The 72,089-nt window shown below is 36.3% G+C and overlaps 3 protein-coding genes across 4 annotated transcripts; 1 reads left to right on the top strand and 2 right to left on the bottom strand.

Moving 5' to 3' along the window:
* Positions 1–37,665: 37,665 nt before the first annotated feature.
* Positions 37,666–39,063, bottom strand: LOC149140827 (phospholipase D alpha 1-like). Of its 2 annotated transcripts, none has more exons than XR_016264741.1 (2): positions 38,692–39,063; positions 37,666–38,420 (listed from the first exon to the last, which is right to left on the bottom strand). XR_016264741.1 is itself a non-coding variant. In XM_089449315.1 (2 exons), exons 1-2 carry the CDS (start codon positions 38,918–38,920, stop codon positions 38,064–38,066), a joined length of 450 nt encoding a protein of 149 aa, XP_089305441.1. In that variant the 5' UTR covers positions 38,921–39,063; the 3' UTR covers positions 38,049–38,063. The 2 variants fall into 2 exon arrangements, 1 of the variants encoding a protein (XP_089305441.1); XM_089449315.1 differs by having other exon boundaries at positions 38,049–38,420; positions 38,828–39,063.
* Positions 39,064–43,284: 4,221 nt separating this feature from the next.
* Positions 43,285–48,250, bottom strand: LOC149140825 (uncharacterized). The gene is made up of 2 exons (XM_089447676.1): positions 48,057–48,250; positions 43,285–44,216 (listed from the first exon to the last, which is right to left on the bottom strand). The coding sequence occupies exon 2, from the start codon at positions 44,159–44,161 to the stop codon at positions 43,484–43,486; it is 678 nt and encodes a 225-aa protein (XP_089303802.1). The 5' UTR covers positions 44,162–44,216; positions 48,057–48,250; the 3' UTR covers positions 43,285–43,483.
* Positions 46,244–48,015, top strand: LOC149140826 (transcription factor bHLH49-like). The gene is made up of 3 exons (XM_089447675.1): positions 46,244–46,912; positions 47,508–47,579; positions 47,682–48,015. Exons 1-3 carry the CDS (start codon positions 46,838–46,840, stop codon positions 47,862–47,864), a joined length of 330 nt encoding a protein of 109 aa, XP_089303801.1. The 5' UTR covers positions 46,244–46,837; the 3' UTR covers positions 47,865–48,015.
* Positions 48,251–72,089: the final 23,839 nt, after the last annotated feature.

Below are 72,089 nucleotides of genomic sequence, written 5' to 3'. Positions count from 1 at the left end.
TTTTTGCATGGTCCTTCCTTTTCGTGCTCTCTATATCGCTTCACCCAGAAGGGAGTACTTTCCTATTGATCTCCACCACCCTGATTTGACCACTCTTCCTCCTCCTTTTGGGGCGATGGAGACTTCTAACTCCTTTTGGAGCCACACTCTTCCTATTCTGCCTATTATTTTACGGCGCGCTCTGCGTCTATCCAGACCTTCTCCTCAGCATATTTCTTCCTCTTTTCAGCCAATAGCTAAACCTATTGTCTCGCTACTTATTTTCTATTTTCGTCCACGGACTTGATATTCCTGATGGCCTCACTGGATGAAACATGCCAGTCTGCTGGCCAACACTTGATGACTTCTGCAATCGCATCATCTATGGCCAGGTAGGGTAAGTCAAACCATTTCTGGTTGGGGTCCTTGCATGCCCGGATGTAAATATGTTGGAAGTCCACCTTGAACTACGTGTACCCCGACAACTGCTCGAACATGGTTGGTGACAACCACGACTTCTGGTTGATGGCCATACGAATACTTGCCTCCATCAACACCTAAAAGAGATTGCTTTCCATTACCCACACAGCATCTTTCGTGGCCCAAAGAGATGCAAACTTTGCTACTTTTGGTAAATCCTTCTCCACAGGAGGAAATTGGCTATCCTCCGGCAAGTCCCACGCGACCAACACTATTGAGAGAAAAAGCCACGAATAGTGAAAACCCTTACTATCGTTTTGTGCCTCTCTCCAGTTCTCAAGGAACTCACTACATAGGTAGTGCGCCTAGTTGAACTATACGCCCTCCACGTAGTGAGCCGCCAAAGACACTACTGGTGCCAACACCTCATCCGTGGGGCACTTTCTCATCACCTTGCCAGCCAGAATTTGCGTGGCAATCTTGACTGCAGGGTCATTAATGCTTGTAATTGAATACCTGCGTGGCTTTTTGACAAGCTTAAACTTGTCCTTCATCTTCTCAGCGAGGTCGCACTCACTCATTTTTCCGCCAAACGCCTTGGCCGAATTCAGTCTTGAGTGCGGTAATAATGTGATCCTGTGGATTAGCATATCGGGTATGGGGATCAACTCATTCAGCCACAGGCACCCATCGTGTACTAGGCGCAACAACTCCTTCATGACGATTAGGTTTATGTTTGACCGATGGTACTGCGGCACCCATAACAAGTTCAGCAGCCCTGACTTGTTAACTCCGCGAATCCATTCCATTGGCTCCAATGCGGTGACACCAGATTCTTTATAGAAAAGCCTCTGTACGAAGGTGTCGGTAGCAAGGTGGGGGAACCGTTCGTGGTCCACCAAATCCTAGTCTTCAAGCTTCAAATGTGAGACCCGTGCTAAGTGTGGACCTTCAAAGGTACTATTCTCCGGCAACAGGGGAGTGTTGAGGGAGAATTGGTTGACATCTGGGTCCTTCAGGACCTTCACCTTGCCCTTTCGCGAAGGGATATACTCCGGCAGCTTTGAAATAGGGTCCACCCCCTCAATGTCAATATTCATTATGCCCTCCTCTTCCTCCAGATCTACCACCTTCCCCTTATCCTTCGTACTTGGATTTTCTTTTCACTGCGCCTAGGTAGCTGCATGTTTCCGCAGTGTCTCGTGCACCGGCATTGACTTCTTTTGCTTATCCTTCTTCAGCTTAGGGACCTCTCTCATCAGTGTAGGCTTCAACCTATGCTACCTCGGTGCCATAGGCACTGTCACTGGAACCTCCATACTCATAACCTCAGGGGAAGCTCCCTCAGAGGCAACAGTCTCTTCAATGCTTACAGTTTCTGTGGGACCTGGTCCTAGCATGATGTCGCGGATAAGCTTTCTCTCTGACTCGAAATACTGACGAACACAGGGCTTGTGAGAAAATCCTCAAAGAACTCAGATTCATGTGCAACAGACAACACAACTCAGAAATTCTCATAATGCAAAGTGTTTCTTACTGGACAACCACCTGTAATTTATAAGAGAATTCAAATTCAAATTCGACCGTTCCCCCAAAATCATCCATAAATGTGATATTAGCTGCAGATTTCCAAATATTTCACACTTGATTTCATCCTTAAATGCCTTGAATGTTGGCTGCCCTCTCCTCTTCACCGTCTTTTGGCAGTCAAATCATGAACAGTGACAATAACTGTCACTTTTTGGCTGCACTACACAGTCTCCCTTTCTATAGCACAGCTCCCTTAGCGCTTCTTCTGGTACTGTGACACCCTCCTGTTTCGCGCAGACCCCTGATCGCGTAGCTCTACAACCCGAGCAGTGTCGTTTATAGTCACATGCCTCCTTGCAGCTGCTTGGAGTGCTAAGACTGTGCTACCATCATGTCTTCATCGGGTTGGATCCTTGATGTATGGCTTCAATCGGCTACCATTTACCTTTCCCAAAAATGGATCTCCATTCAATTTCACAAGCTGAACTACTCCACCATCGGTAATCTCTTTGATCACATATAGCCCCAACCAATGCATCTGAAATTTTCCTAGAAATTTATCAAACTTGTTGTCACATAATAAAATTAAATCATTTACCTTGAAGGTGAGAAGTTTGACGTGTCGATCATTCCATGCCTTTTCGCATTCCTTCTATACCTGCTAATGGAATCCAGCCAAAAATCTATCTTCCTCGAGCTTTGTCAGCTGCGTGAGCCGCTCTTGGAAGGCTCTGCAGTCCGCCATCCCTGTGAATGCCACTATGCGTAGACTAGGCACGATATACTCCATAGGCATCACAACCTCTACGCCAGAGACCAACCTAAACGGTGTCTAACCCGTAAGCTTTTTACAAGTACTTCTATAGGCCCATAACACAGTTTGTATGCACACATCCCAATCATTCCTTTGCTCATTTCAAACCTTTGTCAACGCATTCTCCAATATCTTATTAAACGCTTCAACAATCCCATTGGCTTGAGGATTATATGGCATACTCTTCTAATGATAAACTTGAAACTCCTCTTTCAGCGCACTGATCGTTTCATTAAGAAAATATGTATCGCGATTGCTCATTAAAATATTCAGGCAACCAAACCTGGTCAACACATACTCAAACATAAATTTTATTGTGGTTGCCCCTGTATAGTCCTTCACAGGCTACGCCTCCGCCCATCTTGTCAAATACCCGTTTGCGGTGATGATGTATCGCGCACCCATATTTTTTCATGGAGGCTGAATTGGTCCTACAAAATCAATTACCCATTTCTCGAATGGTTGTAATGATACCTACGGATTCAAAGGCAGCTCATCCCTTCGCGAGGGCCTTTTGGTTCTCTGACATGCATCACACACCCTACAATATTCTTGGGAATCCTTATGCAATGTTGGCCACCACAACCCAGTGCGTAAAATCTTCTGCATTTTTGCTTTTCCTGCATAATGGTCTCTCGTAGCCCTTTCATGAGCCTTGGCTAGGATGTTGCTTCATTCAAAATCAGGCACATAGCGTCGCCGTATCTCATCTGATCCCATTTTATATAAGTGACCTGCAATAATAGAAAAATATACCACGTGCACCACCAATTCCTTCTTCTATTGACTAGTGTATCCTTCTGGAGTCGTTCCAATAGTCAGGAAGTGGATAATATCTGCAAAATGATTGTCTGCTACGCACACCACAAAGAGTTGCACATCAGGTAAACCCTCCTCTAAATTAGTAGGCTCCTCTCCTATTTCAATGTGTGATAGATGATCAGTTCTAGCATTTAATCGCCCTGGCTTCACAATTACGTCAAAATCATACTCCTAAAACAACAACAATCATCTGCATATTTTCACCCCCAACACAGGCTTGTTGACTAGGTATTTTAATGTAGAATGGTTGGTATACATCTTAAAGTGTTCGCCTAGCAGGTAATGTCAAAAATTCTAGAGCGCATACACCATAGCCAACCCTTTGCGCTCTGTCGTTGAATAATTATTTTCAACCTTAGATAACTTCCTACCCGCAAATGCTATCAGGTGATCCAATTCTCCTTCACCGACCCGTGTCAGTACTATCCCCAGCGTAATACACGACGCATCCACATGCACATGAAATGCCTTCTTCCAATCCGGGAAGACTAGGATCGTCGGGGTGACCATTTTCTCCTTTAACACATCCAGGCTCCACTGACATTCTTCACTCCAATAGAATGTAGTGTCCTTCTTCAATAGCTTTTCCATCGGCGTGGTAATCTAGGCATAGCTCTTGATGAACTTTTGATAGTATCTAGTATTTCCCAGTGTTGTGTGCAGCTGTTTAACACTCCTTGGTGCCTCCAAGTTAATTATGACCGCGATCTTAGTAGGGTCCACCATTAATCCTTGTCTGCACACTACATGACCCAACAAGATTCTGAAGGGGACACAAAATAAGCACTTCTTCAAATTTAACGTGTTCTGAGACCTCCGGCACGTATCCAACATCAAGCGCAAACTAGCTACGTGGTGCTTTACCAGACCAAACACTATCTAATCATCAAAATATACCTCCAAAAATTTGTGAATGAACTCTTTGAATGTCGCAATGACTACACGTGAGAATATTGTTCGCGCATTCTTAAGTCCAAATGGCATTACCATATACTGAAAGCATCCCCATTCAGTCATGAAGGTAGTCTTGCTCCTGTCTTTTGGTGCGATCTTTATCTAATGTTATCCAAAGAACCCATCAGTGAACGAATAGGCCTCCTTCTCGCCAACATTATCTAGCACTTCATCTTTGAACGGAGTTGGGAAAGGATCATGAACGCAAGCATCACTTAGCTTCCCGAGATCTACGCAAATACTTATCTCATCCTTCTGATTCTTTTCCTGAACTACCATAGGACTTACCCAATCGGACTCCTCCATTGGTTCAATAATACCCTCCCCCAACATCTTGTCCAACTCTAAGCAGACATTTTCCTTGTATTTAGGATTAAGGCGATATGGCCTCTACTTAACAGGCTTCGTGTCTGATTTCAATGTTATTTTCATCACTCCTAAATTGCCTATTATCCCCTTCAAGTTTGAAAGCTTTGTAGGGAACAATTCCTGGTACTCGTAGAGCAACTCCGCAACCTTTTCCATCGTAGCATCATCCCAATAGTCCCCTATCTTTGCAAACTTCAGCTTCGCCTCTGTTCCAATGTTCACTTGTCTAGTTTTTAGTGGCACGATGATATCTGGATTCTCTATCTGCAGCCGCTCAGCTTTGCGGTGACCTTCTTCCTCTGGGATATTAATTTTCCTTGGATCCTCCTCTTCTTCTTCAGCAGTCACATTGTAGCACTCCAGCGCATGGCGCAGCTGGGTGGTCCAATCTGGTTGAATCAAATCCAAGGGATCCTCCGGTATTCTGAAGATCTCTACCTTTACCTCCTACAATGCTTCATCGATGCACTCGAATCCATCCTCAAAGCTAAATGTCATCACGAGTCCCTGTCTCAAAATGTCCCACTCATCAGTGCCTTGGCGGAGCTCTATTTCCGAGTACCAATTCATTGGTATTACATCCAAAGTTTGAAAGAACAAATGCACCCACTCCAGTTGCAGCTCTGCTCCATAAGCATCAGCCCATTTTGCTAAGTGATCACGCGAATCACTCCTCCCATCGTATTTCTCTGTCAATCACACTTTTGGGCAACCAAACCACACCCTTATCATTCTCCTGTATTCACACCATCCATCGAAATTATCTTTATGCGTACCCCACCATCTTGCAGGTAGACCAAACCACACCCTCATCATTCTCCTGTATTCACACCATCCATCGAAATTATCTTTATGTGTACCCCACCATCTTTCGGGCGTAGCGCACAATGCCAAATCTAGTGCTTGGAAGCGATGCTTCTTAGGAACTTCCCTTTCAAATGCATCCAAAATTTTATCTACATTAGTTAGACCATCATAATAAGGAAAATTAATTACCTCCAATGATACATAGTGCAACAATTTAGTCATCGTGTTACATCGCAGTGTAGATACTTCGTTCAACCTATTCTGCCAATGTTCCAACTTCTCATTGGAATTTGATGTACAGGAGCTTTCATGGTCCCGTGTAATGCGTCCATCTGCTATCGGATTCACCCAATCTTGGTCTCGAGTTGTGATTTTGTATATCTATTCCAAATCATTGTCACTTTCATAATTGCAGATTGGCTCAGTATAGTGCGGTCTTTCTGCACTGTCCAAAGATACTACTACACGGAGCGATTTCCTCTCAAATGGCATTGTCCGCTTCTTCAAATTGATCACCCCATTCATGTCAATATCCCAGTCGATCCTAAGGAGTGCGAGGTATGGATTGTTGTCATTGACAATCTCTGTCACTTCGAAATCAGCCAGCACGCTCGCGCCTACAATATCGATTGTCACTCCCAACAATCTTCCCATGGGGATAATCTTCTATTGATTTTCCATCCGCAATTTAATAGGAGACCAATGTAGTGCGGGGCTCCCTATTCTCTCCCATGTCTGTCTAGGAAAAATATTCACATCTGACCCAAGATCCAGAATAACTTGGTCCATTTCATATTCGCCTATTTGTGGGGTGAGCCTCATCTCACGCCCTGTTCTTGCCTTATGCTTACCAATTTTCCTCACCACACGCGGTCCCTCGGGAGAATTTTCTTTCTTGACACACTTATTTATCAATTCCTATAATCCCTTCATGGCCTTGTTGTCGCGAATCAGCTTCATACATGTCTCCAAGAACGTGGTAAGCATGGAGGGGTCCATTTTTTCATATAGCTTATCCTAGCTTACTGAGGTAGAGGCCTTAGCGAAGCTTTTCTTCACTTCCATGAAAGTTTCTTTCACATGCTCCAAATCAAAACCATCCTCCTTTTCTGGAGCTTTGCAGACCCATTCATTTTCTTCAAGTTTCTTTCCCTTATCTTCGCCAATCGTCTTTCCACTTCGCAGCATGATATTCACATTAGGATCCTCTTCGCAGGGTTCGACCCTCATCATCTGCAGGTTTTGGGTAGGTTGCTGAGGCTGCGTCCCCTTTTCTCGCATCTTAGCTATTAATACAGGGATGTCTTCTGTCACGTGGTCAAACTAAGTACAAGATCGGCACGACAAGCACGTCAGGTTCATACAATCTCATGTGTAGTTTCCTAGCCCTCCACAATTATAGCAAATAACTTGTCCTCGACCTCTCGCAGGTCCTCCTCCACCTTGGCCTCATCCACGCCCCTGATATCCTCCTAGTGCTCCCCCTGTGCCTTGATCTGAAGGCCGAGTTTTTGTCATAGCTACGGTAGTTGCACTCATCGTGACCCACTGATTTTCAGAAGTTGTAGAAGAGTTGTTGTAGTGTGTGTACAAATTTCTGCAGCAAGTGACAATTGTTTGTCACATGTTTTCCAGCTACCTGACAGATAACACACCACAGCATGGGCCTTGTACTTGGGCTGGCTTGAGCTTCTGGTCTTAGAGCCATCGACCCTCCTCCTACAACATAATTCGCAAAGACAGGGTAGTGATCTTTATCATGCCCCTGGCTCTTACATTTTAGACACCAAACTTCTTCGCACATCTCTGGCTAAGCCACTCTAACTTTTTCAGACTTTGGAACTCTAGCCAAAGATTTTGCAACTCCGAATGAATCTACTGAACTCCAAAGAAGCATCTTGAATTTGTTTCTCATGCAATCTCATCGCAATCTCCACAGCTTCCTCCTGGTTCCTAAGATTTTACTGTGATAAAGAAACCCTTAAATGAGGCAAGAGTGAAGCCATAAACCATTCGCGGTGCTACCCATCTGTAAGATTTACGTTAGCTTCGCAGATCTTGTATTTTAATCTCTGCTTTAGCTCCCAGGGTGTCTCACTCAGCTTCATCATGATTTCCTTGAATCCAATGATTGATTGCACTTCAGACTTGGGCCTAGTTAATTCCTTATTCAACGCAGTCTGAATGTCTGCCAACACAGTTGTCAGTTATCAGTACAGTACTTAATGTACCACGTTAGCACGTGAACCTGTAAAGCAATAACCAACGTTGCTTTCTTCATCTGATGATCTCTAATGTTCTGGGCTATCCATACGGCCTTTGCAACAAACCAAAACTAGTCTGAGACCTCATTTCCCAAGCCCTTGAAAACGGGAAACTTTACTGCATTTTCCCTATTGAACAATGGTGGAGGTGGTGGCGGTGTGGGCGAAGATGTATGTTGTGGAGGTGAAGATGGAGGTGGTGTGGGTAGATGGGGTATTTGTGGGAACCCTTGTCTTATTAACTAGACAATGCTTTGCAGCAAAGCCTGTGATGTACCTTCGTCATCACCCAGAGGATGCTCAATCAGTGGCCTATATTCAAGACTTGTTCTCCTTCTATCCCTAAATAAATTTCCACTTCACATAGCTCCAAATGTCAGGTAATTTCTTAACCCGCTTTTCACACAAGAGAATTTTAATCCAAGTATTCTAAGATCTTTAATGTTTACCTCATGGTCCCTTGAAGAAGTGTCGCTATGCTTCGTTGTAGCTGATTGAGGTATCAACCATGAATTTTGTCACAAATCCTCTGATGACACGATCAAGCGAGTGATCGACAACGTGCATAATACTATCTTCAAAGGCTTCCAATCTCTGCACTAACTCTGGAGTCCACACTATTGGACCGTCGAGCCTCCACCTTCCTTGGTCATCTATTAATTTAGTGATCAACTCGTATAGCTCGATTTGGAAGGAACATAAGAAAATTTTGTGTATCTCTGTGTATAGATACTTGTCCAACCACTATTATTTTTTCAATCACAGATTTCTGTTTTCTTGCACTACCAATTCGTGGATCTTTCTATCCAACCACTCCTCAATTTCTTTATTTGTTGGATTCCAATGATGTGATATCACACATCTCTTTATGCAAATCCCAGTCCCAGCAACAGAACCATTTGTTGGCTTAGTGGGTCCTGACCCACAGTCGGAGTTAAGTTTTCCAAAAAAACCCTACAATACTGGTCCTTTTCGACATCAACCTGCGAAGCGTGGACTGAAGTCTGACCCGAAGCAGTATGGGGGGATGTTGGAACCAAGTTTCCGCACCCATAGATGAGTGTGATGTTGATCTATTCCCTACACCTACCTTTACGCAAATCAATAAGCCTCTAAGGCTTATCGATATAACTTCCTTTAACCACCCTCTATACCTTCGTGAAGGTCTACGACTATCTTTCATGGACCCTAAACAGGTGAATCAACCACTTACACGCCTATGTAATTGCCCTTAGTTTTGTATTTACCCATATTGGCTTAAGTGTTTGATAATATTAACATGCAAGAAGATATTCTTTGCATAAACAATTATTATTACTTGCAGTTATATGACAATACAAATCATGTAAAATCGCGCATCAATACAGTATTAATTCATAAACTCGTCATTCATCATACAAGCTAGCGCATTCCTGCATAACAAAAATAAATAGACAAACACAGGAATTTCTCGAATAATCTCTTTATTAATGCTTTAGTTCTTCTTACAGGCTCAAGACTTCCATGCGCACATAGCTATAGGGGTCCACACACTCAGTTGTGGACTCTTCTCTAGGCCTTTACGCACACAACTACATAGCCTCTCTTCTACTCTAATACTTCTTCGCTCTTACTTCTAATGACCCATTACATTCATCTTCATCCTTCGTTACTTGCCTTAGACTCTCTAAGACCATGGGTAGGTCTATACAATCTGGTACAACTTACATAAAAGGAGGGTAAAACCCTTTATGACACCTTAATATCTACGCGCTCTGTGAGCACATTTTGCGGAGACTTTACACTTTTTACAATAAAACTTGGGCTTTATGCCCCAAAACTTGGGCTTTTGCCCCAAACTTGACCCTAGGGGACCCTATCCCAACACCTTCCCTAGTGGGACCCCTCTCTCCTAATTATGTGACCCAAATTCTCCTCCCTGTAGCTCCATGGCCCCATACTAATCTCGAAGTGAGGTCAACATGTAGGCGTTGCACTAGTCTAGGCATGACTACGACCCCCTCATGCTCCTATAGCTCCATCCACTCTCATAATCCTCTATCACAACCATAATAAAGGACAAGTCTATAGTGCTGAAGGCAATCCTGCCAGGGCATGCCATAAAAGGAATCATCTACCAATCCTCGTCAAGTCTCTAGCCAAAAAAATAGTAGGGAAATTTCTCCTTAGCCTAGAGTGATAATCCTTATGAGTAATCCTTATGACCTCCTAATCCTTATGATCCCTCTGGAGAAAGGTGATCTACTACCCAAATGGATCCCTGGAACCCAAAGCCAAATTGAAAGCCCATCACTTCCAATTCTTGCCGCCTGCCACTGTGTAGTATCAATGTCCATTGGGAACCCCATGTGTCATACAACTAATCCCTGAATGTTGCTGATAGACAAACGTTTGATGCTCGTGGTCATCTCAGTGTATGCGTATTTTTCCTGCACCATCTAATCATCACCACTAAGTCTACCATCTACACACTCTGTAATGTGCCAATATAGTGTCTGAAGCCCGAATACCCATTGGAAAACTGCCTCATCTATACATGGTATCCCCTGCTCATGTAGGATCCCAACAATCCCTACTGAAGTAGAGGCAGATTTCTCCCCCATGATTACCTCCCAAAGTGTTGGCTCAAAGATGAGCGGTATAACACCCCAGTAGAATATCATCCCATCCCCTAGCCCATGACTGTCAACTCACATACCAACCCTGCTCCTCCAATGGGGAATCCCTATCATGCCCCTAATGCACTGAATCCCATAGAGTTGTCTGAATCAAGTATCCCAAGTCTCATTACCTACAATGTAGGCCTCGATTTGACACAACAAGGCTCCCTTCAACTGTCTACAAGGCCAGTGAGTGAGATATGCCTAGGCTCCGGTGGGTATGGTCTAGAACCTGTGTGGACACTCTTGACTGGCCTCATGACTGAACCACTCTCCAAAGCTGGGTATGTCCCCCTCAATGGAATGCCTAACACTCTCTTCAAGTAGTATCACTCTTAGAAGCACTCTCCTAGTCCGTAGTGTAGCCCCGCATGCTACCGCATATAACCATGTATCCTCATGCCCCTTGACATACAATTGCACCCTGTTGCACATCTATGTGCACCGTAGGACGATACTACATGCTGTCACATCACCTCAAATCAACTGGAATCCCTCCTGTATCAACGCATCTGTCACACTATAAGGAAATTAAGTACGATGTGAACGATCCTCCTACACCTCGGTGTGACCTTGCACACCAATACACACCATTTTTCACCTTCATGTCCCTTTTCATATCGCTACACACCGTTGCATGCCCCCATACATCCTTGGATACCATGATCTAAAATAGAGTCAATAAGTATCAGTCTGCTTCAATTTGGTATCAGTGTATCCACTCTCTGATATCCATAATCTCATATAAGTGGACCTCCCCTCTTGATCCTCCCTGAGATATCTAACATGTGAATCTCCCTATGTACCTGTGGGGGCATCCCTAAGGTGTTGCTCCTCGGTGACCCTTGTGCCACATATATCCATGGGAAATATTCCTTTCCATACAAGGAACTATTTGGTGGCTTTCCGATGCCACCTCCTCTGAAATGCTCCTGCCAAGTTACATTAATCATCCTATGCCCCCACACACGGCCAACATTCCAAGACAACTCATGGATTCTTCCCGCTCCTATATCAGCTCGACTTGTCATGGGTTCTCTCCAAAACTTTGGTGGGAATATGCAAATCGGGGTGAGTTCAATCACTAGATCCACCATCCTGCTAATACCATGACTCACCCAATCCATGTAGTGGTTGGGAGTCCCACCTCAGTCCCAATGATGATCCAACCCTCGAGCCCCTCTGTCGAACCACGACCCCTATTGAACTATGCTCCTGACCATGGATGTATCAAAAAACCTAGTCAACCTTATCATGTACCAACTCAATAACTCTTTCCACCCAAACCCATGAGAGGGATCAAATGTAAGAGTGCCTTAGTCCATATCAAGTCTATCTTGTGAGTGTTGCACCCTACACGACTCATGTCACATCCTCTCACTGGGTTGGGCATCATATATAACCTATCTAAGTAACGCAACCAATCTCCCTCTAATGTGCATAGGTAACCTAAAAATATTTCAGGCCCCATCTATGTAGGCCTAAAGAGAGCTACTTTCTAGAAGTACTACACCTCTTCTAATTTCTTGTGCATCTATCTACTCCCTGTCAATGGGCAGTTAAACAGATGATTACCCATCTTCCCCTATCATGAGCACAACAAGAGTTCTGAGGTGTCCTTCCACAAATAGATCATCAAGCATAATTTCCTCATCTAGCTCACACTCCTTAAGGTTCTCTCCATGCTGTTGTAAGTAGCTTCCATCTTAGAACTTTGTGACGGCTCTGGGTGCCTTTATGCCCATCAACACCTCACTAATGGATGTGTCTCTCAACACGTCCCTTATCTGTTGTGGGTTGCCATCACCTAAAAATTTGGATACAGTCCTAGAAACCTCATCAATGAATACCTCAACAACGGATGGCACCTTATCAACGACATATGCCACATCATCAGATGACTCTATGGGTCTATGCTCCATTTTCTCTATCAATGTGTCAACTTGTGCTATCAAGGAGGTCTCCAACAATGGTGACTCTTGTTCTACACTAGGGATATCGATGTGCCCCTCACCATCCTACGAGTCCTCCTGCTCAACCTCCTCCTCGAGCTTCTGACATATAAAGCCCAGTCCCCACCAGTAGAAATGCCTCCTACTCTCATCCTTTAACTGCCCACCTCTACATGATGATCTGACCCTTAAAATATAATTCTCATTCTCTTGTTCATCCAAGGAATGAGGCATGGTAAGAAGGCCAGACTGGCCATATGTGTGGGTGTTGTACTGCGGGGATGTGCATGTATGTGCTTGTCTTCTATGTTGGTTACGTATCATTTGTTGCATTCCCTCTAGAATCTGTTGGTTCTACCTCACCAATTGTTGGATATAGCTCATCAACTGCTCCATGATATTTCTATCCCCTCCCCACAACTAGCCAAGACCATTCTTTGATACCAATGTAATATTCCAAATAGAAATTTTACAGAGATAGTCAAAGACAGGCACAGAAATAACAACATAATAAATTTCAATAAACACCCATGGACATAAAAATGCTCTAGAACACCAAAATGGCCAATTTTATTATATGTAAATTGTTGGAGTACAATGTGAAATATAAAGAGTGCACCTAGGCTTGCACAAGCCAAGCTACAAGCCTCAGGTGATCGATATGCCAATGCTTAACCACTGCTGGAGTTTATCTATCAGAAAATCTACGCTAGCCCAATAATTCTACACTATTGGCTATGTTGAGATCCTGATTTGACCCCTCAAATCTTCCAAGAAAATTCTTCAAAATTAGATTTGAGGTCCTTTCCAAAAACCCGAAAACACTGAGAAACGGTTTTGGCAAAATGTACCAACCACCAAGGACCCAATTTTTAAGCTCACACCTCCTAACTCGCTACTAAAAAACCTTGTTGTTTTGTGGCACAAAAACCCCTCCAAAAATTATGAAACATTATGAGAGGACTCCTTGAGGCTAGTCCAACAAAACCCATAAATTATTTGGGCTAATTCCAACCTCCCGGAATTACCCAAATTTGGTGCCATGCCCTCCTTGACAAGTTTTGTGTCCCCCACAATTCAAACTATTGGATATGTCACCAATTCCCTCTCAATTAGTTGTAGGATGGCCCTGGAAATTCTCGCCAGAGGATATGAGTGAAATTCCTTCACCCGACACAAATAAGATGAATCCAACCGCACAAATTATGCCCAGTAATACTTCTACATAAGCCCTAAATTAGTGATTTTGGCTCTCTTAGTAGCAGCAACTTCCAACCCCAAAATTCTCCACAAATGTTGGTCCACCCTCAATGAAATTTATCCTAAATTCATAGGCTAGAATTCCCCTTGAATCTCCCTCAACTCAGTGGTTCGATTTTTGTACTTGTGTCCTCCTCAAAGTTTGAACTAGTTGAATCAAGCATTGATTCGTCCCACAAACTCTAGAAAATATATCCCTACTAAGTTCTGAAATACTCTCCTAGGGTGACACTCGAAGTTCGCCGATGGTAGAGGTGGAATTCTTGCTTGGTAATTCCTTGTGCTAAACAACACTGGTTTACTTGGCTAAACAGCTCAATAAAACTTGTGTTCTAAAGTTAGATTGTCAAAAGATACCAGATGGAGGCCTCCTTGCCTTATTTATAGACGTTGGCTCTATTTCTCTTGGTGGACCCCATTTTCCACTAAGTCTCACCCCCTTTCTTTCTCTCTCTTCCTCCACAAGTGTGAATTATCTCCAAGGATCGAATTGCCTCCTTTTTGTGGTCCCCACATTTCACTAAGGCTGAAATTTCTCCTATTCTCATAAGTCCTTTATGCCTCCCATGCCTAAATTTAAAAATTTTAATATGCTTAGTACCACCCACAAAATCTTTGTTGACCTCCTCAAATGGAAAAATCAATATTGGGGACATTATAAGTGTGCCTCATAAACCGAGCTTTCTTACATAGACTTTGTTTAACATATTCATGATTTGCATTGTTTTTCACATCCATCTTGTAGTTCTGAATAATCCAATGTAGTGGTATCTCCAATTGGCACATTGAGAACTATATATGAAGCATCTCTTCCTCTATATCCCTTTCCTTCTACAAGAAAATGAAAATCAAGCAAGGACACTAATAATGGGAACAAAGAACATGGATTGATTATCAGGTGGGAAATGATAAGAAGCATAAATTTCTTTTGTCCCCATTTTTATCATAGACATCCCTCTAACAATAATGTGATCTTGGAATTGATCACTATATAGATATATTTTACATAGGAATAATCTCAATTTATAAAATATTAACAAACGATAAATTCTTCATAAGGTACATAACTAGTCAGTAACTTAACCAAGTGTTAGGAGAAATTAAGGAAAGTTCAATTCTTCGTTCAACCAGTTTTCTTCTCCAAAATTTTATAGTTTTTTCAAATAAATTCGGTTCTTCAATTTTCTTAGGTTCTCAATTCATACCACTTTTTAATGTTGTGTTATAGTTCCAAAATTGTGACATTGATAGCATTCTACATTGAGCTTGAATAATGGAGAAACTGAGTTGTAAATTTTGTTGTCACAACCATTAGGGAATTTGTTTTGTCTACTTGCAAACTTACTTCTAGGATTTTCATGATATTCTTTATAACCATTCATGTAGCATGCTCTACAATTTGTTTCTTTATGACCAAAATTAGTGCATGAGTAACAATAACCCAAAAACATCCTTGGGTACCTGCATGAGTAGGATTCTCTTTATGATTTTCTGAAATTGTAATTGCTTGGAGGAGATACAATTTTCTATTGATTCTTATTCTGAATGGATCCCTTGATATCAACATGATACCATCTTGGCCTAGCAACAATTTCATCATTTTTATGGATTTTTCGATGATTTTACTTTTGAAGGATGATGGCTTCCAGTTTTTCTTCACTTAACCATTGGAAATTTATAGCTTGCCTCACCTATATAACCAAGACTTGATTTGTCGTATGGTGATCTCTGGTGACTAAAAATTTTATCTAATATTTGTTTGCTCTTCAAATTTTTATTGAGCTTCTCAACCTCAACTCTCAGTGACACATCTTTTTTCTCTCATTTTCCATAATCTTATTCTTTCATCAATATTTGGATTTTCATTACTTCTTTGACTCTTTTTTCTTCTTCATTTTGGGTCTTCAAGGAACTGATTTATTTTTAAAGTTTGTTGAAGTCCTTAGATCTTTATTTGATCAAAATTCCTTCTCTTCTTTCTACTTCTTCTAATTGGATTCCTAGGAGGACAACTTATTTGTTTGTGCCATTAATTTCATGATTATTTTCTTCAACTTCTCACGTCAACTTTTTAAGATCTTCATTTTCTTCTTTCAATATATTTATTTCTTCTACAACACCCAGAAGATCTGTCTTAGGATCTACTTCAACCTCTACTTCATATTCTTCTTTATCCTCATATATTTTCATGTTTTTGGTTCCTTCATCTATTTCCCTTGGTTCTTGATCATTTTTGTGCTCTTGTTCCACAAACTATAGTTTTGGTTTAGTAGACTCAAATCTAGATTCTTCATAAAGTTTTTGTAGTTTTTACCAAACACTTTTAGCTGAACAACATTGACACACCTTGATTTTTATAGAATATGGTAGACTACTCAAGATTTCTTTCATCACTTTTGTATTGTATTATTTTTATTCCTTTTTATTTGTGCTTCTAGTAGCAATTGATTCCCATACATCTAAATGCCATGTAAAAAAAACACATTGTTGAGTTCCATAATACATACTTTGTTGCATCAAACAAGGGAGATTTACCAAACTAATTGACTTCCTTTTTCATGACTCAGGAGGAGATATCTTCAGAGGGTTTTGAGACTTTCCTTGATGGCCTTCGCATTTTTTCTAGGTGATCTTCCTTCCAACTTTTACGCAGAGACTAAATGAAGTGGCCCTGGTACCAATTGTTGGAAATACAGGGGGGTGAATCAATATTTCTTTCAAATGTTTTATTATCCCAGTTAGTAATTTATCACAAGTTAAATTGGAATGTAACAAGTAGAAAAAAAAAAAAAATTTATTAGTTAATAGAGTGAGGACTCCTATCATCTTTTACAAAATGTCAGGCTCCAACCAATACAACAAAATAGCTAACTTCTTCAAGGCTCCAACCTTGGATGAGGACTCCAATACTCGACCAAAAATCCAAGCAACAACTTGGCCTCAATGACGACATCAATCCTCTGAGGAACTAACGTAAGAAGATGCTTCCATTATAATTTAGAACCCAAACATTGATTCAAGATGTCGTCAAAAAATATTGTTTCAACAATCTCTCCAAGGCTGTTTCGAAGATTATCAAGGCCCAAATACCTGTAATCAACTTCTCCAAGATCTATCCAAAATATTTCCAAATTCTCTTCCAAATACACTTCAAATATTAGTTAATAAAAGGTATTCAATATCATTTAATGTTTTGTAAATTATTGAAGTTTCAAAGTCACTTTCTTATGCATACTTAGTTTCGAAGAATTTACAAGTGCACTTCTTTTAATGCAAGCTTACATGGGCACTATGAATCTCTTAAGGCTTGCGTAAGAGCTGGTGAAAGTGGCCGCTCAATCCATAAGCACATTGTACTCCACAACACAATTTGATAGTTAGTACACACTCTCCATTGACAATCCTCCTCACTTTGATTGCAATTGTACTTTTATTTAGGTGAGTTTTCTCAACTATTGCTCTGGAGAACCTTTATTTTTGCAAATCTTTCTTTCACATCTTTTACTATCATTTTAGCTTGATTTCACTTTAAAAAGTGTCCCTTTCATGTTATCTTCACTATAGCATGTGTCTATTTCACTTTCTTTAAGCATTTGCAAGTGTCATTTGCACTTTTATCTCACTTCACAAAGTGTTGTCTTTTGGTATGGGAAGTGTCGCACATTGAAAAAAGAGGATTTATCATTCAATACAACGAAAAATTGGTCTCAATGGGTCATTTTTATCATATATACATGTATTATATCCATTCCCAAAGTTTCATGCAATATCGCACAAGCGTTTTCACTATTGTTGCAAAGTGTATCTTAAGTGTCGCACTTGGAGGAGTATGTTGTTTTTCCATCGAATTAAGGGGACAATGTTTTTTACGAGTGTGCAATGTTCAATGTTGTGTCAATGATGGTTTTGAGTGTGTTATAATGTTAAATTTCTACCTGGGTTTCATCTTTTCCTCACTAATCCCATACTCAAGTCCAAATCCTAGAAGATCTTCTTCTTGACCAACTTGAGCTCACTCTTACCTCCTTAAACTATGCATTGTGTAGTGGCAAGCCTCAAGCATGTCCCATTTCCTCCTAGAACTATGTAATGCATTGTTATTTCCTCTACGTATTATGCATTGTGTAGTCATAGTCCTCAATCATAGCGTCCTGACCTCCACAGCTGCGCAATCAAGCCTCTCTATTATTCTCCTTCTATGCATTGCACAATGGAAAGCAACGAGTTGTCTCCCTGCCTTCCTAAACTATGAAAATATGCAATCCCCTAGTCTTTCTCTCTCCTGAACTACACATTATTCAATCTTAGTGGGAAAGTCTACCTCACTAAGATCCTCAACTACGTAGTCTTCCTTCCTAGGCCTCCAGAACTGTGCATTCCACAGTCACACATTCCAGTTCTCCACTCTTGGCCTTTGGAACTATGCACTATGCAATCCCTGAGTCTTCCTCCAAGTATATTACCCAGTTCTAGCTCCATTATTGATTTTTAAGAAGCATGTTATACTAGGATTTTTTTGGACTGATGTCATCTTATCATTAGTGATTTCCAGTTGCAAGTACTTAAACTTGACATGACATAATGATAATCAAAGAGAAGGAGAAAAATAGAATGCTAGAAGGCACTTGTGAAGTGGTGAAGACATGTTGATCATTGAAAAAGAAGATGAAGGGACATTGGATTGTGACATAGGTTGCAAGATCAAGATCATAGTGAAGACTCCTTATTTTCAACCCCTTGGAGGGTAAATATGAAGGATAAAGTATATCTTTCAGGCCTACAATGAATATTTAAGACAAAGAAATAAGTGGAGAAACTTGGCATTGCCATCTCATCATGGAATCCATGTCATCATTATCATGTTGTGACTTGTACGAGTGCCATCATAATGTCCTATGTGTCCATGTGGATTGCCACATCATTTGTGGATCTAATGATGTAGTTACCAAAAGGAAAGGAAAAAATGTATTTTGTGGAAGTCCAAGAATCATATGTATAATATGAAAAGTCACATAGTCATATATGGGCAAAAGAGTCTTTCGTAGAAATCCAAAAGTCATATAGAAGTCCAAATGTCACATTAGAAGTCCAAGAGTAATGAGGGTAACTCAAGAGTCATAGGGGATATGAAAGGTCATTCCTCTTGTTATAAAAGAAACCTCATAACTCAAGAAAAGTTCTTTTAGACGCTTAGCCTTTGGAGAGTTAGCCTTGGCTTCTCTAGCTTAGCATAGGAGAGAAGATCATCCTTTGGAGAGGAAAGAGGTGACTTAATGTTCCAATATTGTAGTTATTGGCTCATCATTGTAATTGTGTACTTATATATTTCACCTAATAATCAAAAGCTCAATGATCCAACACATTTTCATGCATGTATCTTGAATGTGGTAGGACTATTCTTTATATGTTTGCAGTATGTGTTTTGTTTACATGTACTCAAGAAATTGAACTATTTCGGTGGCTTTGGTTCTTATCTTGTTTAATATGCGTTGTATTTTCTTTAATGATCATTGTCTTTATGTGAACTACTTCGCTAAATAACTAACGAATCTTTTCATTCTCTCATGTGTCTCTCTTAGGTTACTACTATTGCTTCCTTCCAAATACCCACTCCTCTCTCTCTCCTCATGAACTCGTTTTACACATTGTAATTGGTGTGTCACAGTGTCAACTTTCTTGTTGATTTGAAAGGTTATGTGCATACTCTCTTATGTTACTCATTGCAATTAAGGAAAACCTTTGAGTTATGGTGGTTGGGGCAATACTCCGAATGGGAATCCTACTCCAAATGGTGTGAGGTCTAATTGGGACTTCACATCAAAGAGACCCCCTTGGTTGATGAATTTCCAACACCGTCAACAGTTGGTTCCAGAAGGAGGGTTGGATGACAAGTTGTGCCTGTTGAGTCTGTTTTGAATATTATCTTAAATGGCTCATCCCCAAATCATATTCCTCAGGTTTTTTGCTAAAAAAATTGATGGTAAAATTTCAATCTCAGATTAGTCTCTTTATACTTGTCTCAATTACCCTTCCATATGTATGAATCATTGTTCCAATCTAAACCCCATTTTGACTCTCCCTTGCCCTTTATTTCTTCCCACCTTTGATTCCCTTCGGAATACATAATGATAAAATTACAATTATTGTATGGCTTGGATGGAAAGATAGTTTGGACAATGGGAGGCCCAAAAAGAGAATACTTTCTTTAACTTTGGTAATGTAGTTTGGCTACTGGCTAGTTCTAGTTGGTAATGTAGTTGTTTGTTGGCTAGTTCTAGTTTGTTGGCTTGCTAGAAGTTGATTCTTGGTAACAAGGTTATTATAGCAACATGTAATACCTTAGTGAGTAATATTCTAATAAACATATAAGTCGTTCAATTACACTGAGTCCAACAAGTCTATATACACAATACTACGTGATAAATTGCTAAGCCTCATAGATTAGATAAAGATAAGGTTGTATTATGTGGCTAGAGTATTCGATTAAGCCTACTACTATCAAGCTATTTAATATGAATTAGAATGATTTTACCTTGATGTTAATTGAAATATATGGACTGAAAGAGCTCGTAACCACTACACTTGAGTAATCCATGTTTTATAAATCTCACAATTAACCTCATCTTGTAACTAAAGGCTAGTAATCATGAATTATCAGATTACCAACTCCATAAAGAATGAAAACTACCAATATCTAGTATTACATTCTCATTGACATGTAATAAGTTTTAGTTATACTATGTAAGTAGTATTTCTGTAATTACAAAGAAACAACTTGTATGGCATCCGAGAAGTCAAATTTTTATAGCAATATATGTAAATAATAGAATAAACTTATATGTGAATCACTTATTTGAAATATGTAAGAATTCTCCATATTCTGGAGTGTCGTTGTATGTTTTGTGAAGCTACATCGCTAAAGGACACGTCATCATAACACCTACATGTGATCCATTTGAATGAATTTTCAAACATAGACAAATATCACCCATTTATTTGCATTTATAGATTAATAGTTTTCCTTCTATCGAAAAAAAATGGGATTCAAATTTAAATCACTTGAACCCAGAGGTAGAAAATCCCCCCCTACCATTCTTTCTAGAACAAAACTATTTCCAGAACTGTGTTTCCCAAAACAAAACATTAGATTAGTATTCAAAATTAAGAAAAATTAATTCACTAATGGAATGGGAAAAAAAATAAAAAATGCTTCAGCCCTAGCCTGGGAAATCCATTGGCACCCTCACCACTATGGTCTCCTAGAACTATATAGGTCCTTTGTATTTGGTTTATGAACCCACGCATTCGATACAAGTAAAACTCAGATATAGGATAGACAAAGGGTTCAAAAATACAAATGCTTAGTGTGAAGAGAGTGCGAAAATGGTGCATTATGTTTGCATTCAAACCCCATGTGCCTGTAGCAAAATTTTATTTTTTATCTTAGTTTTAGTTTTTAATATTAGTTACTATATTTTGTTTTTTATTAATTTTTTTCTCAAAACATGTCAAGAATTTAATATAAACTAACTTGAATAAATGTTGCATGATGCACACATGTGTACACAATAGTCTTAAATATCTATGATGCCAAAGACATGCATGTCATGAGACTCTCTGTTGAACACAATCATGTTTTTCAAAAACTATATTTTTCCAGTTATCATCCATTTCTCTACCAAATATGACATTTGGTATTGTTGAGTACCTGCAATTTTATGTTTGTGGAAAAACCTGTGAACAGTTTTTGAAACCAACGTTTCGGACTAGCTTAGTGAGTCCATCATCAGGGCAATGTGATTTGTATTTTGAGAAGAGAGAGCGTGATGGAAATTCTCATCTTCTCAAAATTTAGAGCATTGTTCATTATGCCCCTTCCATGGTGGGACTTAATGGTGTTAAAGAGAGAGTCCATACAGGTTGGTAGAATTTTATGTTTGTGGAAAAACCCGTGAATAGTTTTTGAAACCAAGTTTTCAGACTAGCTTAGTGAGTCCATCATCAAGGCAATGTGATTTGTATTTTGAGAAGAGAGAGCGTGATGGAAAATTCTCATCTTCTCAAAATTTAGAGCATTGTTCATTATGTCCCTTCCATGGTGGGACTTAATGGTGTTAAAGAGAGAGTCCATACAGGTTGCTAGAATTTTATGTTTGTGGAAAAACTTGTGAATAGTTTTTGAAACCAACGTTTCAGACTAGCTTAGTGATTCCATCATCAGGGCAATGTGATTTGTATTTTGAGAAGAGAGAGTGTGATGGAAATTCTCATCTTCTCAAAATTTAGAGCATTGTTCATTATGTCCCTTCCATGGTGGGACTGAATGGTGTTAGAGAGAGAGTCCATACAGGTTGGTAGAATTTTATGTTTGTGGAAAAACCTATGAACAGTTTTTGAAACCAACGTTTCGGACTAGCTTAGTGAGTCCATCATCAGGGAAATGTGATTTGTATTTTGAGAAGAGAGAGTGTGAAGGAAATTCTCATCTTCTCAAAATTTAGAGCACATTATGCCCCTTCCATGGTGGGACTTAATGGTGTTAAAGAGAGAGTCCATACATGTTGGTATAATTTTATGTTTGTGGAAAAACCTGTGAATAGTTTTTCAAACGAACTTTCCGGACTAGCTTAGTGAGTCCATCATCAGGGCAATGTGATTTGTATTTTGAGAAGAGACAGCGTGTTGGAAACTCTCATCTTCTCAAAATTTAGAGCATTGTTCATTATGTCCATTCCATGGTGGGACTTAATGGTGTTAAAGAGAGAGTCCATACAGATTGGTAGAATTTTATGTTTGTGGAAAAACCTGTGAATAGTTTTTGAAACCAACGTTTTAGACTAGCTTAGTGAGTCCATCATCAGGGCAATGTGATTTGTATTTTGAGAAGAGAGAGCGTGATGGAAATTCTCATCTTCTAAAAATTTAGAGCATTGTTCATTATGTCCCCTCCATGGTGGGACTTAATGGTTTTAAAAGAGAGAGTCCATACAAGTTGGAAGAATTTTATGTTTGTGGAAAAACCTGTGAACAGTTTTTGAAACCAACGTTTCGGACTAGCTTAGTGAGTCCATCATCAGGGCAATGTGATTTGTATTTTGAGAAGAGAGAGCGTGAAGGAAATTCTCATCTTCTCAAAATTTAGAGCATTGTTCATTATGTCCCTTCCTTGGTGGGACTTAATGGTGTTAAAGAGAGAGTGCATACAGGTTGGTAGAATTTTATGTTTGTGGGAAAACCAGTGAACAGTTTTTGAAACCAATGCCTCGGACTAGCTTAGTGAGTCCATCATCAGGGCAATGTGATTTGTATTTTGAGAAGAGAGAGCGTGATGGAAATTCTCATCTTCTCAAAATTTAGAGCATTGTTCATTATGTCCCTTCCATGATGGGACTTAATGGTGTTAAAGAGAGAGTCCATACAGGTTGGTAGAATTTTATGTTTGTGGAAAAACCTGTGAACAGTTTTTGAAATCAACGTTTCGGACTAGCTTAGTGAGTCCATCATCAGGGCAATGTGATTTGTATTTTGAGAAGAGACAGCGTGATGGAAATTCTCATCTTCTCACAATTTAGAGCATTGTTCATTATGTCCCTTCCATGGTGGGACTCAATGGTGTTAAAGAGAGAGTCAGGGTGTGATTTGTATTTTGAGAAGAGAGAGCGTGATGGAAATTCTCATCTTCTCAAAATTTAGAGCATTGTTCATTATGTCCCTTCCTGGTGGGACTTAATGGTGTTAAAGAGAGAGTCAAGGCAATGTGATTTGTATTTTGAGAAGAGAGAGCGTGATGGAAATTCTCATCTTCTCAAAATTTAGAGCATTGTTCATTATGTCCCTTCCATGGTGGGACCTACAATTTGTTTCTTCTAAGTAGATTTAGAATTGTGGTTTATGTTTTCTCTTGTCTCATAACCATTAGAGCTATGTTATCAATTAGTGGCTTTAAACTACAGTCATAGGAAAACAAGAGTACCTAGCAAGAGTCGAGGACAAAGGCCAACAAGAGCGAGCGAAAAAGGCCAGAATAATGAGATGATGAAACAAAAAAAATTCGATGACATGGACCATGATTACAAATATGGCACACAATGGTGGAAGAATGAGAAATAATATAAAGCTTCAAGAGTTGTTGAATTTTTGCAAGTGTTGTCTCATTTCTACAAATGTACCTTCATTGAGTGAGTATGAATTAATCTTGCAATTTCACTTCAAAGTGTGGTTTCTATTCCTAGTCTAGTATGAACTTTCCTTCTGTAAAGGCATTATAAAAACTAGTTATGGAATTTACCCTAATCATTACAAATTCATAATTCATGGAATAGCTTGTAATTGTTTCCATCAACATAAATTTGGTGAATCCCTCCAATGTAATGCAAACATCAAAAGATTGAAAAAATTACATCCATGAGGATGTTCATCTAGAATATCAAACTCCTCTTTGAAGGCTTGAACTTAATGTTGTACAAGAATAGAGGAAGAATGTAGTCCAAAGGCATGCATCCAAATGCACCAATAAATACTATGCCTGCCAAAAATGATAACATTTATGCAATCACAATAACCAAACTTACATATATTGAGCGTGACAATAACCTTGCTAGGAGATTCAATGGAGGAAACCTTCCATTGCTCGCGTCTCATGGATTCCCCTCAAAAACTTCAAATGTGGAGCATGAATATACATGAAACATGACCTCGCTTCAATATCACATTATGAAACATGGGTTTGCATTGAGTTTTCATTAAACATGTAACTTAATAGAAAAAATGTTATATACCAAGGAAATTGTGAATAATTGGAGGAGGATGCAAACATTGGTTGTGAAGAGAAAATAATTAGGAACAAGAGAGGGCTATTCAGCAGGAGCAAAGTTGTTGGATATGTTTCCAACTACCTAGTTATCGAAGGCCTAGTAGCATAATATTGTCACCATGAAAAATGTTGGTACCACCACTATGTAGCATATGCACAAGCCTTTGAACATTTTTCCAAAAATAGGAGGGCATATTGTTTCCTACAAAATAATATATGACTATAGAAATTAGAGTTGAGCATTCAGAGTTATACACGGTGTCCATTTGTAGAAAGTAATGTCTGACATATTTGCTCAGCTTCATTATGATCCAAACACACAATCATACTCTTATGAACTTGTTTGGTAGTCTAATAATATAAGTTCCCTTGAAGCCTATACTCTACCTGTCTCGGTATAGCCTAGGTCGTTATATGTAATCTTTCAAGACTCTCTATGACTTTTATGCTTTCTACAAAAAATCTATCTTAACGCCTGCCACATTCTTTAAGAGACCCCTTGGTCCTGACTCTAAACATTCCCAACAATAGTTTATTTGTCGTAGCCATATTTTGCTTTGTTTTTGTGGGTGGTTGTATAAATTATTAAAAAAAAACAAACCAAAAGAACTCCTAACTAGAGTCATGAATCTGTTAAGAGTAAATAGTGTGTCATAAATGAGTTAGTTGAAGAGATATGATGAGTAAACCTGTCTTACCTTATTTAACCTACATGGTTCTGAAATTCTTGTTTCCTATACCTGCGATGCTTATACCCATATCAAATCATTGTAATGATAGACTAGATCAAAGAAAGTGGGGAAGCAAAAGAGCTTTTAAACACAAAAATAAAATATCAAAAAGAAAAATAATTGATCCAGTAGTGTAGTTGATCAAATTTATGAAGAATAATGTAAACACGAGAATCTGGCTTGAGAAATGGACTGGATAAAATATATTTATTTCTCCTTTCTTCACTTGTGGGAAAGTGAGTTCCCTCGCTCCTTGTTAGTGGTCGAGCGGAATACAGGAGAGTAGAATGCAACAAGGCACCACATGAAGTAGTCTAGCACCTTTGGTATAGTTATTCAAATTGAACATATCATCCCATTCATCAAATGATGCTCACTAGGAAGGTGTTTTTGGCCAACCAAACGAACAACACTAACTAGGAAGCAAAGATTTTTCATTAGCCAACCAACATCTTGAGTGAGTGAGTGCACCTGCCCTTGCCCCTCAAATACTAACATTCAAATGACAACACATCATGTCATGCAATAGTCTTAACACATATGTTTTCTGTGTCTATGTGTTTATAAGAGTATACATTCACTTTTGGAGCATAGTTTTTCTTAATAAAAAATTTTTAGAATTAATGCTAAGTGAAAGGTAACATTAGTTCATTTCAGTTTCAAATTATGTTCATTACTTATACTTCCCCTAAAATTTACTTTAGTATGTGGCCAAATAAGAACTTGATTTTGTTGATTGGCTAAAGAGAAAAGGGGTTTTGGGAAACTTTGGTTAAAAATTAAAAAACTTTATTGCTTAAAAAAATTTAGTTAAAAGTAAAATAAGATTTTATTGGGTACCATGTCAATACAATAGGTAGTGGAAACCAATTACTATAGTCCCTATAACCCCGAATGAGCAAGGACTAATAATGTAAAAGTGGTGCAAGAAGAGAAGAAAATATTTTCATAAACTTAAAAATTGCCATAGAACTAGAACTAAAGAAGATTTATGGATAATAAAAATTAAAACCTTGTATGATTAGTATGAAAGAAGATAATATAGCATCTCAAACGAAGGAAAATGAGGGAATATATTAACAAATATTCAAATTTCATTAGAGAGATAATTACACAACAAGAGAAAATACAAATCCAAGATGTTTATTGGATAAGTAAAAAAAGGGAGTGTGCAATTGTTGAATTAATAATTATTTTTTGACTAAGGCAATGCCATGCTTAGACTCTTATCTTGGTGAGTCTAGTAGAAGTTGGAATATAAATTAAATATTAAAGTGATTAAAAAATATATAAATGGATAATAAAGTTAATGGTCTATCAAGATATCATTATCCTAAAATTGACTTGAAATTTAACAGACTTAGAGTCCCTTGAGTTGTAGTTGAATTTGGATCTCAAGAAAATATCTCACCAAATTATGTGGATTCCAACCCTCACCAATGTGGATTATTGTTGGAATACCATGACTATTAACACAAATAATTTATTTGCAAGTGCCTTATTAAAGATTTTTTAAACAAAAGTACCAAAAAATGTTCAACAAAATATCCTTGTAAACACAAATATTTCATATAAGTTTATGTAAAAGGTTTACAAGATAAGAAATCTTGGTGAGAAGAACTTAGGGCATGAGTTTGAGAGAAGCCATACAAATTTATTGAAATATATAATAAAATTCAACATGACCAAAACTCCTAACTACATGTTACCTGACATATAAATAAACATAAATTGAAATCTTGATAATACAATAATGTTGATGACATTATTGTATCTAGAACACAATTCTAACGCTAAATTATAAGAATCATAAATGAAGAGTTGTGATTTAAGAGAAAGAAATTATTGGAGTGTTGAATATATATGTGGAATAAAGAATCAAGAAGCACTTCATGATTGGATTTATATATGTCATTTAAGAAATATTAAGAAGAGATTCCTAGTGTGCTTCATGCAAAAAAGGAATTGATTTTATTTTAGTCATTATGGTTCAAGGTACAACCATCATGTGGGATACCGAAGAAGAAATGTGGGAGAGAAAGTTCAATTTTAATCACTAACTTATATGAAAATTATTTAATGACACATGCAAATTTTTCTTATGTATAAGTAGGTTTTATGAAACTTCATTACCTCATCTAAAACCATGAACTTTGTATGAATAACATTATATTATTGATAAAAACATAATTTTAAGAAATAAAAAACACTTAAAAAAAATATAAATTAGTTACAAAAATATATATATTTTGACTTAAAATCACTCCACAATTTAATATGGGGAGATGTTTTCGGGTATATCATATTATATTTAAAGAATAATAAAAAATACTGATTGACACAATTAAACATACAAACACTTTGAAAATATCGATTACCCACCACAAAAGTTGAAATTGAGAGTGGAAAACTTGAAGAAAAAAAGGTTAGGAGTGCAAGAAAACAAGAAAACCGAAGAGGTGATCCCATTTACTACATAAGTGTGCAAGATGAAACTTTGCACTGATAGTATCAAAGGTTATGAAACAAAGGATATAGAAAGGAGCTAATAGGTAAATATATCTAAAGGGATGGATTTTCTTATGTGATTGGAATAAGAGAAACTACTTTGAATATCTAAAGAGTTTATTCTTATTACTTTCGCGCAAGACAATGCATCCATTGGATCTCTTTACCTATTATTTTATTACATGAAAAGTCAAACTACCAACCCATAAATCTGGTCACAAAAAAATATTAGGAAAAATCCCAATCTCTTTAACCTCTCCATCCCAATGTAGCCCATCCAAAAAATGTGTTCAATGCAAATTAAATCAACTCATTAGATTTAACTAGTCTTTAATATTTTTAAAATACTAATTAGTGGAATGAAGATATGTAATTTAGATGGTGGGTGGATATCATCGGGTGTTTTTTTAGGTGAGTCTATGAAAGCTGAGGAAGATCATTTGAATAAGGATAGATTAATCTGGAGTAATACTCATTAAAATAAAAGTGGTTTAAGATAATTAGTATGGATTATTGATTTGATTTATATAGTAAAATAAATGTTAGAAATTTATTAGAAATATATCTATATATATTTGTTGATGATCAATAGATTATAGATTATGATGAATAAGAATTAATATTATCTTCTAAATTTATGTTTTTAATGTTGGCATCTATTCCTTTGTGGTAATGAAGATGGGAGAAACCCTAATAAACGTATTAGTAATGAAGATGGAACAAACCCTCATAGCCAATGGTATTTGTATTGATCCTATGCACACTAATCACTAAAAACAAGTTTAAATAATAGAATAATTATTAACATGGAAAAAATCTCATCAAGCACTAATAAGTTGACATGTATAATTAATTTAACACAAATAGTAATTGATATGTATATTGAAATCAATGTATTAGAAATCAAAACTGAAATTGATGAAATAGAAATTGAGATTGAATGGAAGTCGAAATTCAGGTGTACACTAAAATCAATATGTTATAAGTTGGATAGAAATTGGAATAGAAGTAAAAACCAATATTGAGTAGAAATTGGTATTGAAATAGAAAGAGAAATTAATATTGAAATTGAAATAATAATTGAAATAAAAATATAAAGTAACAATAATATTGAATAGAAAGAGAAATTTGACATTTACACTAAAATCAATCAATTAGAAACTGAATATAAAGATAAATTGTGATAGAAATTGACATGTACACCAAAATCAACGCATTAATGATTTTAGTGTACATACATTGATTTCAATGTACATTCTACATAGTTGAATACTTTTAATTTATTTCTATTCAACTTATTCCTTATGTAACCCTTGAATTATATTTTTCAATAATACTCTCTTTGTTCTCCAATAACTAAGGAATCCAAGTATATTTAAAATGAGTACATTTTTCTAAAACATATTCATATATATAATTCTTTAACATCTATAAATTGTATCACTATACTAAAATTCAAAGAAGAATAATTATCAGCGATCCTTCTATCCTTATAGATAAAACTCTCTATAATTTCCATAACTTCAACCAAGGAAAGTAACAAAATATCAAATGATCAAGTTAAACTTATAGATATACATATACATAATTAAATCATCTACCAAATGAGTCACTATAATAAAAAATAAAGTTGATAGATTCACATTGATCCTTTCTCAATCATAATCGTTATACTTTCAACTAGTTGAATAAACTGACTAAATTTAAAATGATCATATTAATCTCACATACATACATAGTTTTTGTCATATGTGAATTTTATATGACCACCCATAACTTAAGCTAGCCTATATCCATCATAACACTAGATCTATTAAGTGCCAAAAGGGGTGAAATATCTTCTGGTGCAAGTTTCCTTAAAAGCACAAAAGTTATGGAAATGTTTCCCCCTTGTGAAGAAATCTGTAGCCTAGTATAGTAGAAATATTGTCACTTACAGAACATTACATTAAAAAATAGTAAAAAAATACATATTTTTTCCATTCAACACAAAAAATATGTGTGTGTATCTTTGTTTTTGTGTATGTATGTATCAGTTATCCATCCCAAAAATTAAACTAGGAATATATAAATTTAAGTGGAGAAGGTGAAACATCGAAGCAAAAAAGAAAAACCAAGAATTGATTATATTTATACAAGTGTCACATATTATAATTGGATATAGTTACCTGTCATACTTGGTTTCATTGCTCAGGTCATTTAAAAGCGGCCCTCGTAAAAGGATGATTCCTCAACTCATAAAGAAAGGAAACCCCATATGCAATAAGAGATCTAGAATTAAAAAAACGTCGAGGTTCTAATTACCCATCGCAAATTTAAACCTAGTGCAGTGTAGAAGAAACAAATTCGAGCTCTGTAATCAAACCTTGGGTTGCCATGTTCTCGTACTACTTGTGAATCTTGTTGGAGGTACTACACACCTAGGACCTTCATCACTGGCACATGCATACACTTAGTTAGAGCATTCACTAACATGCAATGCTTCAACATTGGAATCTTCACCAGATTGGTGCCTTTAACTGTCCATGCATGCATGGGACTACATGAAAGATCCTCTCTTCATGATTTACTCCCTAATTTTCTCCTCCTTTCACTTCGCAACTGACTAATTCTCTCTGGAACTTGCTATGGGACTACATGCAAGATCCTTTCTACATGATTTACTCCCTGCTTTGCTCCTCCTTTCACTCCGCAACTGGGTAATTCTCTCTAGAACTTGTTGTAGGTGTTGAGTCCTCTCATTGATCACCACTATGGTGCATTGCCTTAGGATCTTCACCCAGTGATGCTATATCATGAGCATTGTAACCTATTTTCTGAATCAATAATTCTTTTTGTTCTTTCGATTTTCTTTTTAGTGTTTTTGCTCCGCAAAGTTGTGTGTTCAACCTTTACTAGCTAGATTCATTTATGCAGGTTTTCTAACACATTTACATGGTATTAGAGCCCATAGGTTGCTAGATAAAAGGCGCACCAGTACTTTATTTTGTAGGTATTACAACTTGGATATCGAAGATCGACAAAAAAATGGAGTTTCCCAAAGCATCAATCCTAACACCGTACAACTATCATGAATGGAAGGACCAAATGGCTCGATACCTTCGTCAGAAAGGGTTGTACAGGATTACCATGGCTACAGAAGTGGAACCCACTTCAGCCATAGAGAAATCCAAGTACCTCAACTGCATGGATGAGACCCACAGATCCATATGCATGTGCATCTCCCTAGAGTTGCAGTTTCATCTATCTGTCTGCAGTACTCCCAATGAGATTTGGAAAAAGGTTGAAGAAATCAACGGGAAATAGGATGAGATGAAAGGACATCTGCTTGAAGTGGAGCTGCTCTCATTGGATCCACAGAACTATGATAGAATTCAAGACTTCTTCACCAAATATAATGATCTATTGCTGCAACTCAAGGGTTGTGGAATTGACAAATCCAAGGAGGAGAGTCGCCAAGTTCTCTCTATTATGTCAAAGCTTGGACCATAATACTCCATCCTTGTGTCTACATTTCATTCAGTAAGGCTCGCAACAGGTAAGTCCTACATTATGCCTTCTCTCAAAGAGTTCATGGAGTACCTCACTTTTGAGCAAGATAAACTCATTGGCATGGGGAAAATCAAACCTCCAAAAGCGCATGCATTTGCTGTGCATGATGGCAGCCACAATAAAATTCACAGATCTGCTTCAAATCGGAAAAATCAGCAGCAAAAAGACAAGGGAAAATCACATTCCCATCCAACTAAGGAAGGGTACACCAAGCCCTTCAATGACTGCTCCGGCTCCACAAATGAGAAAGGGAAGAAAGGAGACAAATGCACCTACTATCACCGAGGATTCCATCCAGAATCCTCTTGCATGAAGAAACAAATTGACCAAATGGCAGAAATATTTTAGAAGCACAACCTTGGGGACCACATCCCTCAGGGTGCTAAGAAGAAAACTGAGGATCCGCCACACGGGAAAGGTAACAATTTTCATGCTTTAGTTGTAATTAACTCTTCCCCTGATGCATGGATTATAGATTCTGTTGCATCACATCATATGGCTACTGCAAAGGAAGTTTATTCCTCTTTGGATGCATGCAAAGGACCTCCCATCCTCATGGGGGATGAATCACCTATTGAGGTCACCGAAAAAGGTAGAGTGGAACTTTTACACGGAAGCTTTGAAGATGTGCTTCATGTTCCAAAACTTTTGGTAAACCTGCTTTCAGTTTATCAGATCACTCATTCCGGCACCAGAAAGAGAGTGGAATTCACTCCAGATGTAGTGAACATATATGACCTACATAGAAGCTCCAAAATTGCAACCGGTGAGGTAAACAATGGAGCTAGATTGTATACATTTTTTGAATTTATTGAATCTGAATCCTCCTTATTGCTTACACATGTTGATGATAGTGGTAGGCTTTGGCACGAGAGGTTTGGTCACTTAAATTACAAGTATATGCAGCAGCTAAGCAAGCATGAGATGGTGGAAGGCTTGCCAAATATCAGTTTCTCCAAAGGAGTTTGTGAAGGGTGTGTCCTTGGCAAACATCCTAAAGAAAAGTTTGACACCGGCAAGACTCACAGAGCATCCACTCCTCTAGATCTGATCCATAGTGATCTCATGGGGCCTTTTCCTCATCCTTCCATCAACAAAGCAAGGTATGTGCTTACATTTATTGATGATTTCTCACGATATACTTGGGTGTATCTTCTCAGGGCCAAATCTGAAGTTTTTGCATACTTTGAAGATTTCAAAGCACTAGTTGAGACACAGTCAGAGAGAAAGATCAAAGCCCTCCGTATAGACAATGGGGGGGAATATGTTAACACAACACTTCAAAACCTTTGCCTTGAGTCTGGCACATAGTTGTAGCACATAGTTCCATACACTCCGCAGTAGAACAGAGTTGCTGAGAGAAAGAACCGATCTCTCAAAGAGATGGCTTCCTGCATGCTGCATGCTAAGTCACTACCTCATAAGCTATGGGCTGAAGCACTTAATTGTGCTAACTACATCCAGAATAGATCTCCTCATAGATCTATCAAGGATCAGAACCCCTTTGAGGCTTGGAGCGGCACTAAACTGGAGGTCACCCACTTCCGTTTTTTCGACTCCCGAGCATGGGCCAGGATCCCCTGTGAAAAGAGGAAAGCTCTTGATCCACAGAGCATTGAGTGCATCTTAGTTGGATACCCTGATGGTGTGAAGGGATACCGACTCTTGATTTCCTCTATGGACATGCTCATCATTGAGTGAAGTGTCCAATTTGAGGAAAGACTCTCGCATGCACCTTAATTGCCACATGTAGACAACTTTTATCTACCTCATGTCCAAGACGATGACTCAGTAAACTCGGATGCAAATACAGAGCATGCAGATGCTGAGGTAGAGCATGCAGATGCAGAGACAGAGTCTTTAGATACAAATCCAGTGCATGCATACGATGATCCACATCCAAGCCCAGATCGGGCTTCTAGTAGTGAATCAACTTCCTCTGTCATAAATCAGAGAACAAGGAGCTTAAGTGCGATATATGCACAAGACCACCCAACTGCTAGAAATGGTTTTATGGGGGATAATTCTGATCCGCGGAGGACTAGCTCAGAGTTTATTGAGCCTCCTCTTGCCCTTACTGCAACTGAACCAATGCCATCTCGACATTGTCATGTGGTTCAATCTTCCGATCGTAGTCTTATGCTGAGGCTACTAGGCATCCCTCTTGGGAGTCCGCCATGGAGGAGTACAACTCCCTCCTCGAGAACCAGACCTGGGATCTGGTCCCCCTTCCTTCAGGAAGGAAACTTGTCTGATGCAAATGGGTCTACAGGACCAAGAGTGCTGCAGATGGGCAAATCACCAAACAGAAAGCCAGGCTAGTAGCCAAAGGCTTCTAGCAAGTGCATGGCATTGATTATGATGAGACCTTTGCTCCAGTAGCAAAGATGGATTCCATATGCCTTGCACTTTCCATTGTGGCTGCCCAGGGGTGGGAAGTACATCATATGGATGTGAAGAATGCCTTTCTTCACGAAGACCTATCTGAAGAGATCTACATGGAGCAGCCACATGGTTTCATTCAGGATTCATCTTTGGTTTGCAGACTGAAGAAGTCTTTCTACGGCCTTAAGCAGGCCCCGAGAGCTTGGTATGCGAAGATGGATTCTTTTCTCTTATCACAAAACTTCGAAAGATGTAAGTCTGATCTGAATGTTTACATGCTCAGGACACATGATTCTCTTCTTATCTTAGTTTTGTATGTGGATGATCTCCTAATCACCAGCAGCTCGGCTTCAGCCATTGTTGCAGTCAAGAGGACCTTGCATAATAGGTTCTTGATGACAGACATGTGTCCATTACACTTCTTTCCTGGTCTTGAGATCAGCCAGGATGCCACAGGCATCAAACTCTCTCAGGCTAAGTATGCACGGGATCTCCTCGAGAGATTTCACATGACTGACTGCAAGCCAGCACCGACTCCTTTTCTGTCTGGGGTCCACCTTGAGGATGGAGGTGACACTCCATTAGTTAATAGTACTCTCTACCGACAGCTAGTGGGGAGCTTACTGTACCTCACCCACTCCAGACTAGATCTCTCATATGTAGTAGGGGCAGTTTCCAGATACATGCAAGAGCCACATGAGCTACACTGGAAAGCTGCCAAGCGCATTCTCCGATATGTGTAGGGCACTATCACCTTCAGGATTCACTATGCAGCAGGCACTGCATTGAATCTCCTTGGCTTCATAGATTTTGATTAGGCAGGAGACAACATTGATCGCAGGTCCACCTCTGGATATTCACTCAGTCTAGGGTATGGCCCTATCTGTTGGTCGAGCAAGAAGTAGGCTGCTATATCTCTCTCTTCAGTTGAAGCTGAGTACAGAGGAGTAGTCAACATCACCATTCAGGCTCTGTGGCTACAACACTTCCTCACTGAGTTGGGCGTACAGTTCCACCAGCCCACTGTCATCTGGTGTGACAAGCAGACCACTCTCAAATTCTGTCGGGATCTAGTACAGCGGCAACGAACAAAGCACATAGAGATCTATATGCACTACATCAGAGACTTAGTACATGATCGGGTCGTTGATTTGTAGTTCTTTTCTTCAGTAGAACACACTGCAAACATCTTCACCAAGACATTCAAAGAGCAGAAGTTTTACTCTTTGCGCGATCCTCTTGGAGTGAAGGACATAGTTGCTTAGCAACTGTCTTTTCTTCCTCTTTCCTTTTTGATTACATTGTATTTTGAGGGGGGGGTTTTCCCACGACTTTTTCCCTCTTTCCTCAATTTTAATACAAGTTGCACTATATTTTGGGTGACCTTTGGCCTTAGTTGACAGGGCCCATTTTCTATTTTTCCCCATAGTGGTGTTCAAGGGGGGTGTTGGAGGTACTACACACCTAGGACCTTCATTACTGGCACATGCAGACACTTAGTTAGAGCATTCACTGACATGCAAGGCTTCAACATTGGAATCTTCACTAGATCGGCGCCTTTGGCTCTCCATGCATGCATGGGACTACATGCAAGATCCTTTCTGCATGATTTACTCCCTGATTTTCTCCTCCTTTCACTCCACAACTGGCTAGTTCTCTCCGGAACTTGCCGTAGGACTACATGCAAGATCCTTTCTGCATGATTTACTCCCTGATTTGCTCCTCCTTTCACTCCACAACTAGCTAGTTCTCTCCGGAACTTGTTGTAGGTGTCGAGTCCTCTCATTGATCACCACTATAGTGCATTACCTTGGGATCTTCACCCAATAATGCTATATCATGAGCATTGTAGCCTATTTTCTGAATCAATAATTCTTTTTTTCTTTCAATTTTCTTTTTAGTGTTTTTGCTCTGCAAAGTTGTGTGTTCAACCTTTACTAGCTAGATTCATCTATACAGGTTTTCTAACACATTTACAAATTTTGTGTTTCCAGCAAGCACCAACATATTTATTTGGATTTCATAGTATGGCGGCCATCTTATTCAACGAACTTTGCCTTTTTCTTATCATTTCAGCGACAATACCATTGCCTTTTTCATGTAATGCTTGTTAAAGCCCAAGGTTGCTCGAGGCCTTTCTACCTTACAGGCCTCTTGGCTTCGAATACTCTCAGATCTCTCTACAAAGATGACGTCCTTCTCTTCCAATTTCGCTATGCCAGATCTTTCCGTCGATTCTCTGATAAACCGGCTTACTACATGCATTGGCTGGCTTACTCCACACTGACAAGTATGGTGGGAAGCTTGACTTTTCTTAGAGGAAGAGGTTGCCCCTCTTCTGGATCTTGGGCCCTCTCATAAGGGAATAGACCAAGATCATGTTTCGAGCAAACTAATACACACCAATACACTATTTTTCTGAATTCATCACCCAAAGAACTGCTTTGATACCCAATAGAAAAATATGACAATATTTTATTAAATGAGATTTGTTACATGCCGAATATATGATAAAGCCCACTATATAGCAATAGGATTAATAGACTTGATCAGCACTAAAGTGAAAGATAAAGACTTCTACTTAGCTACAAGTCACTTTTACGTTGGAAAACAAGAAGTTCTAGAACACAACTTTATCTTTCAAACTCACCCAATTTTAACTTTATCTTTCAAACTCACCCAATTTTATCTTGAAACTCATCCCATCCCATCTGGAATATTCCTTTTTATATTATCTTTAACCGTAAAAAAAGAGATATTACCTAAAAAAATTAAATTGATGTACACGATAGCAACCAAGATAGCAGCTAAACCCATCCATTAGTTTGGCTCTCTTAGTATGTTATTTTTTTGCATGAACAAACCAACCTACCAACATAAAAAGTTTATCGAAGAGACAAACGGGGAAAAGTTTCAATAGCTTTGATCTCCCAATTCTAAGATAATCCATTAAAAAAAAACTACTTATAAAATCCAAATTCCAAATATGAATAAGGTGAAAATGATTAGATTGGACTAATATGATTTAGTATCTTTTAAGAGAATGGCCAAAATTGAATTAATTTGGGATTTTTTTCCGTTTAATATATATTCAACAATAACCATAATTAAGATATATGAATAATATTTTAATTTTTTTAATATACTTTATCTCTAATTTATTAAAAAAATAATCATGAAATTTAGTTAAAATTATCTATAATTTAATAATATTTAACATCACATATAATTTAATCATTTTTATTTTTATTTAAAATTTTCAAGATCGACCCCACGGGCCATGGATAGTCGTGGAGGTACGATGGTTGGCGAGCGAAGTGAATGCCCTGAGAGTGCTTACCTCAGGCAAGGGCTAACCAGCCATATATTGAGTCATAAATGCCCTTGCCATCTATGTATGTGGTGCACAAGCTTGGGATGGCATACATAACTCCGGCGGGCGACCTCGCGTTTCCGGTGACATACGCGGGACCCACCAACGAGGGCCCGCCCGCCCCGTCTCGTTTTTGACAACGGCGACCCTCCGTTCCCGCCATCCACGTCAGCGCACCGGGACCCATTTTCAAATGACCACACCTTCCCTCGCGCCCATTTCATCATTTTCATTTTCGAACGTGGATTCCTCTGCAACCTGCTCTACGCCTGCTCTGCGCATCCGCTGCAACCATCCGCTGCATCCTGCTCTGCATATCCTCTGCAACCTGCTCTACGCCTGCTCTGCGCATCCGCTGCAACCATCCGCTGCATCCTCTGCGCTGGTTTCTGCGCAACATCTGCCTGCAAACGACTGCGCAAGAGCTGTGGTCTCGTCACAGTGGGTTTGCATGAGTCCCTGGTAACTGAGAAGCTCCACGGCCGTTATATCCTCCCAGATAAGGACCAGAACTCTTACTCCCTGATCCGCTTTCTTCTTCAAAAGTTCACCCAATGTCACAGTTTCTGCACCAGGGATCATCCTTTCCTTGTCCCTCACAAGCGTAATCTTGGTATTTACAGACCATCCAGCAATGTATATAAATTGCTCGGCTCCATCAATGTACTGGTACACTTCATCCCACAGTCTCGGAGGCCTGTATAAGGCGCGCTCCTCGCCATGACCCAGCTCGATCCTGGGACGATAATTTTCTGATAAGTGAGAATTCTGATACAGATTGACTCTGCATCCTTTCCTCTGCTTGAAATACACATGCTGGACCCCTGGGAAGTTTCGATCTCGAATCCCGGAACCCCAGTATGGATCTTCTCAGACTTGTTTGAACTGGAGGCGGGCATGGATCTGAGATTTCTTCAGCTGTTTGGAAAAGTCTTCATTATATAAGTCATACCAGCCCTCGATGACCTTGCCGCTGAGGATTTCTGAGATTGGGATCTTGGCTCTTCCAACCACTTGTGCAGAGATTTCCAATCCCTTCTTAATGCTGATAACCAGAGAGGGCGATGTGTAGGCGCAGAGTATGTGAAAAGTTTCGTTCCAAATTGGGTTTGTAGGTTCACGGGACAGAACTCTGGTTCTTGCAATTCTAGCAATACCAATATCTATGGTGGCATATAATCCAATGTGCTCATCTAGATGGAGAAGCTCCTTAACTTCCTCCCCCACCTGCTCAACAAAAAATCATTAGTCCTACTTCAAAATTTTTACAAAATGATATGCATTCTTAAACAAAAGACCAAACCTGGGCTTCAGCAAGGTCCTCACAATCATTAGTCCTACTTCAAAATTTTTACAAAACGATATGCATTCTTAAACAAAAGACCAAACCTGGGCTTCAGCAAGGTCCTCACAATCATTAGTCCTACTTCAAAATTTTTACAAAATGATATGCATTCTTAAACAAAAGATCAAACCTGGGCTTCAGCAAGGTCCTCACCTTGTAGAGAAACAAGAATCAATAAACCAAAACCAGGATCTTGGAAAATTCTCCACCTTGTTTCTCAACAAGATGTACTACTGTTCAGTAAACATCAAATACAAGATCCATAATCAAAGGTGGTTGACATCATTACCTTTCTCAGCAACCTGGGTAAGCCTCCATGACTGAGGTGCCTAGCTTCAAATATAGTGGCAGTAAGTGTACCATGAACTACTTGGGATGCCATTGGAGACCTGTATTAGAAATCTGTAAATCACAAAAGTAATGCAATCCACTGACTATGGAGATGTTTCAAGCTACACAAATTTATAAGAGTACAGGGAATTTGAAGACCAGCAGGTTTTTAGACCACTGTTCATTGGAACATGTTTTTCTTGAACACTTTAGGTCTGTGAACATTCTGTCATATGGTATTGATTCATGAAAACTAACTCTACTTTGGTAAGGAAAAAAATTATTTTGAATGATGTCTTCCACACATCTTGTGGATCAACAGGTATCTAGTGATAAATGGACTTCAAGTAGATTCTTTTGATTAGTTTCACTCCCTCCAATGTGTCGTGAATATCATCAATTGAGGGCTTGGGTACCTTCTGTTGTTTCTAGTCATTGCAAACAGATTTTGGATAAAAAATTATGCCAAGGAAACAAAATATGGGAATTTTGTTTTATAAGGAGGTGGTGGCCTTTAGATTCAATAAAATTTGGAACCTTGTTTTTAAGCTTAATCAAAAGGGAAGGCCTTTGATTATGGTAGATCTCTTAGCTTAAGAAAATTGAAATAAGATACTAAGACGGTACTGAATAAATAATTTACTCAACTTGAATAAACTTTACTAATACAATACATGTAGAAAACGTTATTGCAATACTCCCAAAAGGTTTAACAAAACGAATTTATGAATAACCAGAATCATAGACAGTAATTCAAATACTTTGAGGAATGAAATTAGCAAATAGTAGAAATCAAATACTCATAAATATCATAACTCTATCATGGAAATAAGGGAGATTTATCCTCAATCTTTCCTCTCTAATAATTCTAGACAATCCTGCTTTGTACTGAAGAATAGAAAAGAATGACAGAAAACTACTCACAGATAAACACACACTGCCATGAACCAGTATGTGAAACCTTTGATTAAATCTTAAAATTGAGGCCTACAAAAAATATATATGAAAGTATTTTCTGATTACAAAATCCAACCCCTCTCTCGATTTGCTTCTTAAAATTTAAAAGTTTCCATAACAACAATTTGTTATGAAAAATTATAAAAATAGAATTAACCAATAGAAAATAAATAGTTTGTTACAAATTAAATCAAAAGCTCCGGTTATGTTTCTTTATTTGGAATTTTCTGTTGTAGTTAATAAATTTTAGGAAGGATTGCAACTATTTGTCGCAAAATTTCACCAACTGGATCACTGAAAGATGTCATCTTCCTATAGGCTACATCCAAATCTGAGCATTTCTTATAAGTAAGAGAAACTGGAAACAGGTATTTGATCTAGCAATGGATGTAGAAATCATTCATTAACTCACTGATGAGTGTTTTACCATCTATCTCCTCTTTCAAATTTACAAATTTACTGTGATCCCCTTTTCATTCAATCAATATTTTTTAGTGGGCCTACCGGGAAATCAATTTATTTGGTGTTGTCCAGGATGTAGGTAGTCCTAATTCTCTCAAGATGTTAAATTTGGTGTGAAAATGATCCAAATCACTTTGAACTTCTCTGCATTTTTCTTATACATTCTTATGAAAATTATTTTTCTTTTTGGACTTTCTTAATCTTTATAATTAAACCAGTTCTATCTCTGATGCCTACTACCCTTAATTGCTCCTTGCCTCTAGAATTTAAAAATTTTACAATCTTGTTGCCTAAGGTTGGCTTGTGTCTTAATTCTTCATGGATTTGTTGTGCAACTATTTTATTTAAGTGGAATAATTTTTCCTCTTCCCTAATTACCTTGAAACATAAGAAATAATGTCATCCCATAAACTTTTTCTTGCATCAACTAGAGACGGAGCACCTACTAATTGCTTTTTCAACCATTCAATATGATCTGAAAATGCGTTATTTTCTTTAGATGCTATAATAAGAGAGGTTTATTTATCCTTTAATTCTTTCTTCAAATTATCAATGTATTGATCATTTGGTTTGAGTGATTACATTACCTTAGTCAACTTTTCAGTTTCTGACTGTTGTGTTTCAATAGGAGTATCAGAGATAGTTTGACTAGCTCTTTCTTTCAGCAATTGTTCTACTTGTTTTTCTAGTTGATACAATTGTTTATTCTGCTCAATCATCAATGAGAAGAATATCTCTTTTTCCTTAGTGATAGAATCTAACTCCTTTGTTTGAACATGTTCAATTTTCTCCTAAGGACATTTATAGCAGTATCCCTTACATCCATGAGGGATTGGATGGCATTGATATTGTTTGGGTCAGGTTCCAATTTAATAATCATGCTTTCTATTTTCCTTATCTTCAGTGGATGTCTTCTCCTGTCTCAACTAATTAGTGATTTTCTTCAAAGATTTCTCCAATTTTTCCACAGTAGCCACTGAGTTGTTATAAGAATGGCACAACATTTCACCTGTTTGCCTAGGAAGGTCCATCTAGTCCATTGGATGTATCTGTTCCAAGTTAACAGTGAGCCTACTTGCTTTGTAGTCATAAGGAGTTTTAACATTTTGTGTCTTCAGCTCCAAAACTGCCAGTTGTAGTTGCTTCTTTCCAAAATCCATTGTTGTTAATAATCTAGTGCTTGTAGAAGGACCTTGTTTTCATAACTCATTGAAAGAAATCTTTTTAAGCTCTACATTCTTACTTTTGATTTCCATGAATTTGGAAAATAAATCATTTTTTGGAGCTAGAGTTGCAGAGGATGAAGGGACCTCGGTGACAGCCAAGGGAAAAGACTTCATGTTGAAAGAAAGCTTGCTTGTTGTATTTGTTTCACCGAGTGTTTCAATTTCATTATAAGTTGCTTCAATTGTTGATTATCCATGTCTCTATCCTTGTTCTTCCACGCTCTGCCTTTTCATTATTTTGAATTGTACCTATGATTCTAAAGTTCGCTATGACTATCTTGGCTACTCCTTTTCAGCTCTGATTTTGCAAACTTAGTAGAAAATCCATGACTCCTAATTCTTGTTGTGGCTGCCCTGGTTGAAGCTGTTGGTTCCAGCATGTGATAGTCGATGTTAATTTCAAGTATAAATGATAAATCAAATAGTAGTAAATGACATTTAATCAGGATTGTTCATGATGAGTGCAATCCTATGAGCAGGAGAAATTATTACAATCTTTATAGTTTAATCATTATTAAATAACTAACTAGCTGAACAAAGGACAGGAACTCTGTGAAGGGATTGGTTGATTTGCAGAGATTGTAGAAATGCATAATTGTAATGTGTACAATTGTTAGTAATGGTTCTAACTAATAGGCCACAACACTGAAAGTAATAATATTAGCCATTCATGCCACCAAAGGCTGAGAATGACAAAGAATGAAATAATGGGGTTTGGGTTCTTTTTGAGGCTGAGCTGCTTTAGCTGGGCTTTAATTTTTAGCTTCCTCACTTCTTTTGCATCATCAATTAGAAGCTCTTGCAATAATATTATTGATGTGCTGGATGGCATTGCCCAAGTAGCTAGAAGTTTTCTCCTTAATTCTGTTGGTATTAATCTTGTTTAGTTACATGCTTTGATAGGTAAGTGATACGAACAAAACTATTTTTCTTCTGTATTTCAAGCTAAAGCAAACTGCCTTCTAATTTATATGTAATCAAAATTGGCCAATCAGATCCGCGGATCAAGTTGGCCAATCAAATCCTTCTAGTCTCAGATCTGTGGATCAAGTTGGCCAATCAAAATTGCATGCAGTGAATCCATTTTGCTTGATCATGTTCTTGTTAGTCAAGCAGCATATCATCAGTTTACCCTTTCAAGATGTACATATTTGTGTTGTCATTATTTTATCCTTTCAGGGAATACATATTTATTGATGCAATGGTTTTTACCCTTGACTTGTAGAATTCTCTTCCCACACACGATCCGTCATATTTCAGATTGATGCAGTGTGTAAGACTGTAAGTGCATAAAGGTGCAATGCGTGCATATTTAATGATGTCCTGTTTCTCTTAAAGCAATTCTTTTTGATATTTTCACTGGTTTAAATTAAGTAGCAGTTGATCAAAAATATTCTTGCTTCAACTGAAAGCGGGTTTATGATTGATATGGTATATCATTCTTCCTTTTATAATCTTAAACATGCAGAAACATAGAAAAAAATGCACCATACACAGTAATTTCAATTACATACTGACAATACGATCAAAGAGATCAGCAATAAAATCTATAAAATGAAGGTTAAAATAATTTGCAATGGAGCATCCATTGCAGTGATTATCATAATCGATTGTTTAACCACTGTTTAATTGAAATTATATGTTCACCGAATCAGGTAATTCCTTTCCCACCAACCAATGTAACTTTGCTCCATTGCAGTGATTATCAATCTACACTTCTTAAAGGCAAATGGTGCAAGTGCAGACAACAAGTTAGCATAAAGGATTGCCAACAAATTTCACCAACCACTAAGAAGTTCAAGTTATTCAAAACTGTCCCAAGAGATTCACACATAATTTCTCACTGAATCAGGTTCTAAAAGGAATTATGTTCCCTGTCAACCTTTTAAATTCGCAAGATTTTCGAAACTGCTCTGTAATTTTCTGAATTGCTTTGCTTTGTATACCGCTTGAATATCCATCCACGTTCATCAGATACTCACCAGAAGAATATCCATCCTCGGCCTTGGAAATGACACACACATCTCCAAATGTTTATGGGATATGTGATTTTCGTGGTACATGTTTAAAGGCAACATTATAGAGTTGTGTATAAAGGATCCATGAACTACCTGCAGTGGTCCCAAGCTAAAGGTGAGAAAGTCATTAAATGATGACAACTCTGTAGAGGAGCAGCAGAAAATAAGTAATGTTTTAAACAAACTCTCCGCAACCGTTCGGGCACTTTTACACCTAAAGGAAAACCTGTCAGTGAGAGAATCCCCAGTAGATGAAACAGAGCCTTTCATGGATGCAAAAAGTACAAATGAGCCAGGCTGGTCCAAATAATTATTTTCAGCTAAATTTGGAAAACAGCTGTAGGGATCTGTTAACTTGACTGATTGAGACCTTATCAGTCTTGTGGCATGCACCATTTCTGTGGGAGCCTTTTCAAAAGGTATTGCAGTAATTTCTCGTGGCTTATCAAAAATGGATTTATCCTTGTCGTCCACTCCCTTTTCCAAAGAAAGCTCAAATAACCTTTCAGCAACCATTGGTGTTTGTACAGAGTTGCATTGTTCAGACGCTGGAATTTGCATTTTATTTGTTTCCCCCCGGTGGCTCTTTGGTACACTGACAGATCTCTTTGTCCATTGTATTTTTGTCATTTTGTTTGCATGTTTCTTCCATCTATCTTCAATTTGACCATTAGAAACCACTGCACTGCAAAGACATCAGATATATTCAACAATTATTTACCTGCTCCAAAAAATATAGAAATTTCTTTAGATAAATGAAAAACTCGACTGACTGAAGCCTCCATTTTTCTATAAATTACGCAGGCTAGCATAATGACGAATCAAAGCAGGAGTGTTAATAGTAATAAATATTATGGGTGGTGTATTTGAGTGTATCTATGTATCCTTTCAGTGCAGAAGAGAGCAGGTAAAAGATGGATATCAAACTTAAATGGCTATTGGAATGAGTAGATTTTATGTTATGCTCAGTTTGGAACTTGAATGCCTCAGATTAGAAGATCCAGGACATCCTTTAGATTTTAGTTTCTAAGAGGGTCTATCACCATGCAAATAATATTAATATAAACTAGAAACTGTGTAATCAATGGTTTTCCATCCCATGCATTAATCTTTGAATGTGTCACTAGCAAAAAACATTGATTGCATCCAATGGACATTTTTGTCCTAATAGCTGAAGAGATGAAAACGACCTTGAATGAATAGCATAACCAGAGTTTTTTAGAACGTGGTTAGACCTTCAAAGGGCTAACCAGAAGAATATTTGCTGAGATTATGAAATTTGTAAATATAATGTTAACACTGAACAGTAGACCTAGCTTATGTCAACTAGAAATTGGTACATTTTACAACATAATGGGTCCTTTCTTAGGAAACCCCATCTCTGTAGTCTGTATAAACCTTGGAAATGTACAGAGATTGAAAATGGAGATACATGCTTATAACCAGAAAATCAATGAATCTGGATTACCATTTGTTGGACGAGCCTTTCCTTTGTATGGAGAAAGAGATGCAGAACTACTTACGGTAGCAGCATTTCCAAGTTCAGTATAGAATAATGTTGGCATTCAAAGCTAATTTAGCTGATCACAGGTCATCTAGATAAGTTGTTTTTCATACAAAGCCTGATATATTAGAGTACAGTGGTAGGCCTAGTATGGTAGTGCCTCTCCTTTAAGATGGTAAAGAAGGCCATGTAGACTTTTAGCCCAGGGATGTTCAGCTAGATGCATTTTTTATTCGTTTAATTAATAAGAAATGCATTTTTCTAAGTCTCAAGGGTTCCCAAGGCAACCAAACACCCAACACCCCAGTAGATAGATAAAAGCCTATCCAGGCACAGATACATGCTCGCAAAGAAGGCATGTCTTTCGATCTTAATGAATATGGGTGGAAATAGAGATTGGTGTAGTATTCAACCATCTGCCCAAGGTCACAGGTTCAAATGAGACCATACCATAGGTTAGAGGTTCAAATCCAATCAAGTCCTTTCAAGTTACCTGTCACTATTCTCTATCCAATTATTCTGAGGATGCATTTTCCTAGATAACTGGTTTTTTATTGCAAAAATACACCATATTTAAATGTAAATCCAACCATATCACAAATGAAAAATAATCTTAAAAATTAAAAATTAAAAACAAAGAAATTATAGGTTTTAAAAAATACTGCAATTCAATAACCTGTCAAAATAACATAGAATACACAACCAGGCATATCAATCCAACGTTTTTGCAGTGTTTTTGTTATGGGTATAATACTTGTAAACTACTAAAAAGCCTACTACAAACAACAAGGAAATAACCCTATTTTCATTGTGCATATGACCAATAAGAAAATAAAGGTCTGCTAGCATAGAAGTCAATACTCAACAAGGACTTAGTAGAAAATAGACAAACATCCACAAGAATTTTTCCAATGATAATAATAGAAAATTAAAAATGAATGTTCAAAAAAGAATATTGATTTTAATCTACATTAAAGAATATTTTCCATTTCCCAACATTCCAACAATCACATGTTGCATCATAATAATGAGCAACCTCAAGTATGTAACCATAATAATAAGTAACTTTTTAAGTCTTTAATATTTGTAATTACTTCATCTTAGTTGAAAAGTTCTCAATTATCCACATTGGATTCAGCTCATATTTCCTCTCCCAATTCAAATGAAATGTTTTGATTGAGGATAACCCTTGAGTGCTTTATGCTAGCTTGTGGGTACGGGTGTAAGGGGATGTGTGCATCTGCAAGGGTTATCCTCAGGCAACTGTTCTTATTTTCATGGACACTCCTATTTTGTTGGGGATTTTGCTATTGTAGGAACTAGCCTCTTCCTGTGACCCAAAACACTACACTCTTTACACATCCACATTATCCTGTAGAGGAAATACTAAAATGATCATGAATTTGCATATGAGTTCTCAAAGGCACTGAGCAATGCTAGCAGGTTGGAATCAGTTGATCCACAAAAGGCTTTGCATTGTATATGTGACTGGGAGTGCACTGCTTAGAGTTGCCTGCATTAATAAGAAAAATATCACAAAGCATGAGACTCAAAACTTCTGAAAAATGGGAGATTACAGAAATACAGGATTACAGAAAATCCCTAATGGAGGGAAAAATCTACACCATACAAAGATGTAACTATATAGCGAGTGTGTTTTGCGTCCTTGGATTTTGTTAGTTTATTTCAGATGTTTGAATATTCATGAAAGAAGTTTAAGTCTCTATTGACATTTTGGATTTCATGTTTGAAGGAATCTCATTATTCAGATCATCAAAATTGAGATAACTTGGTTCAATTGTATGCAGGTAACTGGTAAAGCAGTAATGCTTGACGAGATCATCAACTATGTTCAATCTCTTCAACACCAAGTAGAGGTAACAGATGCAATAAGACTCTCTTTTCTCTTCTTGTTGGCTTTGGTCATTACTGACCCATAAACTGCTCTCATTACACCAGTAGCCTGTAAGCTTTGTAAATTCCCAATAATCTTTGGTACCTTGACAGTGGAACTAATTATGCACCCTGAACACCCCCATCTATGTTGCAAACTTAGCATTTATTTATCGCTTGGTACCACTAGGTGGGATTACAAAAAGTATACAACACTATTGCTGGACACCCCCTATCTACTGCTCCAATTAATCATGACAATGGACACAAATGGTTTTAGAGGATCATCTGCAGGACCAATATTGTATGAGTAGGGAGGTGGCTTTAGGAACTCTTCCCATCAGTTTTTTAGCATTTAAGCTTGATATATTTCTCACGACATCTGAACTCATGCTAGTGCCTACTCTTCCCAACTTTCACTAGACCTTGTAGACAACAGCACTATTTCCTAGCCAATAGTTTTGTCCCCAACTATCTTCTTGGATGTTTGATGACTAGACTGCAAGTATTTAACGGAAAGAACAGCTGTTTACCCCGAATTCTGATATTTTGTCTTCTGATTTGTTTCTCTGAATACAGTTCTTGTCCATGAAATTGGCTACAGTCAATCCAAAACTTGACTTTAACATCGACAATTTCTTTGCCAAAGAGGTAAAATTTTTATAAGCCAGAATGTTGTGATATATTTGGTGAAACAAGTATTTTTCTAGGTTTCTGATTTCAAGCTAAAGAAAAATTTTCAATTGTTCTTAGATGTCTGGAAGCTTCTCGAGCAAGGGAATGTCTCCTACATACTTCCATTTGGACCAACTGAAGCAGGCTTCTCTGCAAACGGTACCAAGTCCCGGATCGGATATACCTTCCACTATGAGTTCAGTAGACTCTGCAGAAATGTTTGACGGTGCAAATTTTCAGGTAAACATTAATTTTGCTTAAAAGGTGAGGCTCCTTGGGGGGTTTCACGTAGGGTTTACAACTTTCCTGTGCCCCTGAAATCCAAAATCTTTAAAACAGATTTAAAACAAAATGAATGTTTTATGTACAGAAGATTCTCTAAATACAGATATAAGTATGGTTTAAAACCACGATTTGTCATTTGCAGAGACGGATATGGCACCAGGAATATACCAGGAGGTACCCACAGCTCTTGCGCAGTCGTTTGCAGGCAGATGTTGCGCAGAAACCAGCGGATGGTTGCAGCGGATGCGCAGAGCAGGCGTAGAGCAGGTTGCAGAGGATATGCAGAGCAGGATGCAGCGGTTGTTAGCAGCGGATGCGCAGAGCAGGTTGCAGAGGAATCCACGTTCGAAAATGAATTTTAATGAAATGGGCGCGAGGGAAGGGTTTCAAATGAAAATGGGTCCCGGTGCGCTGACGTGGATGGCGGGAACGGAGGGACGGGGCGGGCGGGCCCTCGTTGGTGGGTCCCGGGTATGTCACCGGAAACGCGAGGTCGCCCGCCGGAGTTATGTATGCCATCCCAAGCTTGTGCACCACATACATAGATGGCAAGGGCATTTATGACTCAATATATGGCTGGTTAGCCCTTGCCCTTACCTCACACCCAAGTGGACAAATTACCATAATTATTGTGTGCTTTAAAAGCTCTGAAAATCATTAAGCGCAGGTTACAATCTCGCTACCCTTAGTTCGTTGTAGTCTACGGCAGCGGCTAACCAGCCTGTCATAAGGCATTAAATGCCCGGGGAGATGTAGGCTGGATAGCCCGCTAACACGTAAATTCGGAAACTGGGTATTAAATAAGAAATGCGAATTTGCGTGTTAATGGGCTATCCAGCCTGTATCTCCGCGGGCATTTAATGCCCTATGGCAAGCTGGTTAGCCACTGCCGTAGTCTACGCTACCTATTCACAGTCTATGCTAACTGATTGTAGTTTGGGAGATTGATAATTGAATGGCCAACTCTAAAGAAATTATTCTCTCTTATTTATACGTTTAAAAATAGACATAATACTGAAGGGAGGGTTGAGTGAAAGTAGTTTGGGAAATTGATAATTGAATGGCTAGCTGGAAAGAAACTTGGAGATTTCTTATTATTTTTAGGTTTGAAAATCACAAATTTTCATCCATTAATGAAAAGTGAAGACATACAAGGAAAGTCATATTTGCTTGGCATGCTGGTATTTGTCTATGAGCTGTAAGAATAGTGGATATATGTAAAATAAAAACTATAAATATCAATGTTGAGATGAAATCATAAAACTAATTATATATATATATATATATATATATATATATATATATATATATATATATATATATAGATAGATATAGATATATAATTAATTAATATGGTAAAGAACGTGAAATTTATCATCAAAACTTAAAATTAATAGGGAATCAAATTGAATCCATTGTTATATATATTGACAAGGTAGTTATAATAATAAGTTAAAGATAATCTAAATGGAAAGATTCATTGCATTTCATTGATAGCTTTAGCTAAATAAATTAGCAAATACCAAACAATACAATTTCAAATGATAAAAATTAAAATTAAAATAAATAAAAATGAAATTAAAAAAAATAGAGCTAATGTTAGAAATAATATAAAATAATAATGAATTATATTATGAAAGCTAGCACAACCACATTATAGTAATTCAAAAATTGTAAATATAATGTATTAAAGTATTAACAAGTTTTTAATTACTATAATATCAATATTTTAATAAATAATATTAAATTATGTTGATTTGTCTCATTAACATATAAATAATGGAAAATGTGCCTTGAGGCTATATCAATCACATTTACTAGTGTGGTTGTGCTAGTAATTAAAATAAAAGTCTCAAATCTAGATGGTGGTTGAAGGTGAAGAGTTTTGTTAAGTAAAACTATTAATGTCAAACTAATGAATCCATTGCCTAATATTTCTTAAAATCAAAATTAGTGAAAATAATTAATATGAGCGAGAGGAGAATGGGATGGGTGACCTCTGGGAAGTCCTTGTTACCGGGTGCTCCCTGGAAGTGATGATTGACACTATGTGATTCATTTCACTAGTTTCAATCCCACTTCTTCACCCTTGTGAGCATCACCGATGCAATGAGTGCTAAGTGAACTATTCAAAAATCATGAGAAATTAGTGAGTTACCACTACCTCTCATGGAAATAGTCATAACTGAATGACTTACTTAACTCAACTGAATCTCAAAATAATATCTAATATAACACTGTGAAAACTATGAATTAATGATTTAAAAAAAATAATAATAAATCAAATAAGACAAAATATTTATTTAGCTTATATTAAGAAAAAAAGGCCTGTAATCATTCCCATAAATGTTCCAGAAAATTATAAATAATATAAGAGAAAGTGTATCATATCATGGGATCATATTATACAACGGTCGTTCCTCATGTTTTAAATACATTTCAGTAGATAAGCTTAAGCTCTTTTGTGCTTTTACGTCTATGAACTTTGTATACGCACCTTTCAGTTGGAAAGCTTGGTGGTATAGTACTTCGCATCGTGGGCATGAACGACGTGATTAGACATATCCACTTGATAGACTATTTAAATACGCTACATCCTTAAAGAAAGTGGCTTTGACCTTTTATTAGTTAATTTGTTTTATATGATTATTAAGATTTAAATTGAATATAAGTACCACATCTCGTCATCCTCATTTATCATCTCATACCTCCATCTAAATCAAGCTGGTGTGATTCAATCAATAAAATTAATTTAATGTGGAATTAAATGTATGTGTTAGGTCACTCTCCACACTAAAATAAAAACAAAAATAATACGGAGGAAGAAGTCGAGCATGGATGGTCCGCGATGGCAAAGGATTTACAGCTGCAGTTGATAGGTTAATGCCAGAAGAAAAGTGTATAGGTAGGCCATCTTTCTTGCCACTTGTGGAAATTGGTATCTAAATTCATAAATATGTGTGAATGGCTTCGCCATTTTCACATGGTACTATATAATTTGGCCATTTGCTTGATGTGGACAGTGTAACGGCAATGTAACTCCAACAAGTGGTAATAGAGCTAAAGGTCTCGAGTTCGAAACACACCTGGTTGGCATTGAGGGGGGAGATTGATGTGTTTGTTTACTAACACCTACAAGTTTTGGTGTATGACAATCGTGACTCCAACAAACAACACATATTGTGTTAGTTTTATTTAATTTTATTTTTATTGGGTTAGTTTTACTTAATTTTAATATTGTAATTTAGAGTGTGAAGGAGATAGTATGAAGATGTCTTAAAAATATTTTATTTTGACTTTCAAACCATAAATAAAGTGTGGTATATATTGGAATTTGAATATTCTTCCAATGTAGTCTATATTGGAATTTGAAATTAAGGGTTTACAAGTTTTTTTAGTTTCAAAATTCCATATCAATATTTATAAATCACATTTAAAACATAAATTATTATATTTAAAATTAATTTCTAAAACCTAAAATTTAAGGCTCCTTCAACACCTCTTTCCATTCACATTCTACTCCATGTTCTTGATTAGAAAAGTAACATATGACACCTCCATTGAATGTGGCTTTACAAATTCTTAAATTTACAAATCGTATATTTATTAATTTTCAATCTTCATTTCAGTTTAAATAGAAGGGCATTTTCCTTCCATGGACCATCTCTCCATTTCAAACTCTCTGAGGGGAGGAGTGATAGCAAGAGGTACACAGGAATTGTAAAGTTTCCATTCTGGTATCAAGATGATTTCTTAATGGTCTGCAACTAAGCTAGGGTTTGATCTTATTTGATTGATTCTAAAGAGTTCTGCAGTCCTTGCCGCAGCCTAAATACCACCCCTGAAGGGCCAATTGAAGCCCCTCATTCAAGATGGTTGTAGCTAATCATTCAGCGCAATATTAGGATTTAATATATTAAATTCATGATGATGTATATATTTTTTTATCTTAATTAATAGGAAAAAAAATTATTTTAATGTGTTAAAATCTTTGAAAATATGTTAATCTCTTAACTCTAAAATATAATCCAAAACTTAAAAATTTGATTCCTATGGATTTTGAGAAATATTAAATTAAAATAGATTTAAATTAATATCAATTTTAGCAGGTTAATAACATTCAACCATATATATATATAAACTCCAGTATATACTACTTATTAACTACACTATTATAACAAAATATATATTTATCTTATATTAAAAAAATATGATCATCCAGACAAATGTTCCCGAAAGTTACATATATAATAATATTACATAAAGTTTATTATATGGGGATCATATAACGCAAGAGTCGTTCGTCATGTTCTAAATACATTTACATACATAAGCTTAAGCTCTTTTGTCTTTTTATCTCTATGAACTTTCTATACGCATCGTGTACATGAACAATGTGATTAAAGTGACGAGACATATCAACTTGATTGAATATTTAAATATGCTACATCCTCGAAGAAAGTGGCTTTCACATTTTAATAGTTTATTTGTTTTAAATGATTTAAATTGGAATATAGTTATTTGTAGATAGATCTGCTCTGATTCCGTCAATACAATTAATTTAATGTGGATATATGTCTTAGGTCACTCTTCACACTAAAATTAAAACGAAAATAACACGGAGAAAGAAGGCGAGATATTGAAAGCATGGATGACATGAGATGGCAACGGATTTGCAGCGGCCATTGATAGGTTAATAGTAGAAGAAAAGTGTATAGGTACCCAACTTCTGTTGCCAATGGTGGGAATCGGTATCTAAATTCATAAATGTGTGCGAATGGCTTCATCAATTTATATTCGGTTTATAATATTAAGGTTCGATATTAGGTTTATAGGGTTTAATCTAACTGGTTTTTCTATAGTTCAGTTTACAACAATAATGTAACCTTCGTATTTATTTCATACATGGTAAAAGACTGAATTATCAAGGATAAAGGTATCGATGTACTTTTGAATTTCTGCAATGAATTATAGACGAATTTTGTTTGGATCCATTATCTCGGACGAATTTTGTTTGGATCCATTATCTCGGGCAGTGTATCACTTTCTAGCGAGTGGAAACTTGCCTCCCAAGTTAATATTTTACAGAGTTGTTTTTAGTGTGATTTTTTAGATTTTTGGTTAGAAATTTTTGAGATGAAATCTTGATTGTGTTATTTAAACTGGTTTTTTATTGTATATATGGATTTAGAATGTTGAAAAACTCTTATTAATAAAAATGGCAATGTTGTAATAAAAGAAATAAAACCCACTGGTCAGCTCTACGAAAGAGAGTCTGAACCAGGAGAGTCTGTCTCTGTAGAACATTGTACATTGCTCATGTACATTACACAATATATAGTAATCGTGGTTTTAAGGAAGTTAGAACAATAACCTAAAAAATAGAAACTAATTCCTATCCTGAGGTCATGTGAACCAACTCACACTATTTTAGGATATTCTCCATTATCTTCAACACTCCCCCTTAATGGAGAAGGGGTTCACAAATATGCCTAACATCTCCCTAAACATTTCAAACTTAACCCTGCCAAGAAGGTTAGTGAAAATGTCTGCAACATTATCACATGTATTACAATATACCAAATGGATTTCTTTGAATTGTACTTTTTCCTTGATGAAGTGGAATTGTGTATCAATATGTTTACTGTTTTTGTGGAACACCGGATTATTAGCAAGTTTGATTGAACTCTGATTGTCGCATCTGATTGTTGTTGTGTCTACCTGTTCTTCCCCGACATCCTGGAGAAGTCTCCGCAACCAAACTGCCTCACACATTGTTGCACACATGGCTTGATACTCTGCTTCCGCTAAGGACGAGGAGACTATGTTTTGCTTCTTGTTGCTCCATGTGATCACCCTGGATCCAACACTGAATGCATAACCTGTTATGGATCTACGATCATCCACATTTCCAGCCCAATCTGAATCTACAAATCATGTCAATCTAACATCAGAAGAGTCAGTGTAAATAATACTATAATCTACAGTACCTTGTAGATACCTCAAAACACTTTTCGCTGCATTCCAATGGCTTTCAAGTGGCTTGGACATATATTGGCTTAGCACACTGACTGCATAAGCCAAATCTGGTCTAGTGGTGGTTAGGTAGATTAGACTCCCAACTAGCTATCTGTAAAGTGTCGCATCTGCCTCCTTTGAGCCATCTTCACTCTGCAATTTGATGTTCTGTTGTAATGGTACTGCTGCAGGCTTACATTGATCCATCCTAAATCTCTCTAACAAGCCTTTGACATACTTTCCTTGGGACAGAAATGTTTTTCTTAAATCTCTCTAGATTTCAAGACCCAAACAGTATCTCAACTCACCAAGGTGTTTCATTTGGAATACATGTGACATCTGTTAGTTGATTTATTTGATTAGATATGTAGCATCACCTGTAATGATCAAATCGTCTACATACAGAGAAATCATCACTGTGCGCCCTTGTTCATCTTGCATGGTGTAAATATTAGGGTCATTTTTGCTTCTATTGTAGCCAAATTGTAGAAAAAATGAATCAATCTTTTCATACCAAGACCTGGGTGCTTGCTTTAGTCCATAAAGTGCTTTAGTCAATCTACAAACTAAATGTTCTTTCCCTTTCTGAACAAACTCTTCAGGTTGCTCTAAATAAACCTCCTCTTTTAGTTCTCCATTTAAAAATGTAGACTTTACATCTAGTTGGTGTATCATCCAATGTTTCTTAGTAGCTAAAGCAATTAACATTTTGATAGTGTTTAGTTTAGCTACAGGGGCGAAGGTTTCTTCATAGTCTATACCTTCTTTTTGTGAATACCCCTTTGCTACCAATCTAGCTTTTAATTTTTCTATGGTTCCATCTGCATTAATCTTCGGTTTGTATAACCATTTACAACCTATGGTTTGTTTTCCTTCAGGAAGTTCAACTAGTTCCCAAGTGTTGTTTCTGATTATTGATTCATATTCCTGTTCCATGGTTGTTTTCCATTCTCTACATTCATTTGCTTCTTTATAACTAGAAGGTTCAACCACATTCATCATACTAGTTATAAAATCATTTTCCCTATATCTTGCAGGCAATTGAGCTTTCCTACCTGATCTCTTGAGAGGTGGGGTAGCTTCAAACCTTGTTTGATCATCATTCTCTTTTTCTTCCCGTTGTTGCTACTGCTGTTGTATCTGCTATATCTTCTGTTGTTCATCTTCTGCCTTTGTTTGCTGCTGATCCTGATTGTTTTCTGCTTCTTCTTCCACCAAGTACGGAATATCCCATTCCTCATTGTGCTCATCAGATTCTTCATGATCCTGTTCATGGAATTTGACATCTCTACTAACAAAAATCTTGTGAGTAGAGGGATTAAATAATCTATAAGCTTTATGTTGTGAACAATACCCTATAAAGGTACATATGATGGCTTTTGAATCTAGTTTTCTTTTATCTTCCTTTGGAATATGGGAAAATGTTTTAGATCCAAATACTCTTAAGTGTTTTACTGTAGGCTTAAATCCATATAATGCTTCATAAGGAGTTTTAAACTCAAGACTCTTTGTAGGGCTCTTATTTTTCAAAATAAACTGTAGTATTCACTGCTTCAACCCAAAAACCATTCAAAAGAATCTTACCTTTCAACATGCTCCTAGCACATTCCACCAGTGTTCTATTCTTTCTTTCAGTTACTCCATTTTGTTGTGGAGTATGGGGTAATGTGAACTGCTGCAATATTCCATGGTATTTACAATACTTGATAAGCTCATCTTTCCTGTATTCTCCCCCTTGATCAGACTGGAGAATCTTTATCTGTTTCCCTGTTTGCCTTTCAATCATATTTTTGAACTGCTTAAAGTATTCAAATGTGTGACTCTTCTTACTCAAGAAATACACCCAAGAAAACTTTGTGCAGTCATCAATAAACAGTAAAAAATATAGTGCACCTCCTAATGACTTTGTTTGCATGGGTCCACACAGGTCTGTATGCACTAATTCAAGTATATCCCTCTATTTCTTTTCTACTCGAATAAGGAATTCTTCTCTATGCATTTTTCCTAATGTACACGCATCACAATCATTATGTACTTGCTTTAGCATAGGAAAATCTCTTACCATTTCCTTCTTCTGTAGTAACAACAAATCATTATAGTTGATATGACCAAATCTCTGATGCCATAGCTCTTCTGTAGTCAAACTCGCAGCTGTCAAGGCTCGAACTGGTGCAGGTCTTACATCCAACTTGTACAGACCTCCTGTTCGGATTCCTGTAGCAATTGTCTTCATGCCATCTAGCAGATCTTTAATATAATAGTTAGATTTTAAAAAATCAACTTTAAGATCTTGATCTGTGATCATGGATACAGAAATCAAGTTCTTTGTTACACTGGGCACATACGTGACATTATGAGTTTGTTTTACATCACCATTAGGTATAATGACATAAATTTTCCCACATCCTTTGATCTGATGACTTCTATCATCACCTAGGTAAATCTGTGCTCCTTCGTTGATTTCTTTAAAATCTTCGAACCAATTCTTGTTCTCTGTCATATGTGTTGCTGCTCCTGAATCTACATACCAGGTGTCTACATCAACATTCTCATCACGATCTGCCATGAACAATCTGAAATTCTGCACATGATTTTCATTCGCGAGATGACCTGCATGTCGTTTTTGCTTCTGCTATTATTCATCATATTTCTTCTTTCTACACTCTCTAGCAATATGACCAAGTTTTCCACAATAAAACATTTAATTTCAGAGTTGTTTCTATTCGGATTCATAACTTGGGTCTGATTCGGTATTTTCTTTGAATGTCCTCCGTTTTTCTGTTGCAAAATTCTTTTCCCTTTGAAGAAGTTCTTCTTCGCCATCAGTGCAAGATCGACACTCTGGGGCTTTAGAGTCGATCTTCTTTCTTCTTCTTGCATCAGTGTTCCTGTCAGTTCTTCAAACTTCGATATTTTCTCTTTCGCATTTATCCCAGTGATGAACATTTGGTTGTCATCGGTCACACCATTCATGGTAATTGTTACAAGATCTGTATCGTCAAGTGTATGACCAATGTCTAGCAGTTTGTTCTTTAGATCTTTGATCCTTGCTATGAAGGCAGCAACTGTTTCATTCTCCTCCATCTTCAGGGATAAGATCTTGCTCTTCAGAAACAGAAGACGATTTGTATTCTTGATCTCATACAGATCCTTTAGAATTCCGCAGATCTCATTAGTTGTCTTACACTCTCTGATGTGTGGTATGATGCAGTCTTTCACTAACATCTTCAATAGTGTCTTTTCTCTACCTTCTCGCTTCTCCCAATCTGGGATCGATGCTGATCCAGCCGCTGGCTTCGACTCATCCCCATTTACAATCGTCCAAGCACTCTGCACTTCTAACAGAGTCTGCATCTTGAATTTCCAATTTGCATAATTGGAACCATCAAGCTTGTTATGCTCATTCAAGCATGCTTCAAACATATTATTATTCATCTTGGCGATTTAGACAAAAAATTTCGACAGGTAAAAGAAGATGTTAGATTTACCTCAGATCTGTGACAAACATAGATCACTTATCTTCAATGTTGTTTGATCTCGCAGCACACCTACAGATCACCGTGGCTTCCTTCATAGCTTCCAGATAGCCTTTTGTTGTCAGCCTCTGCAACCTTCTTTAGGATGCAGCCTTCTCTCGGAGCCTTTTTGTTGTTTACACGATCGTCGCAGATGTACATCAATTTTCTGAGACGTCGTCACAGGTGTACATTACTATTCTGCGACATCGTCGCAACTATACACCTAAATTTCAAGACGGTTGTTTTAAGTGTAGGTTGGTCATTGTCGTGTTTATTTTCCTGAAACCTGTGACAATTTCAGTTTAGTCGCACCCTCCTCCTCTCAGTGTTCATATTCCTCAGCCCTAAAACTCTGATACCATAATAAAAATGGCAATGTTGTATTAAAATAAATAAAATCCACTAGTCAACTCTACGAAAGAGAGTCTGAACCAGGAGAGTCTGACTCTACAGAACGCTCTACATTGCTCATGTACATCACACAATATATAGTAATCATGGTTTTATGGAAGTTAGAACAATAACATAAGAAATAGAAACTAATTCCTATCTTGAGGTCACGTGAACCAACTCACACTATTCTAGGATATTCTCCATTATCCTCAACACCTATATCATTTCCATTCGACATGAGTTACCCATAAAACTTATGTTTCAATAATTTCATGCAGAATTTTATAGAAATTAAATAGAAAAAACCCACCAAAAAACTTCCAAAAAAAACTCACTAAAAACAATTGAATACTCTATAATAAAAGCTTTTCCTACGGCTATGGAAAGATAGATTTATCTAAACCAACATCAGATAAAATTAGGCTTTCAAGCTTACTACATGTCTCTTGGAGAAGGCTACCTTGGAAGTTATCTGCAGTAATTAGGCCTTCAAGCTTACTGCATGTCTCGTGCAGAAGGCTACCCTAAATTATCTGTAGTATGAGTACATTATAGAAGGAATTACTAGTACATTTTGTAAGATAGGAAGAGGTTAATTCTACATCTCGGGGCAATGTAAGATTTAGTCCCTAAATAATTCACACAAATTTTTATTAAAAAACATAAAAAGCTCTAACATAACAATCTGGTTATAAATATACATATTTTGTTATATTTAATTAAACTTTAATATTTTGATATTTATGTTTTATAAAAAAACGTAATAAATAAAACATATATGAGAAAACTTTGTATCTTGTGTTGAGTAAAACATTTCAATAATAAATAGAAATAAATAATTAAAAATAAAAGACTTAATTTAATTTTAAATATAAAATTCTAAAAAATATTATTAATAATAAAAATATTTTATATAAAAAATAAATAAAATATTTTATATTTATTAAAATGTATATTAACAAAAAATAACATTTTAATATGGACAATATTATTTATAAATGAAATATGTAAATGTCTATATCAATTAATATTATCTTTATTATATAAAATAATTTAAAAAATGTACTTTTATTATAAAATAATTAATTTTTTTTAAACAAAGTGTTTCAAATCACATGAACCAACAAGTGTGATTCATCGTCAGCCAAAAAAATCTCTCATGTGATTTCTACCAAAAAATTTTGATCACAAAAATTTGAATATAGAAATTAATTTTTCTCTTGACCTGGTGTATCTGATAAATCTTTGTCCTGATGTATTTGCAAACCAAAATCAGGATTGCTGAGACCATATTTTTGGAATTTCTCGTACAGAATGGCAGGCCAATATTGAAGAGACAATATAAACAAATGTGATCTGCGTACATCCAACAAAGATTTCTATTCTGTTTAAGAACAGAGCTACTGACGCAAATTCTATTATCTTGGTACTGAGCATAAAAATGTGTCCTTGTTGCTACTGCGGGTGAAAGGAAGGGAAATCATGTAACTGTTGAAATGAATAGTACAGTGTCAAGCGAGTTCGCAGGTGCAAGGAATGGAAATCATATAACTGTTGAAATGAATAGTGTAGGGAAATCATATAACTGTTGAAATGTATAGTGTTTTGTCAAGTGAGTGTAGGTCCTATGGTGGGTACGCTAACTTGGTGCTTGGTGCAAGGAAGTGAACATATAACTGTTGAAATGAATAGTGTAGTGTCGAGTGAGGGTAGGTCGGGTAGGTCCTTGGTAAGGAAAATTATTGTTTTTTTTTTATGGGCTTGAATTTCATGTTATGATGGGTTTGATTATGTAATGTGATTTTTTTTTTTACTGTGGCAGTGGATGTAGTTAGTATCATATTGATATTTTGAATTATATTGAAAAATAGATATTTTTATAAGAATGATTATATCTTAGTAGATCAAGTTTTGAAGTTTCAAATTTATTTTGTCTATTAAATAGAAATTTGATGATGGTCATTTTATGTTTTATGTAGATTGGTGAGTGTCAAATTTTTTTATTGTTACATGCAAATTTTGTATAACAATTGAGAGGTATGATTGAAAGTAGTCATCTTTAGAAAAGGAAAAGACAACAATGGTTGATTAGTTTAGCACTATAGCACCAAAATTATACGGAATTTTAAGTGATTCTTGGAAACCACAAGTCCCTTGAAGTAAGGGTCCAAATAAAAAAATATATAAATTGGGAAAGGAGCAACATCTACAACTAAAGATAAGAGGAATGAGATTTTATTTTATTTCAATATTAACAATTAAAACTATAGAATAATATGATATATATGTTAAACTATATATATTAAGTAATCAATATCTTAAAAATTATGTAATTGTAGAATTTTATTTTTGCATCATTACATGTTATTTAAGACATGTTCGATTATTTATAATTTGTATATCACATATGCAAATATGAATGGGAAAATGGGAAATTTATTTTCTTTAATTTTTAATAATGAAATCTAGGATGATACATATTTCTTTCACTTATTAATGGTGAAAGTGGATGATAATAGATGGAAGGGATTCAATTATTATTATTAAATGTATACATATACAATAAATTCTTATTTTTGGTAAAGATCTCGTTGAAGATAAAGTAAATAGTTTATGAAATGTATTTCAATATTATACAATTAGGAAATCTAAGTATTCCAATATTGTTAGGTAAACTTGACTCGGGATAGAGTCAAAGTTGACCAGGTTAAACAGTTATGGTTTTGGGGCACATGGTATTGTGCACCCATGGTTTTTTTCCTATGGTATTGCATGTAATGGAGCCTATAAAAGGCTAGGAAGACTTCATTGTAAGGCAAGACCTGGAGGTGAGCGGTGAAGGCTCACTTGGTCGGATTGGCCAGGGTTTTGGCCAATGCTAATAAGGTCACATTAGGTTGGGATTTTCCCCAGGTTTGGAGTTTTCCTGAATAGACATTTGTGTTTATGTGTTTATGGTTGTTACTGGCTATTTTTATATTTATTCCTCTCAGTAATTATTTATGTTATGCAGTAAATTTCTTAAAAAGTCGGATTGGCCAGAGTTTTGGCCAATGCTAATAAGATCTTATTAGGTTGGGATTTTCCCCGAATTTGGGGTTTTCCCGAATAAACATTTGTGTTTATGTGTTTATGGTTGTTGCTGGCTATTTTTATATTTATTCCTCTCAGTAATTATTTATGTTATGCAGTAAATTTCTTAAAAAGTGGTATCAGAGCCAGAGGTCTCGAGTTCCAAACACACTGGGCTCGCGTTGGGGGGAGATTGTTGGCTCCCCGTTAATGGTGTTGTAGAAGGTCAATGCTCCCCGTGTGTTTCGTGGCATGTGCTTAAATCTAGCGATGTGTTTGTTTACTAACACCTGGGGGTTTTGGTGTAACGACAATCATGACTCCAACAAATATTTCTTTCTATTCCCTCTTGTGTGTATATATGATCCTTATTTTCATTGAAGGTTGATAAGAAAAATACTTTAACTAAACAAAGGACAAATTGTTTAACTCAATTTTTATATAGAAATTATTTATTAGAATTTAAACTAGTCTTTATGCAGAAACTATTTATTAGAATTTAAACTCCTTATTAAAATTCATGTAACCTACCTACTTAAATGTCAAATCTATGTGGAAACTATTTATTAGAATTTAAACTGCTTATTAAAATTTATGATAAGTAGCCTACATATTTGGACTCCAAATCTATGGTTTGGAATTTTTTTTTTACTTCTCACATTTTAGAAACACTTCAACTTAAGCCTACAAACTAGGCCTAGAATTTGAGGTTATGTGGAAAACCAATAATTAATGTATTTGATGGAAAACAAAAAATTTGAAACATTTAAAGTGATATTTAAAATAAATTTCAAACCCTAAATTTGAAGTCCAATTATTTAGGGGAGTAGTTTACTAATAATTGGTTTATAGAGAAAGACCGGGTGAGACAATGAGAGTCTTATAAACACAAGAGATAATAGTGAGAAAGATTGAATTATTCTGATATTCTATTTGTATATTTTTAATATATATTTCATAAACTAATTACTTTGCCTTCAACAATTATAAAATCTTGAAAGTGCTCCATATTCATATTTATTAAAAGTAAAAAACTATTGTATATATACATTCAATAAGAATAACAATAGTTCATCCTTTTCCACCCATTATCTCCGTCGTCTTCACCATTAGTAAGCGAAAGAGGTATGGCTCATACTACATTGCATTTTAAGTTTTATAAAAGTTATTTCCCAACATGTTTTGAATGGTATGAAGAGAACAATTACAAATAACTAAGCATATTTTAAATCATAATTGAATTAGACTTCAGATTTAATTCAGTTTAGAAAAATCAGCAATAAACATCTTATAAATATTTCAATATATTATTTTGCTAATATTTTATAAAATAAAAATACATAATTATAATATTAAAAAATCTCCAAAATCTATTAAAAACTATTTTTATATAATATCTGCACAAATTTCCGTTAAGAAAACCTATCCTTTAAAAAGTCATGATATTTTCTCCCACAATATTTTTACTTGATTTTGATAAAAATGCCCCCACATATATACTCATCCGTGCATACCACATCTATAGCTTATCTTGTATACTAAGTTATATAGTACATATGCTCATCCTTTGTTTTACAAATCCTATAATCGAGATAGGCTATTATACATCAGAAGTCTTGAGCCATAATTTTTTACAAATTTCGTTAACAGCCTTGTAAGAGATTTACTTCACAAAATTTCATTTTATAAAAAATCAACAGCATTACTATTCATTAATTGATAACCGTATCTCATCGGGTTTTAATGGAAGATGGGACACTAGAAATATAATTCTGATTAGAAATCTGCTTTTCTCTCCCAAATTTAAGTTTATTAATGCATAATCGCATACAATTTTAACAGGCAATCTTATGGAATTCCATGGATGCGAAAAAGTATATGAAGAGTCGTTGGGCCACGTGAAATCTATACTTCTAATTGCAAAATTGCTATGCTCTCCTGTAAACGGAATGTGTCACATCGAATACGAATAGGCATATTAATCCACAAACCCAATCGAATTCGCAAATTTTCGAAATATTTTCACTAATTTCGCTGAATTTGGTATATATTTTAAATCGCATCAACAGGCATGTCAACTATAGAACTTTGGCATTTTACAACAAAAGAAATTGATGGTAGAAGGTCTTCCAATTATTAAGGGTGAACACTTTGAATGCGAAGGTTAATGTGGAATTAATGTATGTGTTAGGTCACTCTTCACACTAAAATAAATACGAAGAAGTCGAGACATTGAAAGCATGGATGGCCTGAGATGGCAACGGATTTGCAGCGGCAATTGATAGGTTAATAGTAGAAGAAAAGTGTATAGGTAGATAGGCCCAACGTCTGTTGCAACTGGTGGGAATCGGTATCTAAATTCATAAATGTGTGCGAATGGCTTCATCACTTTATATTCGGTTTATAATGTTAAGGTTCGATATTAAGTTTATAGGGTTTAATCTAACTGGTTTTTCTATAGTTCAGTTTACAACAATAATGTAACCTTCGTATTTATTGCATACATGGTAAAAGACCGAATTATTTTGAATAAAGGTATGAATTATCATGAATAAAGGTATCGATGAACTTTTGAATTTCTGCAACGAATTATAGACGAATTTTGTAAGGATCCATTATCTCTGGTAGTGTATCACTTTTCAAAATTGATTTTCAATTTAATATTTGTTTTTAATGTGATTTTTTTAGGTTTTTGGTTTGAAATTTTTAAGATGAAATTTTAATTTGTGTTATTTAAACTGGTTTTTTTATTGTATATATAGATTTAGCAAGCTGAAAATATCCCTATGTCATTTCCATTAACCACAAGTTACCCATCAAAATTATAATTTCAATAATTTCCTGTCAAATTTTAAAAAAATTAAATAAAAAAAACCACCCAAAAACACTCACTAAAAACAATTGAATACTTTACCATAAAAGCTTTTCATAGTCGTTCCTACGACTATGGAAGGATAGATTTATCTAAACCAGCATCAGATGAAATTAGGCCTTCAAGCTTACTACGTGTCTCTTGAAGAAGGCTACCCTAGAAGTTGTCTCTTGAAGAAGGCTACCCTGTAAGTTATCTGCAGTACGAGTACATTATAGAAAGAATTACTATTACATTTTGTAAGATAGGAAGAGGTTAATTCTACATCTCAGGGCAGTGTATGATTCAGTCTCTAAATAATTCACACAATTTTTTATTAAAAAACATAAAAAGCTCTAACATAACAATCTTGTTATAAATATAGATATTTTGTTATATTTAATTGAACTTTAATATTTTGATATTTATATTTTATAGAAAATGTAATAAAAAAAAATATTTGAAAAAACTTTGTATTTTGGGTTTAGTCAAATATTTCAATAATGAGTAAAAATAAATAATTAAAAATAAAATATTTTATTAATTTTAAATATAAAATTTAAAAGTATATTATTAATAATAAAAATATTTAATATAAAAGATAAATAAAATATTTATATTTATTAAAATGTATATTAATAAAAAATAACATTTTAATATAGAAAATATTATTTATAAATGAAATAGGTAAATGTCTATATTAATTAATTTTATATTTATTATATAAAATAATTTTAAAAAATGTATTTTTATTATAAAATATTTAATTTTTCTTAAATAAAGTCTTTTCGTATAAATCACATGAGAGAATTTTTTGTTGACTCCAACAAGTGTGGTTCATCGTCGGCCAAAAAATTCTCCCATGTGATTTCTACCAAAAATTTTGATCACAGAAATTTGAATACAGAAATTAATTTTTCTCTTGACTTGGTGTATCCAATAAATCTTTGTCCCGATGTATTTGCAAACAAGAATCAGGATTGCTGAGACCATATTTTTGGATTTTCTCGTACAGAATGGCAGGCCAATATTGAAGGGCGAATGCTATTTCCAACCCTATAGCAATATAAATGCCCTCTAACATGCGAGGGAAATAGCGCTCGCCCTCTCTCTCCACGCTCCATTCATTTGTTCACGTGCTGTCACTCAGAAGGCGAGCGCTATTTCCCTGGCATGTCAGAGGGCATTTATATTGCTATAGGGTTGGAAATAACGTTTGCCTGATTGAAGAGACCATATAACAAATGTGATCTGCGTACATCCAATAAAGATTTCTATTATGTTTAAGAACAGAGCTACTGACACAAATTCTATTATGTTGGTACTGAGAATAAAAATGCGTCCTTGTTGCTACTGCGGGTGAAAGGAAGGGAAATCATGTAACTGTTGAAATGAATAGTACAGTGTCAAGCGAGTTCGCAGGTGCAAGGAATGGAAATCATATAAGTGTTGAAATGAATAGTGTAGGGAAATCATATAACTGTTAAATGTATAGTGTTTTGTCAAGTGAGTGTAGGTCCTGTGGTGGGTAAGCTAACTTGGTGCTTGGTGCAAGGAAGGGAACGTATAACTGTTGAAATGAATAGTGTAGTGTCGAGTGAGGGTAGGTCCTATGTAAGGAAAATTATTGTTTTTTTTTTATGGGTTTGAATTTCATGTTATGATGGGTTTGAATGGGTTTGATTATGTAATGTGATTTTTTTTTATAGTGGCAGTGATTGTAGTTAGTATCATATTGGTATTTTGAATTATATTAAAAAATAGATATTTTTACAATAATGATTATATTTTAGTAGATCAAGTTTCGAAGTTTCAAATTTATTTTGCTTGTTAAATAGAAATTTGATGATGGTCATTTTATGTTTTATGTAGATTGGGGAGTGTCAAATTTTTTTATTGTTATATGCAAATTTTGTATAAGAATTGAGAGGTATGATTGAAAGTAGTCATCCTTGAGAGGTATGATTGAAAGTAGTCATCCTTAGAAAAGGAAAAGACAACAATGGTTGATTAGTTTAGCACTATAGCACCAAAATTATATGGACTTTCAAGTGATTGTTGGAAACCACAAGTCCCTTGAAGTAAGGGTCCAAATAAAAATATATATAAATTGGGAAAGGAGCAACACCCACAACTAAATATGAGAGGAATGAGATTTAATTTTATTTCAAGATTAGCAATTAAAACAATAGAATAATATGATATATATGTTAAACTAAATATATTAAGTAATTAATATCTTAAAAATTATAATTGTAGAATTTTATGTTTGCATCATTGCATGTTATTTAAGACATGTTTGATTATTTTTAATTTTTTATTTCACATATACAAATATCAATGTAAAAATGGGAAATCTTTTTCTTTAATTTTTAATAATGAAATCTAGGATGATACATATTTCTTTCTTTTATTAATAGTGAAAGTGGATGATAATAGATGGAAAGAATTCAATTATTATTATTAAATGTACACATATACAATAAATTCCTATTTTTGATAAAGAAAAAGAAATAAGAGTCGTTGGGCCACGTGAAATCTATACTTCTAATTGGAAAATTGCTATTTGATAAAGAAAAAGAAATAAGAGTCGTTGGGCCACGTGAAATCTATACTTCTAATTGGAAAATTGCTATGCTCTCCCTGTAAACGGAATGTGTCACATCGAATGCGAATAGGCATATTAATCCACAAACCCAATCGAATTCCGAAATTTTCGAAATATTTTCACTAATTTCGCTGAATTTGGTATATATTTTAAATGGCAGATGAAAAAAAAAATTCTATTATTATAATTCTTTTAAGACATATTTCATTCTATTCTATGTAAAATCAAATCTTATTCATTCATTATGTTTTTATTTCTAGGTGTTGTTTTTTTCTAATTTACATTTTGAGTGTCATTTCTATTTAATTGTAGTTCTTCAATATATTCATGGTGTATAGAACCAAATTAGTGAATTAGTGAGTTATTATGTTTTATTCTTTTAAATATGACTTTTTAAAGTTAATTTCTCAAATGTTATAAAAAAATTGATTATAAAAACAAAAAAAAAAAGTTGATACTCACAATTTACTTAAAACCTAAATTGATAGGCACAAAAACAACAACCGTTATCAAATTTCCATTTGATAAGTAAAATAAATTTGAAATTTCAAGCATTCGAAGAACATGGTTAGAAATTGAACACATCATAACCCTTCCAGAAGAGTCTAGGATGTCCAAAGAATGCAAAGATAACCTTAAATGTGAAAAAATGTTAATTTCCAGTTATACTGGTCACAAAATGCTTTGTGTAGGGATGCCGAATAAATTGCAGAATATCTCGAGGTTCGAGGTTCGAGGGCTGGGCCCCTGTTGCCCCCTGGCCTTGTTCTCATTTGTAAAACCATCGACGTAGAAAGTTCTCAGCCAACGTTACAAGTAGTAGACTACAAAATCGTATGATAACAACTTGTCAGACTATTCGGTGATGACGAGTTAATTCTCAGGTCGCGGGTTTGGTGAGGATGAAAAATAAAACAAAAATCGGAATTTTGCACCCTGTTTCCCCTTTGACTTTCAAAACATTTCTGCGACGACTTCTTTCCAAGTTATTTAGCATCAGGGAAAATCAGATGTCAAGGAAGTATCCACGCATTAGAAAAAGGCACAGATCGACACGTTTTTTTACTTCATTCCAAGCGATTCTGCATCAGGAAAATTGGTAGGAGTCTAACTTCACACATATCTTGGTAGGTATAGCAATACAAACTCCGTCGAAGATGTTGATTTATTTTTTCTCAAGCTGAACTTAATTTGTTTCATGTTTCATTAGAATATGTGTATGATTTTTACAATTCCTCCACCATTCTGGTTATAAGGTGAGAGAATTAAGTGTCTTAATCTATTATTATATGTTGAGTAGTAATCCAATGAGGGCATTAAGTTTCGGGTGTATAATAGCTTTAACATTGAGATGAATCTATATTGAATACACATAAATAAATAAAAATCAATCTTTATGTAAAACTTGGTTATGCTCACACAAAATTTGAATGTATGTGGGTTAAATTTATTTCTTCTCTCTACATAAAAGATTTCATGGAGAATAAATTTGAGCTCATATATATTTTCCATATGCTCTACGCTAAAGTAGAAGCAACAATAAATGAAACAAATAGCATTGTTTAAGCATTGTTAGTTGGTTAGCCTTGATAGCACCACATTCAGGAGGGGGAAATTGTAGTATTTGGATGACAAAGAAATTAAAAGAAATAAAGACAGAACAAAGGCTTTAGTTAGCTGAATATTACAATTTCCAACACTTTGTTAATTTGTTAATTCAATGAAAAATTCTAACCATTGGACTAGATTCCTTTTTTCGATAGGACATATTTTGATAATTGAAGCACTCAATTTGGAAGGGAAAGTGTATTTCTGAATTAAAGCCCACATGTACACAAAACGATAGGTTAGCCCAAAAGAGAAATTGGACACCCTGAGAGGGGTATAAATACAAGTCAAGTGGCTCTCATTTAAATATCATCATGATCATTTTTAATTCTTTAATATTTGTGGAATTTAAAATTTTACGACCTTCCATGCATATGTTCATTCAATAATTTGAAGTTGTGTCATATGGTCACTATATTAATAAAGTAAGTTAATGTAAGTTTGATAATTTGAAATGGTAATTCATGATTATATTAATAAATATGAAAAGATAAACATAATTTTACAAATGTAAATTAATTAATATTTGAAATTTTAATTAATCATGTAAAGAAAAATATTAGAATATTTCATTTATAACTATACTAGTGTCGTTAATTATTCACGATTAGATCATAAATACCAATCCAAAAATTATTGCAAAGACTGAAGGGTTATGGAAATTTCCTAAAGGGATCAAATTCCCTCAATTAAAATTTGTATAGATTAGAATTTCTCAAGTAAATACAAGTGCTCCTGAGGGACTAGGTTGTAAGTATTATAGACATGTGGCACATTGTAAAAGGGACAAGTCATTAGGATAAAATATTTTGTAATCCATAGAAAGGAAGAGATGTAGGAAATTTGTTTGGTAAAGTGGTGCTAGCTTCTAGAAAAAGGAAACATGTAGAATTAGGAGAGGACTCTTAGTTATAGCCTCGGTGATGTAATTTGGATGTTTTTTTACTAGTTAAAAGGTATGTATGAAAAATTGAAGTCAATAAGGAGAATAGAATAGAGAGGAAGTAGTGGAGAGAGGTTAAGGACCAAGAGAGAGTAAATGGGAAAACTATTGTGTAATCAGGCCAAACTTCTACAAACCTTGTGTTAATAGAATTTGTGTGATGTCATCCTCCATTATTGTGTATGGTTGGTCTTTCTGTATGTGCATATAAATTCTTTGCTGCTATTGTGTTTGTGTGTTAACGGTACAACTGGATATAACTATATCGTCTTTCCTGGTGGTAATGTGATGTGAGTGAACGAGTTGGGCATAGCATGGGGAAGAGCACGAGAACCCTTGTAGAAGGAGAATGAGGTTGTGGAATCCCCTTGTAGTGAAGATTCCCTGTGCAAATAAGCCATATTTTGGTTTATATGACACCATTCACTAATATGTTGATTAACAGAGCCATTCGAAAAATGTTTTAATGTTCAGTGTTGCTTCTTTCTTAGTCTCAGATTCTCGAGTTTGTTGACGTTCTCGTATGGTTTCGATTCTAGGTTCCCCAAATTTGAAGTGGTTTCTCTGGGTGGGTGCCTTACTGGTAAGTGGTAACAATAAGGGGAACCCATGATAAATTAGCACCTTCCATATATGCCGATGAGATTGTGGGTTGTTTGAGTTTGCACCCCCGCCCATGCAAGTGTTTGTTGGAAGATATTAATTCCAACCACCTGCCATTAATGCAGTTGCTAGACTGATCTGGAGGATTCGGCGGACGCATTGAGAAATGGATAGCTTCCTGGAGAAGCCACTGCCCCACCGAACTCCAGAAGCTTCCTTGTTGTGTATAAAAACTTGTTCAAGCAATCAAATGATGCAAGTTCTGAGTTATGTGTTTAGTGTATGATCTCTGATTTGGTATCAGAGTGAGGTGAGGTTGAGTGCTATAAAGTTCTTCTGAGAGGGTGAGTTCCAGAGAAGCTAGAGCTGTAGAAGAATGTCATGAGAAGTCTACTTGTGAGAGTCAGTCACGAAGCTGAGTGAGGAAGCTAAAGAGGAGGATTAGGCGCAAGAGGTGGAGCTTATTGCGCAGATCCTGGAGTGTCAGGGGACAGTGCTGCGTGAAGAAAGTTGTCTCTGTTCGACTGCTATCATAGAGGAACCTGAAGGAGGAGGCCTACAGTTGATCTTGTGCCCAAATCAATCAAGTAGTTTGCATTTACACAAGTGGAACTCTTGGTCGAGTACTTACACAGTCTCTGAACTTATCCAAAAGGGTGTTTTTTTTTACGTCTGCTAAATCTTAAGGTGTTTGTTTTTAATGGTTTGGCCAGTTGCATTCTGCTTTTTAATGTTGTTTTGAGATCTCTTACAGGACTTGCTTACGTGAAATCTTTAATCAGAGTTTGAAGGTTAAAAAAAAAGGGGGAACAAAGGGAGCGACAGCCCTCCGAGGCCGAGAAGCCTAAGTCTTTCACCATTCCCATCTCTTGAACGCTACCTAAGCCTAAGAATGCTTCTCTGCTAAACTCTCTTTCTTACTTGTTACGTTTTTTACCTTGATGTATATAGTTTTCTTTTAGAAAGGGCGTTGTGTGGGTAAATATTTGTCTCGTATGAGATGTGGGTTATACAAGCTTAAATAATAATAAATTTGTGTTTAAAAAAAAAAAAGGAAAGAAGAGGGTTGTTATTATTAGTGATTGACTAAGGAAATTAATTATTGAAGTTGCGAAAAAAAAAATAAAAATTATCTTGGTGGTTGGCACTTAAGGATTCAGAAGCTTATTGACAATGGCTAATAGATTGGCAGAATCTTATTTATTTGACTCTAACAAGTTAGATGGTGAAAATTATGCAAATTGGAAATTTAAGTTGCAGACTTTGATGGAAGGCAACAATACATGGGCGATTGTGTCTGGAGTTGAAGTTAAGCCAGTGTCCCCTCAAGCCACAGATGCAGCAATTCAAGATTGGGAGCGACGGGAAAACAAAACAAAGGTGCTTTTGCAGATGACGGTTAAGGACAACATTATTCCACACATTAGAGAGTGCAAAACATCCAAGGAGACATGGGACACTCTCAAAAATTTGTATGAGACGAAGACTGCAAATCGAATATTGTATTTAAAGAGTAATCTTCTTTCAATTAAGATGGAAGAAAATGAAAGTGTTAGTGATCTCATTTCTAGAATTAAAGATCTAAAGGATAAATTAGATGACATTGGTGAATCAATATCTAGTACAGACTTGGTTACTGTGACATTAAATGGAATGCTTGATGAATATCAAATGTTTATCACTTGTCTTTCAGCTAGAGAGAAGGCTCCTACTTTTGATGAGTTGGCAAGTATACTTATGCATGAAGAAGAGCAGAGAAGAAGCATTAAACAGAAATCTACCAATTCAGATTTGGCATTGACGGCAAAAGGGAAGTAGTCCTTCAAAGGAAAACAGTGGGAGAAAAATAAAGGCCAAAAGCCACAGGTAAAATCATTTCAAGGTACCCCTTTACCAAGGACAAATGCCAAATAAGTAGAGATGATGTGTGTTATTACTATGGAAAACCTAGTCATTTTGCTAAAAATTGCATGGAAAGGAGGTCTGATCAATTTAAACAAAGAAGGCATTCAGGAAATTATGTTGATAGAGATGAAGCAATTAGTCAAGATGTTAGCAATCTTAAATTTTTTGTGTCCAATGGAGCTTTATCAACAGAAACTAATGATGATAATGCCTGGTTTATAGATTCTGGTGCATCAATCCATATGTCATGCAAAAGAGATTGGTTTGATACTTATCATGAGATTAATAATGGTGAACACATCTATTTAGGAGATAATAGATCACATGAAATTAAAGGATATGGTAATATAAGTGTTATGATGCCTAATGGACAAGAAAAACAAATTCAAAATGTGGTGTATGTTCCAGGGTTAAAGAAGAACTTAATTTCAGTCTCTACTGTCACAGATCAACATCTAAAAGTTGAATTCGTGAAATCACGTTGTTTGGTAAAGGATGTGCACGACAACTACAAGGTTGTTGCAAAAGGAATGAGAGTTGGAGGCTTATACAAGTTGGATGTAATGAAGAATGGGCATCAAGCTCTGGCATCAACAGGCATGTCAACTATAGAACTTTGGCATCAAAGGTATGGACAAATCATAATGACCTAATGTTACAACAAAAGAAATTGATGGTAGAA

The sequence above is a fragment of the Pinus tabuliformis genome, chromosome X, assembly GCF_031772625.1.
Source record: "Pinus tabuliformis cultivar Carrire ecotype Pingquan chromosome X, CPIR1, whole genome shotgun sequence".
Taxonomy (NCBI): Eukaryota; Viridiplantae; Streptophyta; class Pinopsida; order Pinales; family Pinaceae; genus Pinus; species Pinus tabuliformis.
This window is presented reverse-complemented; position numbering and strand designations above follow the sequence as displayed.

Coding starts and splice junctions, on each gene's coding strand:
- LOC149140827 (XM_089449315.1), bottom strand. CDS start 38,920: ATGGCATCCCAAGTAGTTCATGGTACACTTACTGCCACTATATTTGAA. Junction 38,421..38,827: donor TACCCAGGTTGCTGAGAAAG/GTAATGATGTCA, acceptor TTTGTTGAGCAG/GTGGGGGAGGAAGTTAAGGA.
- LOC149140825 (XM_089447676.1), bottom strand. CDS start 44,161: ATGACAAAAATACAATGGACAAAGAGATCTGTCAGTGTACCAAAGAGC.
- LOC149140826 (XM_089447675.1), top strand. CDS start 46,838: ATGCAGGTAACTGGTAAAGCAGTAATGCTTGACGAGATCATCAACTAT. Junction 46,913..47,507: donor CTCTTCAACACCAAGTAGAG/GTAACAGATGCA, acceptor CTCTGAATACAG/TTCTTGTCCATGAAATTGGC. Junction 47,580..47,681: donor ACAATTTCTTTGCCAAAGAG/GTAAAATTTTTA, acceptor AATTGTTCTTAG/ATGTCTGGAAGCTTCTCGAG.